At 53.9% G+C, this 69,807-nt stretch overlaps 2 protein-coding genes across 4 annotated transcripts in view; both read left to right on the top strand.

Annotated features, from left to right (window-relative positions):
* The first annotated feature begins 20,874 nt into the window (after positions 1 to 20,874).
* Positions 20,875 to 55,420, top strand: LOC119846499 (arginyl aminopeptidase). Its single transcript, XM_038380277.2, has 11 exons — positions 20,875 to 21,273; positions 32,556 to 32,696; positions 36,062 to 36,213; positions 43,791 to 43,907; positions 44,067 to 44,302; positions 46,045 to 46,158; positions 47,561 to 47,673; positions 50,872 to 50,980; positions 52,537 to 52,761; positions 53,949 to 54,091; positions 55,056 to 55,420. The coding sequence occupies exons 1-11, from the start codon at positions 20,899 to 20,901 to the stop codon at positions 55,218 to 55,220; spliced, it is 1,890 nt and encodes a 629-aa protein (XP_038236205.1). The 5' UTR covers positions 20,875 to 20,898; the 3' UTR covers positions 55,221 to 55,420.
* Positions 55,421 to 66,224: 10,804 nt separating this feature from the next.
* Positions 66,225 to 69,807, top strand: part of ELF3 (E74 like ETS transcription factor 3) — a 7,169-nt gene continuing 3,586 nt past the window's right edge. The window contains exons 1-6 of one of the 3 annotated variants that reach the window (XM_038380017.2): positions 66,225 to 66,344; positions 67,417 to 67,566; positions 68,429 to 68,650; positions 69,002 to 69,094; positions 69,204 to 69,329; positions 69,666 to 69,758. In XM_038380017.2, the coding sequence (XP_038235945.1) occupies positions 67,425 to 67,566; positions 68,429 to 68,650; positions 69,002 to 69,094; positions 69,204 to 69,329; positions 69,666 to 69,758 (676 nt within the window). In that variant the 5' untranslated portion in view covers positions 66,225 to 66,344; positions 67,417 to 67,424. The other 2 variants (XM_043500311.1, XM_043500310.1) reach the window with 2 other exon arrangements.

The raw sequence follows: 69,807 nt of genomic DNA, 5'->3' as shown, positions 1-69,807 counted from the left end.
TTGGGGCTGCCCCACCAGTCTGGGGTTGGCAATCACAGGCCACTATTCCGCTCTCCCACATCTGCTCTATGTCCTAAGGAACTGCGAGGGAGACGTCATCCCAGCACCTCAGAGAGCTGGGATCAGCTCCCAGCCAGGCCACAGTCTCCCGGGCTCCAATAAAGGAACCTGGCTGGATAGACATAGGTGCGGAAAGTGGGCTCCAGGTTCAATTGCTCAGCTGCTGTGGCTTCCCCTTCTGGCTAGCCTGACCCAGGATAGCGAACCAGCTTTTCCGAGCAAACCCATAACTAAACACCCTGCGCCACCCCTGCTCTCGGGACCGAGTCGCACCCCAGCAGGAGGAGCTGGCAGCGGGCAGTCTGGCTTCCAAGCCCTTCAGCGCACTGTTTAATTCCTCCAAGGCAGAGGGAATTGACCTGCAACTGGCTCCATCACTCCCCAGCCCAAGGGCTCTGTGGGCGTGGGGCTGTAACCGAAGGGAAAGGGCCAGTCTGGAGTTTCAGTGAGATACCAGCTCCTTCTACCGAGTGAGCTAGAAACTGCACCCAAAATACAAAGGCCTGGCTGGTTCTGATTCCCTACTTAATATCCTACCTAATGAATGCAAATAAACAGCGGGAGTGGCCATTTCAGAGGCCACCTTGCTGGCATCATTCCCTCCAATGCCTCTTCAGTGCAGCTAGCCAGGTTCCCCACCTGTGTCCCTGCTGCTCCGGTGTGAGATGCGTGGCTGGATAGACACAATACACCAAGCCCCGTGCACCGCTGAGAGAGATGGAGTCCAACCCTAGGAGGTTTTATTCATCAATTCCTGATCAGTGCCCGGCTGGACTTCCCAGTCCCTTGGGTCTGGGTGTGGGAACTCCAGAGCCTGCTCCTAATTTTTTATACCAATTTATACCCCGACTCCTGGGTCCAGGCACCGTAAATCCCATACTTGGCCTCTCCCCGAAACAGAGCTCAGAGGTTGTGGCTCCATCACAACACCGCCAAGCACAAGGAAACTCCCCTGCCCTGGGGAATGGCCAGGCTGGGAACTTACAGGCCCTTTCCACCACTAACCCCTCTGGAAAATACCAGAGCATTGACTAGTCCTGGTTCAGAGCACAGAGCCATTGGCACTTGTCTCTTACTGTGCAACGCTCTAGGATATTTAATCAGGGCAATTCCTGTTGCAGCCCCCTGGAAGGGGATTCCCTTCTGGTGCACTGAGGCCCCTCTCCTGCCCACAGCATTCTGGGATACCGGCTGGCTTTTATGTTATGTTCTTATGTTACAGTGAGCAAATCAGCAGGGAGGTTGCGTTTCCTTCTGCTAATGCAGGATCCATTAGCTATTTATGTGCTGGCTGCAGTGCTCTCTGGGAAATCTCCCACTGCTACCGGCACTGGTTTGACCCTACCGGTGGTCTCAGTGGTAGTGTAGACAGGGCTCAGGAAGTGGCTGGACTTGTTACTGGACCACCCTCCACTCTTGCTGTGCAATTGAAGCCTTTTGCTCCAGGGGCTGTTAGCACTGCAAACCACCTCCCATCCATGAGGCTTGCTCCCTGGGCACTGCAGAGGCAGGGTGCTTAGCCCCTGGTAGGGAAGAAACAAGCCTATCGCTGTGATGTCCATCTCTGCAGCTCCGATGTCCCCGTCTGGGTCTTCTGTACTGTACCCAGGGCTTAATTTGTAATGAAAGAGGTGCTGGGGCTCAAGCCATTTTTTTACATTCATAACCAATGCAGCAAGCCCAGAGGTGCCAGGCTATGAACTGCCAGGCCTAGATGTGCCGGGGATCAGCTCTGGCACAAAGTAAGGACTGCCTGTACCACAAAGATCCCATGGAGCAGCTCAAGTTTAGGACAGTGTGCATCCAGCTGCAGAGCTAGCGGGGAGTCGGCACCCCTCAGTGGCCATAGTGCTGTGGCTATGTGGGGAATGCATGCAGCCCCGCGACAGGCTGGTGGACAATCCACAGGAGCGCTGACGGGAGCTGCAGCGAAACTACACAGCTCCTTTGATCTGTGAACCAAAGCACCGGCATCTCCCATCCCAAGGCCCGTGATGCAGCACCCGCAGAGAGAGGTTTCGTGTGACTGATACGCCGCTCGGGAACAAATCACAGCCCGGACCCAGCACCCCCTGTCCTGAGGCCCCGGGGTAGGACTGGGAGAATGGCACAGGCTGAGCAAGGGGTGGGTAAGATCTGTCTGGTTCCAGCCTTTAACGACTCCACCTTCCTTAGGGGATGGTCCAACAAGCTGTTCCTCCGGCTTTTAAAGAGCCCTCCCCAGAGCAGGTGAGGATTGTATGTTACCTACTCCCCACTTTCTCTCTTGATGGGTGACATCTGGCCTGGCGCTCGCAGCCTCAAACCGTGGCCGGAAACACCTTTTTCCTGTCCACTGGGCTGCAGCGCAGGGCTGAAGCAGGAAAATCCTTGCTTCTCAGCAGGTTATTTATAACCCATCTCTCAGCGATGGGGGCCTGTTCCTCTGACACTGATGGGCCAGAATTAGACACGCTGACCCAGCTAAATGCTGCTTTTGTCCCAGGCCATTGGAGTTCCCCAGCCAGGCCCCGTTAGCCAGGCACAGCGGCTCCCTGACACAGAGCACCGAGACCCGCAGGGTCCAGAAATCACCTGCGTGTGCAGCAACAGGTAACAGAAGGCATCTAATGTGCAATCATATGCCCATGGGCCCCATTCACCCCTGGGAATGCCGGGGATTTCAGCAGGGTCACACCAGGAACAGATCGATCGCTGTGCTGGGGCTCCTTCTCCTCCATTTCCAGGAATTCCTTCTGCTCTGGTCCCCCTGCTCCCTTCCTTGATTTCCCCATCCCTTCTCTGCTCCGATCCCCTGCCCCCCGGGTCCTGTCTTGATCCCCTGGCCCCTCTCTGCTCTGATCCCCAGTCCCTCTGCATCCTGATCCCCTTCCACCCTGCCTCAATCCTGCCCCTCCCTCCTGCTCTGGTGCCCTCTGCCCTGGCCTGGCAGGTGCAGCCACCGGTAGCGCCTGGGGGGCTAGGCCCACACAGAGACGCTGTTTGTCCGCAGGGGCCTGCCTGGCTCATGGGAACCCCGTTTCCCCTCTAGGACAGGCTGAATGCCACCTCCCCCTTCCTGTTCCCAGGCCAGTGAAACCCTCGCTAGCACTGTGGCTCCCATGCCCTACTTTGGCTGGACTGTTTCTGGAGGCTTATGAGGCTGCTGTTGAGCCCCTCGGCCTATCCCTAGGCTCAAGCTCTTGAGGCTTATGCTTTGCGCTCCAGTGGTCCCAGGTTCAATCCCTGACACGACTCAGCCAGGCACCCTTGTAGCTTTGCTACAGCCCTGGGATGGGCCAGCCACTAAAACGGAGCAGACCCTGCACTACCTGCAGCCTTGAACCCCAAAGGAGGATCTCCTCCAGCATCCCTCCCCTCACCCCCATTACAGCCCCCCCACCTTTGCAAGGTCCCACGTCACCAGACCAACCCCATCCCCAGCAGCCCATGCGAGATCCCACCACATCCTGCTTTTTGTTTCTGTCCATGTTGCCTCCAGCATGTCCTTTTCCAGTCCCCCTCTGTACCCCAATCCCTACCTGATACCCTCCCACCCATCACACTCTGTCTTCCAGGGGCCTGAGCAATTCTGGCCATTTCTCAGGAACAGAGCCGGCTCCCAAATGACCACGTGATCAGTGTGCCTCTGTCCTCGTCCTGCCCCATCGCCTCCCCCACCTCCTGTCGTTCTAGTGACCTGTAAGCTCTCTGGGTCAGGGACTCCATGGGGCTGTGCACCTCTGCAGCACTACATAGGGAGCAATAGCAGTGCTGTGCCCTATGGGGGCATCTGCTGCCCAATTTATGCAAGGAAATATTTATTTTACATGGTGCATAACTGGCCTGTGGAACTCACTGCCACTGGATACAACTGAGGCCAAGGGCCCTGGAGGAGTCAAAGAGGGATTTATAATGAGAACAGCCCCAGCTACATTATGGGTTAAAAAATAAGGCTATAATTCTCCTGCTTCAGGGCCTGAGCCATCCTCTAACTGATGGGATCAGGAAGAAACTCTTCTCTGAGCAGGTTGTTCCGTAATTGTCTAGGGAGGGTGGAGGCGTTGGGGGTGTTCTTGCACCTTCCTCTGAATCAGCTGGTGCTGGGCACTGTCAGAGCCAGGATACTGGCTTAGATGGCCCCTGGTCTGATCTGGGCTGGCCAGGCCTGTGTCTGGGTCTGCTCTGCTAGTAAAGTTTCCATAGAACAGGCCTGAAAATAAGGGCCTAGACCAACCAAGGAAAGTCTCCAGCTCAGACAGGATGTATGGCACCAGAACATGGCCCACTGCATTCCAGGGCACCAGCCAGGAACAGAACCCACCCTTGCCCTGCCACACGCCCAGCTCTCCTGCCCCCCAACATGCTGTGCTACTCCCACTCGTGGGTAGCCCTGCAGCGGGGAGACGCTGCTGGAATGCACCGCAGGCCCCAGCCAGACGGGGCGGGAGGAGCCAAGCAGCTGGCTCAGCCCTGAGCTCTTCTGGCCAAGTCCCGAGCGGAGGCTGGAGGCCTCCCAGGGCTTAGAGTCAGCTCTGCAGGAAGCAGGACAGACCCCTGCCCTCTGGGCCCCTTGGCACCTGCGTGGCAGTGCCGATCCCGGCATCTGGGAGGCCTGCTCCTTCACCCAGCAATCAGAGTAAGGGTCTGTCCCCCTGGCCCTGCTCAGCTGGGCCTCTGGGGGCGGGGGGGGGGGGGATCTGAGGCACCTTGTAGCTTACAATCACCTTGAGTGTTCCCTTCCTTTGCAGAGACTTGGTGCCCGGCCTCCTGCCCTGTGCCCTGCCCCCCTCTACTCCTGCTGCCCAGTGTGTCAGCAGCACAGCTGGAAGGGGAGCCCAGGTCTCTGCCTCCCTGGCTCGAGCCACTGGCCCAGGGCGCTGCACAAGTGGAAGCTGGTCTCTGCAGATCTTGGGAACACACAGCCACCCCATGGTGCTCCTGCGGATCCAGGGCCTGGGCCTGACTCCGGGGGGCTGAGGGATGTCAGGGCAGGAGGAGGGGACCAACAAGCTCTCCACTCCTTGAGAGGCTCTGTGGTCGTCTGGCTCCGGTGTCATCCCCTACAGGGTATCCAGTTACTCAGCATTCTGGTAAATGACAGCCCAGCAGAGCGCTGTAACCTGAGAGAGCCAGTCCCACCGTCCCCCAGAAACAGCAGCTCCCCACCAGCCAGCACCCCTGAGATCACCCAGAGTGACACACCGAGAGCAGCCGGGATTCCATGGGGGGCGGGAATGATTTCTGGCCTCAGTTTCCCCAGACGTAAGATGGGGTGATAATATGTGCCACACCCCAGCACGGGGGGAGGGGGGCATATGGGTGAACATGAGTGGCAGGGAGGTGGCATAAAGAGTGTCCTTCTGGCGTCCTGTTAACCTAGGCATCAGCCAGCAGCAGAGGGAGGATCGGCTTACGGGCGAGGCATTAGGGAGATCTGGGTTAATATCCAGCTCTGACTGAGCCCATGCTATGGGGATGGAGCCATGCAAGGACCTGGGCGGAGAGTATCAGTGCAGAGGCATTACAGGGCAGGAAATGACATTGCTGGGGTTGGATGGATGATGTGGTTCGGACGTTTGTAGGGGTGGTGGTCTCAGGGTATTGTCTAGCTCTGACCTGGACAGTGCAAGGGAGGTGCAATTCCCACTGACATCCTCGCCCTGACACATCTGGGGTCTGTGGTGTGCCAGGAGCTCCCTTGGTTTAACACCAGATGGCATTAAAGAAAGCTAAAGTCCATGTGCCCCTTTCCTGCTTAGCCACATGCAATCACCGTGGCTGCCCCGGAGTGAATGGAAGAGGGAGGCAGACAGCATCCAGACAATCTCTGTGTTCAAATGAGGTCCGCACTATGAGAGGGTTTGAGCACCCCGGCGCCCCACGTCTGTCCTGTCAGGCATGCCAGGGTGTTAATAATCCCACGTCTGGAACTTACAGGGCATTTGGCCCGCAGGCCCTGCCTGGAGACTCAGGGGTGGAACATGGTGTGGACTAGACCTCCAGATCCAAACGCCGCAGGGGTACTGGAAATACGTTTCCAGAGCAAACATCCGAATGAAACGCCTTGCCTTGGTAAGCACAGGGGGGACAAACAGTATCAAGCCGATGGGAATGTCCCCAGCCGTTATGAGCAAACCACTGCAGCAGTCATACGGATCGTGTGCCGGATGGGCAGCAAAGGGTGCCCCCCGCAGGCTGAGCAGAGCGGGTGCCCACCCACGGGCTGGCGCTCAGTGTGCAGGAACAGCTTGTGCCCTGGCAGAACTTTTCAGCCGAGACCTCCACGCGCTTTGCAAACATGCAGGTGCTGAACCTCCTGACCCCTTCTGGCAGGAGGGCACGCCCCATAGCAGTGCCTGCATTTTACAGGTGGAGAATTGGGCACGGAAAGGCTTGGGCCAACATCTTTAGAAGTGGCCAGTGATTTCGGGTGCCTCTATTTCTGCATAGCCAACCCAAACACCTGCGGAGTGGCTAAGGTACTGGACTGGGAGTTGGAAGAGCTGGAATCTTTACTGTTGTGACCACTGTCTCCTCTGTGCCTCAGTTTCCCCTGGTCTATCTTATCTATTTGGATTGTGAGCTCTTTGGGGCAGAGGCCCTCTCTCCCTCAGGGCAGCGCCCAGCACAATGAGGCCCTGATACCTGCCTTAAGATGCGAGTCTAAGACAAATAATGAATAACAATTGAAAATTTTTGCCTAAAAGACTTGACCAAGGTCACAGAGCAGGTGAGTAGCAGAACCCAGGTGTCCTGCCTCTCCCAGTCTCCTGCTGTAGCACCCTGCCTCCCTGGTGATCATGACGAGCCCTGCTCTCCTATCTGCCTCAGCTTCCGCCAGACTAAGAACGCCACTTACTGAGTCCAGTTCTCACTAGCTCCAGTGAAAATCCTCTTCCCTGCCTCCTAGGCTTACTCCCCAGCACATCACTGCCCGTAGCGAGTTATCTCCCGTGGCGTACCAGGGACACGGCCAGCCCAGTCAGGAACAGACACTGCAGAGTCCCATAGTGACACCGGGAACCTCCACAGTGAGCCAGGCTGTGGGACTGCCTCCCCCCACCACACCCTGCCAGCCAGAGCCCAGGAAACGCCCTGCCTGGAGAGATGCCTCCCCAGCACTGGGCTGGGAGCCGCAGGGCTTGGGAAGTTTCTCACTGCTCACTTTCTGTCGCGCGTTCACCCTGCGGATCCCCATGTCCCAGACACAGCATGTGCCTCAGGACAGGTTGCCCCCCCACGCCCTGCCAGGGAAGGCACACAGGAGGGGCAAGGTCATATTAGGGAGCAGAGAGCTGCGTGGGCATGAGGGCCTGCTCCGCCCTGTGGCAGGGGGCTTCCCACCTGGTGACAGAACCACGCGGCTGGCTCTGCGTCAGGGCACACGGGGGTTCTCGGTAGGGCTGGGCAGTCACTCAGGAAGACTCTACCCCCACTGAGATCTGGGCACACCCAATGGCGCTCTGCCGGATTCATACCGCAGCCCCTGAGAACGAGTTGGCCCCTGGCCTTTTGCCACCAGGGTCCAGTGCTCCCCTCTGAGCCAACCCGCCTGCCAGAGGGGCAAGGCGTGGGCAGGGGGTGGCCCAGAGGGCAGTGTCATCAGGAATGTGCTGTACGGCACAGAGCTCCTCCCGTCACCTCCGGGCAGATGTAAACCCAGGCAGTAGGGGCTTCCCCCGACCCTCCGAACCTCGCATCGGGACCTCCCTGCCCCCGCTTGTCCCCTGGGCACCAGCGCCGCCAGACCAGCAGCGGAAAATCAAACCCAGGCAACCTCCTGGCTTCAAAGGGCAGCCAGCGCCCCGGCACTCACCGTGCGATGCCCCGGTCACCACCTCATCCTCACATCGACTGGAGACGGCCGTTCATCGTCAGTTCCCCCCAAAAGCTCCTGCCGGGGCTTCCCATCTCGCTGCCAGACCCGCAGCATGCAGGCCGTGGGGAGGGAGCCCCACACGCCGCTCACGGCCTCTCAGCTCCAGCTGGTGACTAAGGAAACTGCCGGCTTTGGCTTCCACTTCACAATGGGAACAACAGCAGCATCCTGAACAAAGTGTCTGTCCCCCCGGGACCGTTGGCGGGGAGGGGGAGTCACGTGGGCCTGTGCCCCTGAGGCACGCGCCAGCTCTTTATGCTGCTGGCTGAGGGGAGGGTGCCAGGTGGCTGTTGTGACGCCACACACATACACACATTCACAGTCTACACACACACAGAGTCTATACATACACACACACTCAGGATTTCTGTTGCTCCTTGCTCGGTGCCAGCTTACCCCACACGTGGGTGTGGGCGGACGCGTCCGGTTCATTGCCAGACTCTCTCATTGCGGAGCTCTCCGCCAGCGTTCGCTAACCCTTTCCTTCCCAGGCCTGCCTCCTGAAAGCCGTCGCAGATGCTGATCCTGCCAAGCCTTGCTCCCAGCTCTGTCCAGAGCAGGCAGGAAACCTCCCCAGTTGTTCGCTTCCTTCAGTTAAGGGCGACCCCGCCAATTGTCTTTCAGCACAGGGTGTGTGGCCCCGAGCGGCCAGGATGTCCTGGGTTCTGGGGCACTCTCTGGGAGGGAAGCATGACCTCCTGATTAGCGCGGGGCTCTGGGAGGGGAGTGTTTAGAAGAGGGGGGTGGGAAGCAGGACTCCTGGGTTCTGTTCCTGGCTCTGCCATTGACTCACCAGTGGCCTTCATCAAGTCACTTCTCCTGGTATTGCCAGCTGCAAACAGTAAAAAATAAAAAATCAAGGGTTAAACTGCCCAGATAATCATGAGATTTGTTTGGAAAGATCACATCGTCTTTAGCAACTGCCTGCTGATTTTGCACCGCCCCATCCCCGTGCCTCGCCGATGTGCGGACGATAGTCACGTGTCCCTGACTTACCTCCCCACTGTGGGGGTGACAATCACAGTGTCACTGGCTCTCACAAATCTATCAGGGAGGGGATTTTGTGCCCCCCCCTCCACTGCAGGAGCACTCCCTAGTCAGCCCAATTGAGATCAGGACCCTACTGTGTTTGGTGCTGTACGAACACAGAGCAGGAGAAAGGGCCTACCCGGAGAGCCAACAGCTTACTGAAAACCTGGCAGTGGGCTTGGGCCAAGGAAGTTGGGACTAAGATTCACCAAACTCATCCCATCTAGGAGCCTTCAAAGATCCACGAGTCAGAAACAGTTTTCGTCCCTGCAGCACTGGACGAGATTCACCCAAGTGTCCTACAAGCCAAGGGCTCTGCAGCTCGCTAGTGATGCCCTGGGGTGACCAGACCCCATCAGTGCCAAGACGACACCGATGCCTGTTTTATTAAAGCCAGCCCTGCCCTTCTTGTAGCTGGCAGAGGTTCTTAAAGGGCCAGCTCCCAGTAACTGAACAGCCAAAGTAGAAATGCAGCTATAATGGAAATAGTGGCACCAGACCCCAATTCACTAGAAAATAGTTTGCACCATGGAACCATGGCAACGACGGCCCCCGGGCCCATACGCCAACCGGGCCTCAGGCTCAATTCAAGGGCACATCTCGGTTTGTCTGTAACACGATCGATTTGGAACGCTGCATTCGATTGGCTCCAGATTTCCAGGGCATGTTCTGGGCTCCGATGGGCAGAACCCTATCGATTTTGGCGCCCATCGGAAAACGCGAAACGCCTGATCCTCACCAACCTGGCCCAGGAAGGCGGAGCGATTGCTCCGGTGCCCCCTGCTGCTGCACTGGCATCTTACCAGCTGTTTAACAAGCTGCCCTTTCTCTCATCGCATGTATGGCTCCGCTTGCCTATGCAACCCCGTGGGCACCATTGCCCGCCCTTGAATTTCTCCACCAGCGACAGGGTTTTGGCCACAGTTAGGCCTGTCCAGCAATGAGGCCAGAAGCTCTAGCAAATGTCAGCCCTGCCTGGGGGGAAAAGGCCCCTCTGGCTGCTTTCCCCACTGCTTTCCCCACCCACCAAAGCAGAACAGCCAATCAGAGCATTCCCCCCCCCACTCCTCCAGGAGCCAACACAGTTCTCACAACAGCTCAACAGCCAAAGGTGGCTCCCCTCCCAGCGGTGCAGTAGGCTGGTTCCTCTACTCTTCCCCCTCCTTCCCTGCAACACCCAGTCTGGGGAGGGGCAGAGGAGACCCCCAACTGCAGCCCTTCCGGGCTGGGAGAGGGGGGTGAAGAGCCCCAGGAGGAACAGAGGTGAGGCTGGCAGAGGTGGGGGAAGAACAGATGGAGAGGCCCAACTGATGGGGGGCTGAATTAACTGCTGGGCAGGGAGCCAGGGAGGTGTGGGGGTGAGAGCTCCCACAACAGAACCCAGAGGTCACCTTGCTGAATTTGGGAGTGATGGCAACACCAATTGTCATCCCTGCACATTCAGGAAGGGGCGGGGGGGGGGCTCAAAAACCACAAGACAGACCCAAACCCCCAACATTATATTTAAAAAAACCTCTCCTGATTTTTGGGCCACTCTCCTGATTTGGGGGGGGGTCTGACGCCCGTGTTTTGAACCCCTGGGATTGGCAGTGCTGAGCGCATATCGCACACAGACAACTGCAGGCAGAAAACACGGAGGTTGCAAAGTCAAGCCCTGGGAAGCTAGGACATGTCCGAATGAAATCTGTGCCGGTGCATTATGATACAGTCTTCAATGACATTATCACGGACACGTTTTCCCCCAGACCTGACCTCATTCAGTGCAGAGAATGGACGCGGTGCTCGGGGAAAGAATCAAGCGGGCAAAGGAACTGGTTGTCTGTAGGGACCCCTTCTCTCCAACTTGATCCCCTTGCCCCATGATCCCACCCTCAGAGAGAGCAGTGACCATCTCCTCCCCTCCCGGCGAAGAGGACCCCCTCCGGGATCAACAGCGCCACTCCGGGAAGGGTTCGTCCCACAGCACGCCCAGTCCCTAGCAGCCGGGGACCAAGCCCAGCTCTGAATGCCAATCTGTTCCGGGGCAGCAGGCAGATCTCTGCCTGTGTTAGTTGCCACACGGTCGATTTCCCAGAGCTCCTGCCATCGGAGTAGCTGGCAGGAGGGTTTGCCTGGACCAGGATCCCAGGCATACTGTTAGCCGCCCGGGACCATCCAGCTAGCAGCCCTGGACCTGCAGCATCGATAAGCCATGCTGGCCTCCAGCGTGTGCTGCCTGCTCCAGGTGGCCCCGGGGTCCCTGATCAGCCTTACTCCCAAGACACATCCCAGATGGTTCAGCAGCTGTCGCAGGAGCTGGGGTACTCAGGCGATGGGAGAGGAACACTCCCCCAGCACGCAGACCAGGAGACGCCTTTAATGATCGCTAGCCTAGCTTATAGGGCTCCCCATGATGGGAAACTGGCCACCTCCAGGAGCAGGTCTCTGCCCAGCCCACAATCATTGCCATGACACTGGCTGGACAAATCTTGCCTACCTGCCCAGACACGTCCTTGCTTTCTGTGCAAGACATAGTCAGATCTCGCCCCCCTCCGCCCCCCAGTCCTGCTGCTAACAGGGTAGGTGAGCAGGAGTTTCAAGGGGCAGCGGGACAGTGCTGTGGCAGGGCAAAGAGGGCTCCGGCCTTCTTTGGCCAGAGAAGTAGCAATGATGGCGGCAGTGATGGAGAAGCAGGAGGAAAATGGGGGGGAACCCAGGAAGCCCTGGAGAGAGTCCCCCATAAAGCACAGGCTTTGCCAGCAGGCTTCTGGGTTGGGAGTGGGGTGTGCGTATGGGGACGTGTTCGCATGTCGGAATAGGTGTCTTTGTGTGTGTGCATATATATCTCTGTACGGGTGTGTTTAAATGTGTGTGCATGTGTGTCTGTGTGCTCGCCCGAGCTGTGTGCTTGCATACATGAGTCTACATATTTGTGTGTGTGCATTAATCCATAAATGTGTGTGTGTGCATATATGGACCTACGTCTCTGTGTGTGTCCCATGGCTCTGAGCATCCCCATTGCAATCAGCCAGGCCAGAGCATGGGGCTGCGGGTGCTGAGTCATGAAGCGATGGTGACTCATGGAAAGAGTGAGGCCAGTGCTGGGCCAGACAGACCTTGGCAGGAGACCGGGAAGGGCCTGCCAGTGACCGTTCCTCCCTATCTGGCTATTAACCCCCGCTCCTCCACTTCCAAGCCAGGGGAGCAAAGCCCCGTGCTCCTGCCCAGTTGGCTGCAGGATTTGGGGGGATCTCAGTGGAGTTTCCCACCTCCCCCCAAAACCTCCCGCTCTGGGGAGGGATTTATAGGGCTGGCCTGAACCTGGGGGATCTGAGGGCTATCATCAGAGCCCTCATTCTGGGGTCACTCCAGCCAGGCAGCAGCAACCCTGACAAACAGATGCACAAAACTACCTGTGATGAAGTGGGAATGTTCTTAATGTTTTCTCTGAATACTGTGTGGGTTCCTCAGTTTCCCCCATGCAGTACTTAAGTATCCAGGTTGTGGGATAAGGGGGTGTGATTGTGGCAGAGCCCTAGGGGGCCAGTGTGATGGTGTCTGCACAAAGAATGGCTGACTCCCTGTCTCCTGGCAACTGATGGCCTGGGCCCCTCCTCTGCAAAGGTGCCAACTGAAGGTGTTGGAGAACAAAGAGATCAGGTGGCCTCCTGGCCCAGAAAAGAGACAGAGGAGAGGAGGGGCTGGAGAGTTTCAGTTTGGAGCTGGCTGGGGAAAAGGGGGGAAGCTCAGATGGGGCTCTGGCCTCCCTGCCGCCCAAGATGGACCTGACTGAGGGGTCCTGTTCTCTGTACCTACAAGCTCTGTGTTAGACCATGTTCCTGTCATCTAATAAACGTTCTGTTTTACTGGCTGGCTTACAGTCATGTCTGACTGTGAATTGGGGTGCAGGACCCACTGGCTTCCCCAGGAGCCCCACCTGGGCGGACTCGCTGTGGGAAGCACACTGTGGACCGGGATGCTGAATGCTCCGAGGTCAGCCCCAGGAAGGTCGAAGTTGTGTAAACTTCTTGCCCTGGGGAAAGGAGGCTTCCCCAGAGTCCTGACTGGCTTCGTATGGAGTAGTTCCAGAGCATCGCCTGGGGTTCTCCGTGACAACACCCTGCCAGGGGACCGGCTGAGCGCCTGCACCCCAGAGACACAGCCGGCGTTCTGGGCATCACTGGGCTTTGACATCCATTTCCCTCCTCTGGGAAACTTGTGATGGTGAAAATAAAACAGATGGGGGCCCTATGACAGGGGCCCTATGCAAACTTCCAAAGACCCCGCCCCCCTCAGCCCCACCATCGCCTCTCCATCCTACACCCCCGCTATTCTAGTCCTGAGCTTCCCTCCCACACAACTCTGCTCCTGCACCTCCATCCCCACTCACAGCATCCTGCTAATCCAGCCTTGTCCTTCCCCCACCAGCTCCCCTGATGCCCTTCAATCCTGACCTATAACCTCCCTGCTATTCTTGCCCTGAGCTCCCCACCCACCTCAGCTCTGCTGACACCCCTCAGTCCTGGCTGCAGCTCCCCCCACCGCTACTTTCATCCTGGTCCCCTTTGCTGGTACCAGTGTGCCAATGGGAGCTGTGTGGCATGACCAGCTGGCCATGGGGAGCTAGGGGCAGTGCCCGCAAACTCATATCTAGTGGGTGACGCCACCCAGATTCTCTTTCCCCCAAGATTTCCAGGGGTCCAGGGCTGCAATCTGACCCTACCCAGCCATTGCTAGTCTGAATACCCTGGGCTCAGCCATTCTTCTGCCTTCCAGCTAGAGGGAAGGGCCTGAGTGACACCTCCCCATGCTCAATCTCTGAGCTCACGTGTCACGGATCACCTGACAGCGTTTAAAGGAAGAGCTCTCCCCATCATGCCTGCCCGCAGAGACTCAGCGAAGGGGAAGTGGATGCCGGATATGGAAGCCCCATCTTAAGAAGTAAGGCTGCACAGTGTCAGCCGAGGGGCTGGCAACATCTCAGTGGGACTATGTGCAGCCTCCCTTTTGCCCTCGGAAATGTCCTCAGATCTCCCGGGACTTGCAAAAAGTAAGCCCTTAAAAGGCAAATCAAAAGCCCAGCACCCCTTGAAGGACCGTTTCCTCTTGGGAAGCTGAGACCCGTGGCAGTGCTCTGGAAGGCTATTCACGTCCCGAGCGGGGCCCAGAGCTGACCCTTCACCCCTTGCACTGGAAGTACAATGGCCCCTTTGTGTGAAAGTGCCAGGCGCCCATATGGGCCCCTTTGTGCAACTCAAATGCTCAGAAGGCTACCCACATGGCGACCTGTGGCTCATCTGGCTTGCCCACCATCAAGCATGGCTGCTACGGGGCCAGCACTCAGAGAGTTAAATCCCCTCAGAGCAGAACCCTGCAGATAGATTTAAAGGCACCCGGTTTCCTGGGAACCCCAGGGGTGCAGCCAGAATCCATCCTAAACATTCCAGTCCAGGACTTACCTGCCACAGAGCCCTGGAGATGGCGTCACCATACCTGCAACTGCTGTTGAAATGGGATGCAGACTGCCTAGGTGAGGTGGTGCCCATGTGAGGCAGGCGGGGAGTGCTCTGTGCCCAGAGGAGCTGGCACGGAGGGGTGCACCAGGCCCATGAGGAGTGGCAGTTTGGGGTCACCCCTCCCAGAGCTGTGCCAGGCCATGGGGCGAGCGGCTGAAAAGCCAGGTGAACCATTTAACAAACCGTTGGCATTTCCCACTTTGCATGGTGGGAACTGGGTCCATTTGTTCACCGTTTTGTAATTGAATTGTTCACCAAAACCTTGTAATTTTCAAGCTCCCCAGACCCCATTTTTCAGTAGGAAAATGAAATGTTGGGCTGACAGTTTCGGTGAAGAGGGCAGGGCAGTACCATACACCGTGGGCAATTCCGACAAACGTCAGCCACTTTGGGGGCCAAGTTTTTGAAAGAACAGCCCTTTTTTCCCTTTTTGTGTGAACATCTCTGAGCAGCTGCAAATGGGGCCTTCGGCAAGCAGATGGCTGCCCCATGGAGTCTCTGTCGAGACCCCTGGCCCAGCCACATGGCCCCTGGGCCCTCCCGGTGGACATTCGCACTGGCACATAGCTGGAGAGAGCCTGAAGATCTCAGCTGCCAGGTCAGGTCTGTTCAGATGGGATCAGGCTCACAGGTGGGAATTTGATGTTTCACCCTCAGCACAACTCTCCTTTTGCTTCGGGGGAGGGGAAAGGGGCAGTGTCCTTAATCCAGCCAGAACTGATGGGCACAGAGTGTGTGGGTTGAGGGGGGAAGGGAAGGTACTTGTCACCTTGCTCAGGAATAGGTAGGGGACCCAAGACAAAGACCGTTCAAGAAACTTAAAGCATACCAGGACATGGTTCTTCAGCATCGACTATGCCCTCTGCATAAGATACATTACCTCCGTACATCCGATGAAGTGAGCTGTAGCTCATGAAAGCTTATGCTCAAATAAATGTGTTAGTCTCTAAGGTGCCACAAGTCCTCCTTTTCTTTTTGCGAATACAGACTAACACAGCTGCTACTCTGAATCCATGGAGACTGAAACATGTCACAAGCATAGGTGAGTTTAGCCACATAAGCTCTGTGAAGTAAGAAGGGACCATCACTCTGATTCTACAGATGGAGAAACTGAGGCATGGGGCAACGTGACTTGCCCAAGGTCCCACAGCAAGTCAGTGCCAGAGCTGGGAAGAGACCCCAGGAGTCCTTATTCTCATTCCCTTGCTCTGGCCACTAGACCCACACCCCTCCCAGAGCCGGGGTTTTACAGTCTGAGCAGCGTCAGGGTGGCTAGTCAGTATGAGATGGGGGAAGTCATGGCTTTATAGCACTGACGGCCTGCTCCCTCCTCCATTAGCCAGGGGTGAGCCCAGGCTCCTCCCAAGAAGCAGCTGCTCCCCCAGAGAAAGCGGGCGGCTGCCAAGAGGTGGGGTTGCAGTGCCACCTGCTGGATGTCTCCGCCGCCGCCACAGCTGCATTACATTGGCATAGTGCGGAAACAGGGACAGGAAAGAGCTGGGGAAACATGAGCTCGGTCTATGCTCAGTGCAGGAGCATCTCTGCAGGGACAGGCTAGGAGGCTGCTTTCTGAAACTGAGAGAGGCCAAGGGGGCTAGGATCAGCAGGCCCAGGGGGGTACGGATGAGGTCATCCTTGTAGCCGACCTGCCTGGCCCCCCCATGGCTCTGTGCCTGAATTGGCCAGGAATGCGCTCGCCCCACACCAGCAACTGGGCCTCGAGTTGCAGAAGGGGCTCAGCACCCATCTGTGGAGAACTCCACCATCTTCCCCCACTGAGAACAATAGGGGCTCCTGGGTGCAGAGCTCCCTCGATGGTGGCACGTGGGCTGGCCAGACGCTCCTAAAGCACTTTCCAGATTTCCTGGCCCATGTAGAATCCCAGAAAGCCAGAGTCTGGCTGTCCAACGGGCTCAGATTTCTGTGTTCATTGCTGCTGAAACTTGTCTCCCCCCCCCGCAAAAGGCAGATTGGGTAAGATAATGGGGGGAAACCCCAACCCCCAGGCACACTTAGGAATGGGTGGGCAGAGGGCACTTTCCGTTCAGTACCGCTTCTTCAGTGCAAGCATGGGCAGATATTTACCAGACAGCAAGGGATCCGCAGGAATCCTTGAGCCCAACCCTGGGGATCCCCGACCAGTCCTCGCTCAGGCAGCACTTTCGGGGGAGGGAGTAGAGGTAGCTGTGCAGGGGCGGGGAGGAGATGTCCCCTTTGCACATGCCCCCATCACCACTCTCCAGCTTCCCCTTCCTATGCCATGGCAGCGGATTTGCAGGGATGGCTCCCACCCCCATGGAAGGGCAGGGGTCTGCTCTGAGAGCTTGCGAGACGATTAACAGCCGTGTCCATACAGCGGGATGGTGCTACAGGCAATGAGCAGTTCTTCTCCTAGCCCTCACTTGTCTTCACCTCAAACACCTCTACAGAGCTTAGCACCAGTTGGCCTGACTGGACTGCTCAGGACCAGGATGATATGGGGCTGCAGGTCACCGAGTGCCCAGCTTGGAATGCCAGAGATAGGTCCAGACTGAGGGGCATCGACAGGGCTGGCTGGGTGCTGCAGGCCATGCTGAGACCTGGTGGGATAATCCAAACACAGGAGAAACATCTCTCTGGGTCACCAGGCTCAGGGTCATCATTGCAGAAAAGTTGGGGTGGCAGGAGGCTCACAGTTGTGTCTGCATCATCCCCACCCTGCTGAGTCTGGGGCTGCTCGTGAGGTCAGTCCCATCCTGGAAGGGTGCAGGGAGGTAGCAGGTGGGTCCTATCCCTGGAGTGGGAAGGGTGGTAGGCTAGGAGGCTGTGGCTGGCCCAGAACAGTGATCAGGGCCCAGCTCGCTCTGTACTCAGCTCTGGGCCAGGCTGCTGTCTTCTGTCTGGCCGGCAGGCAGAGGGGGGCAGAGCCAGAGGCTGCTCGAGACAATCTACTGCCCCCTTCCTCATAGGTTTAAGGCATACTGGAGCCAGGGGAGCTGAGCCAAATCTGAGTGAGTGGCATTGCAACCTGGCTCACATCACCACTCAAATTTGGCCCAGCTGCCCTTCCAGCACGACGGCAGGACAGCCAGGCCAAACCTACCACCTCAGGCAGCTGGCCAGAAATCTGCTGTCCTAGGCACCAGCCTCAAAGTTTGTGTGTGTGTGTGTATGTGTGTGTGACCAAGGTCTGGGGGGATGGCAATTGCCCCTCCTGCCCCATAACAAATGACACCCCTGCTAGGGGCAAGACCAGGCTGTGGTTATGGTGACACTACTCCTGCTTTCAGAAGAGCTCCTGTCTACCTGTTAGCATCCCTGGCACAAATGTTGGGAGACTTTGCTCTGACAGCTCGGCAGGTGAGAGGCTAGGGCTGATTTCAGAGCAGCCAGGAGCAGAGGGGACCCTTTAACACAGATGGTTCCCCACTGCCCATCCCATAACTCCATCTCCCCAGCTAGGGTCACTCCGGAAAATTAATCTGGAGTGGGGGAACTTGTTAAATTAAAATCCTGATAAGGTGCAAACAGTGATTCTCATACAGGAAGGGACAAGGAAGAGGAGTGCTAGGAAGGGATTAATCCCAGTGGGTTGCCAGAGCAGGTGGAGTTAGGAGGCCCTGCCAGCAGCTGGGCGTGTATCCAGTATCCGGTGCAGGCAGCAGACAGTTGTGTGCTGCAGGGGTAGCAGCTCTGAGTTGACCAAGGTAACAAAGCCCAGCTCAGCCTGCAATATGAAAAGAGAGTCAGAAAAAGTTGGAGACCAACAGACTGGGGCTCACAGGCTCACGCCCTGCGCCAAGGGGTCTGTATGGCTCCTGGCACAGTCCCTAGCTGGCAGGGCAATGAGCCAAAAGGTTCTAGAAGTGGGAGGGAATTGTCGTTGGCTTGGAGAGCGTGAGTGGGATGAGGCCGCCCCCCCCCTTCTTGGACCTTATTGATCTGGGGTTATATGGGAATGGGGGGGGACGTGGGGAGTGACAGGAATGAACTTCACCATCATGGTTGCCACCCCCCACTGGCTCCTGGGACCCCAGGTTTCACCATAACACATCTGGGCCTGCATTGTCCTGATCCCGCAAGGCCTCCTGAGTCCCGGAACTGATCACACCGTGCCTGCTACCAGCTTTGGCTAAAATGTGAACAATGCCTGGCAGGAGAGACCGGGATCTGCGCTGTCCTTTTCCTCCCCTGCCTTCTCCTCTCGCCTCTGTTCAGTACACGTCTGGCTGAGCTGCCAAGACAGCATCCCATTTGCACCAGCGCTGTGTGCCCATGCCCAGAGAGGCAGCTACAAGCAACGCCTTACCCAGCCCCAGGTGGGTACAAGTTCCCCAGGTGGCAGCAGCTGAGCAGACCATGGGCTGGGCCTGTCTTTTCCAGCAGAGAGGCTGCAACGGAGACTTGGCACCAGAGACAGAAACTGCATCTTCTCTGCTGCTTTTCTCTCCCTAGCGCGGGTCTGGCTTGAGGACGGCAGGATCAGACTTCAACATGTGCAGCTCCAGCCCACCTCCGTGAACTGCTTCTTTTCCCCCAAAGGGGGCTGGAACCCCCTTTAATACGATCAGATTATCACAGTGTGGTTTCCCCTATGCAGGCCAAGGGACAGTGCAGAAGGGATATTGTTTTAAATGGGAGACTTAGTTAGTACTTTACGTGTCAAATACTTGAACTGTTTTTCCTTCTTTTTCTGCCTCTTTGCAGTTGTAAAGATCTTTCATGGCGGCTGTTGCAATGGGTGTTGCTAGCGATAGTTTGACATGAAACCCTGGCGCACACTGATCTGTCCTGTGTAACAGTGACCAAGGGCTCCACTAACCCCTTCTCCCTCCTTGGGCCTGAGACCCCTTAGTAACACACCCGTTGACTCGCTTCCTTTTCACAGCTGGCTACCGGGAGCTGTTCACCCCTGTCCGGGGCCTGTGCGCCAGGCTCCACGCCTAGCAGGGACGAAGGACTCATTAGTCGAGCCCTGCACGGATACAAAATGTGTATCTGCATCTGAATGGTGATCTGCAAACATGGCCTGTGGATAGAAAGGGGGTATCTGCGGGGTTCTACTCATGAGCTCTGCTACCCATGCGCTCCACCCCCAAACTCAAAGTGCTTTCCAAAGGCAGGAGAGTGTCAGTGACCCCACTTTTCAGAGGGTGACTCAGACACCTGGAGGCAGCTGGGATCACACACCATCGGCAGCAGGAGCAGAACATACATGAGGAGAGGGCGTCTGCCACCTGGATCTGCTCTCCTCAGCCACCTATTGCTGGGCTTTGCAGGAATCCTCCACCCCCACCCCACCCACTGCTCCCCAGTGCCCTATCCCCACCCCGCCCCCTAGCCTTACTCACTGCTCCCCGGTGCCCTATCCCCGCCCCACGCCCCTCCCCCTAGCCTCACCCGCCGCTCCCCGGTGCCCTATCCCCGCCCCACACCCCGCCCCGCCCCCTAGCCTCACCCACCACTCCCCAGTGCCCTATCCCCGCCCCACGCCCTGCCCCCTAGCCTCACCCACCGCTCCCCGGTGCCCTATTCCCGCCCCACGCCCCGCCCCCTAGCCTCACCCACCGCTCCCCGGTGCCCTATTCCCGCCCCATCCCCCAGCCTCAGCCACTGCTCCCCAGTGCCCTATCCCCATCCCCCAGCCTCAGCCACTGCTCCCCAGTACCCTATCCCCACCCCATCCCCCAGCCTCAGCCACTGCTCCCCAGTGCCCTATCCCCTCCCCATCCCCCAGCCTCAGCCACTGCTCCCCAGTGCCCTATCCCCTCCCCATCCCCCAGCCTCAGCCGCTGCTCCCCAGTGCCCTATCCCCACCCCATCCCCCAGCCTCAGCCGCTGCTCCCCAGTGCCCTATCCCCACCCCATCCCCCAGCCTCAGCCGCTGCTCCCCAGTACCCTATCCCCACCCCATCCCCCAGCCTCAGCCACTGCTCCCCAGTACCCTATCCCCACCCCATCCCCCAGCCTCAGCCACTGCTCCCCAGTGCCCTATCCCCTCCCCATCCCCCAGCCTCAGCCACTGCTCCCCAGTGCCCTATCCCCACCCCATCCCCCAGCCTCAGCCACTGCTCCCCAGTGCCCTATCCCAGCCCCAGCCCCCAGCCTCAGCCACTGCTCCCCAGTGCCCTATCCCCACCCCATCCCCCATCCCCCAGCCTCAGCCGCTGCTCCCCAGTGCCCTATCCCCGCCCCATCCCCCAGCCTCAGCCGCTGCTCCCCAGTGCCCCATCCCCGCCCCATGCCCCATCCCCTAGGCTCAGCCGCTGCTCCACGCACACTGCCCTCCCTTTTTCTCCCGCACCGCGCCCCCGGTGCCCTAACGCACCCCACATTCCCAGTCCCCACCCGCTGTTCCCCAACTTCCGCCCGCTGCTCCGACCCTCCCCCCTCTTTGTAGCGATTTTTACGCTCCGCCCCCACGTGCGAGGCCCCCGCCCCTCCCCCGGCCGCCTCCCGGGCAGCCCAGCAGCGATGGCGGCGGCGGGGCGGCGGGCGCGGGACGTGGCCTCCGCCTGCAGCGCCGAGAGCTTCGAGCTGCGGCACCTGCACCTGGCGCTGCGCGTGGCCTTCGGGCCGCCGGGCCCCGGGCGGCTGGAGGGCTCGGCCCGGCTGGAGCTGCGCTGCCTGCGGGACGGCGCGGCCGAGCTCAGCCTGGACTCGCACCCCAGCCTGGCCGTGCGCCGCGTGGGGCTGGCGGCGCCGGCCGGGGACCCGCGGCCGCTGCTCTTCGAGAGCCGCCCCTTCGCCAGCTACGGCTCGGCGCTGCGCGTCCTCCTGCCCGAGCCGCTGCGCGCCGGGGAGTGCCTGGCGCTGGACATCGCCTACCGCACGGGCGAGGGGCCGGGGGTGAGCGGGCTGCTGCCCCCCAATCCCGCGGCTGCCCCTGACCCCTCGCTGGGCCCGGGGGTCGCTGCTGCCCCCGGGCTGCCCCCCAATCGCGCGGCTGCCCCCTGACCCCTCGCTGGGCCCGGGGGTCGCTGCTGCCCCCGGGCTGCCCCCCAATCGCGCGGCTGCCCCCTGACCCCTCGCTAGGCCCTGGGGTCGTTGCCGCCCCCCACCCCGAGTCCCCGGGCTGCCGCCCCCTCACTGCTGCCCCCGAGTCCCCGGGCTGCCCCCCAATCCTGCTGCTGCCCCCTGACCCCTCGCTGGGCCCTGGGGTCGCTGCTGCCTCCGAGTCCCCGGGCTGCCCCCCAATCCTGCTGCTGCCCCCTGACCCCTCGCTGGGCCCTGGGGTCGTTGCTGCCCCCGAGTCCCCGGGCTGCCCCCCAATCCCGCAGCTGCCCCCTGACCCCTCGCTGGGCCCGGGGGTCGCTGCTGCCCCCGGGCTCCCCCCAATCCCGCGGCTGCCCCCTGACCCCTCGCTGGGCCCTGGGGTCGTTGCTGCCCCCGAGTCCCCAGGCTGCCCCCCAATCCTGCGGCTGCCCCCTGACCCCTTGCTGGGCCCTGGGGTCGCTGCTGCCCCCGGGCTGCCCCCCAATCCCGCTGCTGCCCCCTGACCCCTCGCTGGGCCCTGGGGTCGTTGCTGCCCCCGAGTCCCCGGGCTGCCCCCCAATCCCGCTGCTGCCCCCTGACCCCTCGCTGGCCCCTGGGGTCGTTGCTGCCCCCTTGCTGCTGCCCCCGAGTCCCCGGGCTGCCCCCCAATCCCACTGCTGCCCCCTGACCCCTCGCTGGGCCCTGGGGTCGTTGCCGCCCCCTCGCTGCTGCCCCCAAGTCCCCGGGGTGCCCCCTGACCCCTCGCTGGGCCCTGGGGTCGCTGCTGCCCCCGGGCTGCCCCCCAATCCTGCTGCTGCCCCCTGACCCCTCGCTAGGCCCTGGGGTCGTTGCCGCCCCCCACCCCGAGTCCCCGGGCTGCCGCCCCCTCACTGCTGCCCCCGAGTCCCCGGGCTGCCCCCCAATCCCGCTGCTGCCCCCTGACCCCTCGCTGGGCCCTGGGGTCGTTGCCGCCCCCTCGCTGCTGCCCCCAAGTCCCCAGGCTGCCCCCTGACCCCTCGCTGGGCCCTGGGGTCGCTGCTGCCCCCGGGCTGCCCCCCAATCCTGCTGCTGCCCCCTGACCCCTCGCTGGGCCCTGGGGTCGCTGCTGCCCCCGAGTCCCTGGGCTGCCCCCCAATCCCGCTGCTGCCCCCTGACCCCTCGCTGGGCCCTGGGGTCGTTGCTGCCCCCGAGTCCCCGGGCTGCCCCCCAATCCCGCTGCTGCCCCCTGACCCTTCGCTGGGCCCTGGGGTCGTTGCCGCCCCCTTGCTGCTGGCTCCGAGTCCCCAGGCTGCCCCCTGACCCCTCGCTGGGCCCTGGGGTCGTTGCTGCCCCCGAGTCCCCGGGCTGTCCCCCAATCCCGCTGCTGCCCCTTGACCCCTCGCTAGGCCCTGGGGTCGTTGCCGCCCCCCACCCCGAGTCCCCGGGCTGCCGCCCCCTCACTGCTGCCCCCGAGTCCCCGGGCTGCCCCCCAATCCCGCTGCTGCCCCCTGACCCCTCGCTGGGCCCTGGGGTCGTTGCCGCCCCCTCGCTGCTGCCCCCAAGTCCCCGGGCTGCCCCCTGACCCCTCGCTGGGCCCTGGGGTCGCTGCTGCCCCCGGGCTGCCCCCCAATCCCGCTGCTGCCCCCTGACCCCTCGCTGGGCCCTGGGGTCGTTGCTGCCCCCGAGTCCCCGGGCTGCCCCCCAATCCCGCTGCTGCCCCCTGACCCTTCGCTGGGCCCTGGGGTCGTTGCCGCCCCCTTGCTGCTGGCTCCGAGTCCCCAGGCTGCCCCCTGACCCCTCGCTGGGCCCTGGGGTCGTTGCTGCCCCCGAGTCCCCGGGCTGCCCCCCAATCCCGCTGCTGCCCCCTGACCCCTCGCTAGGCCCTGGGGTCGTTGCCGCCCCCCACCCCGAGTCCCCGGGCTGCCGCCCCCTCACTGCTGCCCCCGAGTCCCCGGGCTGCCCCCCAATCCCGCTGCTGCCCCCTGACCCCTCGCTGGGCCCTGGGGTCGTTGCTGCCCCCTTGCTGCTGCCCCCTTGCTGCTGCCCCCGAGTCCCCGGGCTGCCCCCCAATCCCGCTGCTGCCCCCTGACCCCTCGCTGGGCCCTGGGGTCGTTGCTGCCCCCTCGCTGCTGCCCGCGAGTCCCTGGGCTGCCCCCCAATCCCGCTGCTGCCCCCTGACCCCTCGCTGGCCCTGGGGTCGTTGCCGCCCCCCACCCCGAGTCCCCGGGCTGCCGCCCCCTCGCTGCTGTCCCCGGGCTGCCCCCCAATCCCGCTGCTGCCCCCTGACCCCTCGCTGGGCCCTGGGGTCGTTGCTGCCCCCTCACTGCTGCCCCCAAGTCCCCAGGCTGCCCCCCAATCCCGCTGCTGCCCCCTGGCCCCTCGCTGGGCCCTGGGGTCGTTGCTGCCCCCCACCCCCCGAGTCCCCGGGCTGCCCCCGACCCCTCGCTGGGCCCTAGGGTCCCTTGCTGACTTCCACCTTGACCCTTTGCTGTTCGCCTGGGCTCCTGATCCCCCAGTCCCCAAGCTGCCCCCTGACCCCGGATCCTTTGCTGCCTCTCTGGGTCTTCCTGCTCCCCTAGTTCCCTTGCTTCCTGTGCTCCCTGTCCTCCAATCCACTTGCTGCCCTGCACCCTGACTCTGGGCCCCTCCATCCTAATTTCTCTGTGTCACCTGCTACCTCCCCATCTCCCTCTCTGCCCTGCCTTTCCTTCCTGGGGCAAGATTTCCAATCAATGAGTCTCCCCGGTCCCTAATGTGCTGACCACACTTTTTGTCTGAAACATTCTCGCTGAGTTTGAGGCTACTGGTTACCCACCCCCATCAGCTCTTGGTTTGCGGCTTGCAAGTGGCAGGCGCTTCACAGGGGATAGCTCCTGCACTGCCAGCAACCAGCCCGTGGCAGAGCAGAGAGGATGTATTCAAGGGCTGAATTCAAAGCCCCCTGCACCGAGCGTCACTGTTTATAGCAGTGCAAAGTGGGTGCAAAACACGTCCCAGGCAGGGTGGCAGTGTTCAGCATGCAGTTTGCACTGGAGTGTGAGGCAGTGACCAGTCTGGGTTGAAAGAGGAGTGGGGGGGGGGGATCTGGAGCAAGTCCTCAGTGTGATTTAGCCTGGCTCCTAAATCAGCCGGGGGAGTATGGGGTCATTGGAGGATAGAGATCTGGAAAGCAGGGAGCAACAGTGAGAAAAGGGAGTGATGGTGGCCTGAAGGTAACCATATTTATAGGTGTGACTTGCAAACACACACCTGAAAGGTCAGGGTGACTGTGAGATGATGTAAAGTGGCGGGTAGGTAGGAGGTCTCTGTCCAGGAAAGAAGCAATTGTGTGGAAGGGGGGAGGTGCGCCCTTTCTTCGGTGTAGCCTCCTTGGACGTATTTAGCTGCAGTGTGGTGAGTTTGCTTGGTCAGGATGGGCAGGAGCATGGCTAGGCAGGAGGATGGAAGTTCTGTATTATCCGAAGCTGAAGCTAGAGATCAGAGAAAACAAAACGGGGAGGAGGAAATTAACCTTTCCCATCTCCTTGTGCTCTTCTCAGGTCCCCAGCTCGGGCTCCAGTGATGCTAGCCCTGATTACAGCTAATCACCGCCTTTTGGTAAATCTAGGCAGCAGCAGGCTCTCAAAGAATGGAGTGTGGATGAGTTTCAGCCCATGAACTCGATCCCCTGCTAGGAAGCACTAACTGATAGTAACCCTCAGCAAAAACTTAAGTTTTGGTTTCTCTTGAGCTTCTGATTTCTCCTGGAACCAGGACAAACTGGTCCCAGCTGAAGGGTCCTGTTTCTTTCTGTGCATTGGCAGTCTGGGATTACTGACGCGCTTTCTGGTTCTAGCCTTGCCTAGCGAGTTTCATTTCTCTGTGGCAATCTCATAACTGCTTTTCCAAACCCCACCCCATCCTGGGGCAGGAAGGGAGTGGGGTGTTATCTGCTTCCAAAAGGCTGAGTCTGCTCAGAGAAATGTGGTGCTATGATTTGCCTGTTAGAAAATAGCAAAATTGCCAGAGAGTTGCATTTGCCATGAGTTAAAGTGAAAGTGTCTCTGTCCCTGCAAAGAACAGTACTCCGGTTATTTTGTTGGCTTATTTATCCCAGACCCGCTCAGCATCCTGGCTCCTTTCAGTAGTTAAATGAAAGCCTTCAAGTTCTTCATGAGAGAAGAGCTAATACAAATGGATGAGCTGTAGTAATTCTGAATTTTAAATGCTGAGAATAAAAACTTCACGGCTAGGAATGGGCAGCCGAGCTGGAACGAGAGAGGAGCGGATCCAGACCTGTGCTTATGCTTGGAGGGCCTGCAATCACTGTTGATTTATTTGCTTTTTTGTGTCTTTTTGAATTCCTGGTTTTGGGCAGGAAGTGGCAATGCTACGGCAGTGCGTGTGAGCCCAAGGCTAACTGCCTGTTTCCAACTTGGTCAAAAGCAAGAGAGTTTGCAAACGTTGAGCTACTGCCTTAGTGGTCAGAGTTCAGAGAAGCAACTGGTTTCTTAGGACTCTTAGCCAAATTTTTTAGATTTTTCCCTTCGATCGTCTAATTTCTGCCCATCTGGATTCCAAGGGGGATTTCAGAGTCATTGAAGCAGGCTCTTGATCACACCAGCCTAAATTTGGAGGAACTGACTTCAGTAATTATTCTAGGTTTACACAAGAGTAAATGAAATCAGGAATCAGCCCAGAATAACACCCCTTACTAAGCTTAGTTCTTGTTTTCTTTTTTAAAGCTTTTCATGCACCTGAGTGGTACTTAGGTCTTGTCTGCACTAGACACGGTTTGCTGGTATAGCAAGCTGGTTATCTGCCCTAGGGAAGATGTACCTTATGCCTATTCCTCAAACAAAATAAGTATACTGGAAAAAGGATTCTTTTGCTAATAGAAAAGGAGTACTTGTGGCACCTTAGAGACTAACAAATTTATTAGAGCATAAGCTTTCGTGAGCTACAGCTCACTTCATCGGATGCATTTGGTGGAAAAAACAGAGGAGAGATTTATATACACACACAGAGAACATGAAACAATGGGTTTATCATACACACTGTAAGGAGAGTGATCACTTAAGATAAGCCATCACCAACAGCAGGGGGGGGAAGGAGGAAAACCTTTCATGGTGACAAGCAAGGTAGGCTAATTCCAGCAGTTAACAAGAATATCAGAGGAACAGTGGGGGGTGGGGTGGGAGGGAGAAATACCATGGGGAAATAGTTTTACTTTGTGTAATGACTCATCCATTCCCAGTCTCTATTCAAGCCTAAGTTAATTGTATCTAGTTTGCAAATTAATTCCAATTCAGCAGTCTCTCCTTGGAGTCTGTTTTTGAAGCTTTTTTGTTGAAGTATAGCCACTCTTAGGTCTGTGATCGAGTGACCAGAGAGATTGAAGTGTTCTCCAACTGGTTTTTGAATGTTATAATTCTTGACGTCTGATTTGTGTCCATTCATTCTTTTACGTAGAGACTGTCCAGTTTGGCCAATGTACATGGCAGAGGGGCATTGCTGGCACATGATGGCATATATCACATTGGTAGATGCGCAGGTGAACGAGCCTCTGATATTCTTTTTGCGAATACAGACTAACACGGCTGCTACTCTGAAATCTTTTGCTAATGTAACTTGTGCCTACCTTAGGGCTTTTGCTGGTAGAGCTGTCATTTGGGAGGGCGTGATTTTTTTTGCACACTCCTGCCAGTAAAACTTTCTAGTGTAGATCAGGCCTAGCTCCTTCCTGGGGAAATCGCTGATATGCCTAAGTCCTTTTGCTGGTTTCATTTGGGGAACTGAAAGAAGCTAAACCAACAAAAGAACTCTTGCTAGTATGAGGTATCTCCCAACCAGGGGAGTTGGCCAGTGTGGCTATACATGTATATTTGTGCTGATAAACTCTTTCTAGTGGAGATAAGGCCTGGGTGTGGGCTGTACATCTGGGGGAGAGCTTGGTCAATTTACAGCTGCCTTTAAACTACTTCGTGAGGTTTGGCTACACAGGGAAATAGAGTATGATTATATGGCTGTAGTAATAGCCGGAGCCTCGCGAACCAGCTGAGCGGCAGCGAACCAGCGGAGCAGCGGGGACAGCAGAGCAGCTCACAGCAGGAGTTTGCCTGGGACTGGTAAGTATCCGAGTGTGTGTGTTTGCTTGCTGAGGAAGTATCCGAGCGTGTGTTTGCTGGGAGGGAGCCTGAGTGAGTGTCTGATTGGCTGCTAGCCTGCAGGGGGCGGGCATTAGGGTGTCTGTGTGTTTGCGTCAGGGAAGCCTGGCTGTTTAAAAATAGCCGGAGCCTCGCGAACCAGCTGAGCGGCAGCGAACCAGCGGAGCAGCGGGGACAGCAGAGCAGCTCACAGCAGGAGTTTGCCTGGGAGTTCGCCTGGAGCGAGCCCAGTGAGGCTTACATCTTGCCAACATCTCTGAGGAAGCTCTGTAGTAGGTAGGTGATATGGAAGGGGGGAATTCAGCTGTTGTGACCTGCACTGGATGTGCCATGTTTGTCTTTCTTCCACAGGACAGAAGCGACTTTGTCTGTACAAAGTGCAAGCTGGTCTCCATATTGGAAGAGAAGATTGAAGGTCTGGAGCAACAGGTAACGACCCTGCGTTGTATACGAGAGACTGAGGATTTTCTGGACCAAACTCAGGATAGCCTTCTAGGGGCACAAAGCTCTAAAGATGTAGAGCAGGTTGCACAGAGGAGCCAAGAGGCCAGTGAAGAAGCTTGGCAACATGTGACCTCCAGAAGAGGTAAGCGGAATGTCCGGGTTCCAGTAACACAGACACAGGTAACTAACCGCTTTCATGTTCTCTCCACAGGTACCAATGCGGAGAGTGGACCAGATGATATGTCTGGGGGGAGAAAGCAGAAGGAGACTCCGCTGGTTGGGAGGCATGAGATGCGATGTCCTGAGGTTGGGGGTTCCACGCCCACCACTCCCAAGAGGAGAAGGCGGGTGGTGGTGGTCGGGGACTCTCTCCTCCGGGGGACTGAGTCATCTATCTGCCGCCCTGACCGGGAAAACCGAGAAGTCTGCTGCTTGCCAGGGGCTAAGATTCGTGATGTGACGGAGAGACTGCCGAGACTCATCAAGCCCTCGGATCGCTACCCCTTCCTGCTTCTCCACGTGGGCACCAATGATACTGCCAAGAATGACCTTGAGCGGATCACTGCGGACTATGTGGCTCTGGGAAGAAGGATAAAGGAGTTGGAGGCGCAAGTGGTGTTCTCGTCCATCCTCCCCGTGGAAGGAAAAGGCCTGGGTAGGGACCGTCGAATCGTGGAGGTCAACGAATGGCTACGCAGGTGGTGTCGGAGAGAAGGCTTTGGATTCTTTGACCATGGGATGGTGTTCCATGAAGGAGGAGTGCTGGGCAGAGACGGGCTCCATCTTACGAAGAGAGGGAAGAACATCTTTGCCAGCAGGCTGGCTAACCTAGTGAGGAGGGCTTTAAACTAGGTTCACCGGGGGAAGGAGACCAAAGCCCTGAGGTAAGTGGGAAAGCGGGATACCGGGAGGAAGCACAGGCAGGAAGGTCTGTGAGGGGAGGGCTCCTGCCTCATACTGGGAATGAGGGGCGATCAACAGGTTATCTCAAGTGCTTATATACAAATGCACAAAGCCTTGGAAACAAGCAGGGAGAACTGGAGGTCCTGGTGATGTCAAGGAATTATGACGTGATTGGAATAACAGAGACTTGGTGGGATAACTCACATGACTGGAGTACAGTCATGGATGGTTATAAACTGTTCAGGAAGGACAGGCAGGGCAGAAAAGGTGGGGGAGTAGCACTGTATGTAAGGGAGCAGTATGACTGCTCAGAGCTCCGGTACGAAACTGTGGAAAAACCTGAGTGTCTCTGGATTAAGTTTAGAAGTGTGTGCAACAAGAGTGATGTCATGGTGGGAGTCTGCTATAGACCACCAGACCAGGGGGATGAGGTGGATGAGGCTTTCTTCCGGCAACTCACGGAAGCTACTAGATCGCATGCCCTGATTCTCATGGGTGACTTTAATTTTCCTGATATCTGCTGGGAGAGCAATACAGCGGTGCATAGACAATCCAGGAAGTTTTTGGAAAGCGTAGGGGACAATTTCCTGGTGCAAGTGCTAGGGGAGCCAACTAGGGGGAGCGCTTTTCTTGACCTGCTGCTCACAAACCGGGTAGAATTAGTGGGGGAAGCAAAAGTGGATGGGAATCTGGGAGGCAGTGACCATGAGTTGGTTGAGTTCAGGATCCTGACGCAGGGAAGAAAGGTAAGCAGCAGGATACGGACCCTGGACTTCAGGAAAGCAGACTTTGACTCCCTCAGGGAACAGATGGCCAGGATCCCCTGGGGGACTAACATGAAAGGGAAGGGAGTCCAGGAGAGCTGGCTGTATTTCAAGGAATCCCTGTTGAGGTTACAGGGACAAACCATCCCGATGAGTCGAAAGAATAGTAAATATGGCAGGCGACCAGCTTGGCTTAATGGTGAAATCCTAGCGGATCTTAAACATAAAAAAGAAGCTTACAAGAAGTGGAAGCTTGGACATATGACCAGGGAAGAGTATAAAAATATTGCTCGGGCATGTAGGAAAGATATCAGGAGGGCCAAATCGCACCTGGAGCTGCAGCTAGCAAGAGATGTCAAGAGTAACAAGAAGGGTTTCTTCAGGTATGTTGGCAACAAGAAGAAAGCCAAGGAAAGTGTGGGCCCCTTACTGAATGAGGGAGGCAAGCTAGTGACAGAGGATGTGGAAAAAGCTAATGTACTCAATGCTTTTTTTGCCTCTGTTTTCACTAACAAGGTCAGCTCCCAGACTGCTGTGCTGGGCAACACAAAACGGGGAAGAGATGGCCAGCCCTCTGTAGAGATAGAGGTGGTTAGGGACTATTTAGAAAAGCTGGACGTGCACAAGTCCATGGGGCCGGACGAATTGCATCCGAGAGTGCTGAAGGAATTGGCGGCTGTGATTGCAGAGCCCTTGGCCATTATCTTTGAAAACTCGTGGCGAACGGGGGAAGTCCCGGATGACTGGAAAAAAGGCTAATGTAGTGCCCATCTTTAAAAAAGGGAAGAAGGAGGATCCTGGGAACTACAGGCCGGTCAGCCTCACCTCAGTCCCTGGAAAAATCATGGAGCAGGTCCTCAAAGAATCAATCCTGAAGCACTTAGAGGAGAGGAAAGTGATCAGGAACAGTCAGCATGGATTCACCAAGGGAAGGTCATGCCTGACTAATCTAATCGCCTTTATGATGAGATTACTGGTTCTGTGGATGAAGGGAAAGCAGTGGATGTATTGTTTCTTGACTTTAGCAAAGCTTTTGACACGGTCTCCCACAGCATTCTTGTCAGCAAGTTAAGGAAGTATGGGCTGGATGAATGCACTATAAGGTGGGTAGAAAGCTGGCTAGATTGTCGGGCTCAACGGGTAGTGATCAATGGCTCCATGTCTAGTTGGCAGCCGGTGTCAAGTGGAGTGCCCCAGGGGTCGGTCCTGGGGCCCGTTTTGTTCAATATCTTCATAAATGATCTGGAGGATGGTGTGGATTGCACTCTCAGCAAATTTGCGGATGATACTAAACTGGGAGGAGTGGTAGATACGCTGGAGGGGAGGGATAGGATACAGAAGGACCTAGACAAATTGGAGGATTGGGCCAAAAGAAATCTAATGAGGTTCAATAAGGATAAATGCAGGGTCCTGCACTTAGGATGGAAGAATCCAATGCACCGCTACAGACTAGGGACCGAATGGCTCGGCAGCAGTTCTGCGGAAAAGGACCTAGGGGTGACAGTGGACGAGAAGCTGGATATGAGTCAGCAGTGTGCCCTTGTTGCCAAGAAGGCCAATGGCATTTGGGTTGTATAAGTAGGGGCATAGCGAGCAGATCGAGGGACGTGATCGTTCCCCTCTATTCGACACTGGTGAGGCCTCATCTGGAGTACTGTGTCCAGTTTTGGGCCCCACACTACAGGAAGGATGTGGATAAATTGGAAAGAGTACAACGAAGGGCAACGAAAATGATTAGGGGTCTAGAGCACATGACTTATGAGGAGAGGCTGAGGGAGCTGGGATTGTTTAGTCTGCAGAAGAGAAGAATGAGGGGGGATTTGATAGCTGCTTTCAACTACCTGAAAGGGGGTTTCAAAGAGGATGGCTCTAGACTGTTCTCAATGGTAGCAGATGACAGAACGAGGAGTAATGGTCTCAAGTTGCAATGGGGGAGGTTTAGATTGGATATTAGGAAAAACTTTTTCACTAAGAGGGTGGTGAAACACTGGAATGCGTTACCTAGGGAGGTGGTAGAATCTCCTTCCTTAGAGGTTTTTAAGGTCAGGCTTGACAAAGCCCTAGCTGGGATGATTTAACTGGGACTTGGTCCTGCTTTGAGCAGGGGGTTGGACTAGATGACCTTCTGGGGTCCCTTCCAAACCTGATATTCTATGATTCTATGATTCTATGATACCGGTAGAATTCCTTGCACAAACACTCTGTTCCAGTATAATGACAGGTTTCAGAGTAGCAGCCGTGTTAGTCTGTATTCGCAAAAAGAAAAGGAGTACTTGTGGCACCTTAGAGACTAACAAATTTATTAGAGCATAAGCTTTTGTGAGCTACAGCTCACTTCATCGGATGCATCTGATGAAGTGAGCTGTAGCTCACGAAAGCTTATGCTCTAATAAATTTTAGTCTCTAAGGTGCCACAAGTACTCCTTTTCTTTTTGTTCCAGTATAGTTACTTCACTTTGTGGTTATCAAACCAGCCGATCTACAAACTGTTCCTGGAATAGGCCAAGGGGACGGATCTGGGTTTGTCACGTCCAGTTGTGTGTGTGTTGCTCCACCTGAATGCAGCACGTTGCTTTTGTGTCAGTGATGCTGATTAAGATTTGTTAAGATCCCAGGGCAGCTCACAGACTTAGTCAAGCCTTGAAGTTTTGCGTGAGTTTAACTTGAATCTGACTGTCTTGTTTGATATTTTTACTGACTTTCCCTCTCCTTGTTCTGCCTGCTGCTCCAGCTGTCCTGGCTGGACTCTTTCCAAACAGCCCAGAAGGGGAAGCCGTTCCTTTATGTCTCTGGCTTTCCTGTGCTCAACAGGTCCTTTTTCCCTGGCTTTCACACTCCAGCAATAAAAAGCACCTGTTCTGGAAAAATCCAGGAAAAGTCTCCCATCCCTCACATGAAGCTGTCTCTTGTCTCTCATCAGGTTTGTTGGCTCACTCCAGAGCAGACGGCAGGGAAGCAGAAGCCTTATATGTACACACAAGGCCAGGCTGTCCTCAATAGAAGTTTTTTCCCTGGCTTTGACACCCCTTCAGTTAAAAGTACATATTCAGCCACTATAAAGGTAAGCAGGAAAGGAATAAGAGTGCAAATTGGATCATTTGTGCAAACTTTTATTTAGGATAGAAAATTCATTTATCAAGAGGGCATCCATTTCTAGGCATTGGAAGGAGAAATCTTCGTAAGCTGTCACTTCAGACCGCTAACCTTATTAAAACAGAACATTGGGAAGTGCTGTGAACATTTGTCACCTATGTCTGAGATTCAGGACAGCCAGAAGGTCCTGATCTTCTTGCAGAGTTCATTGGTCAGAGTCCTCCATATGGACTCTATTATGTCATGCTGCTCCCAGCACCTGCTGCTCTTGCTCCTTGTTTGCCAAGCATAACAGTTACCTTCAGATCCCTCCTTAAAAGTGACCTGCAAAGGGCAGTTGAATAAAACGATTGTGCTCTGAGTCTCTCTCGCTTTTTAAATGATGAATAAGGAAGGCCTGAAAGGGCTATTTTCTGGGGGCGGAGGCAGTGTTTTGACTCTTAAGTTTAGAAATAACCAGCATGTCAAGTCTGGTCTGTCTTGGTTTTGCTAGAGCACCTCTGGCAGGGAGTGGGTTTGGAATCAGCATATTGCAAGCTCTTACATCTTCAAGAGGTGAGGGTGCTGAATCTTTTAGACAGAGGTACTCGATCCACAATATTTATTGGCAAGTGCAATTAAGGTAGTGTTAAGAAATCTCTTGCTGGCCCTTCGAGATAGGACAAGCACCTTCCAAATACTTAAAAAATAGAAACAGCACATAGAGAAGTAGCTTGATTGGTTTATTGGGGACTTTGAGCTTTGCTTATGTGTTGTTGAGGGAAAGTGAATTCAAAGTGCTGATTTTTTTTTTTTTTTTGAGTGCTGAAGTCTATGCATTGTTCGTGGGGCATAGCTGTTATGGGTGGTCATGATTGTAGTGAGAAAGATGGTTCTCTCTGGTACCCAGGGCCGATCTTGCAGAAGTACTGGAATATAAGGGCAGTGTCCTGTATCCAGGGAGGAGCCAGACTGGTGTGTGTTAGAGGGGCAGAGATGGTATGATATTTACCAGAGGTGGTTTTTACCCAGTAAAATGTTTTTTTACTACCCTGGGAAGAACTAGTTATTTTAAAAGCTGTTTCATTAATGCACACCATCATACTTAGTTTTAATTTATATATTCAAATTGTGGTTCCATTGGGCAGTAGGTTCGGAGATTAATTCAGGGTTGTACGAATAAAATAAAACTGCAGTGGGCGTAATACTAATATATGTAATTATACACTGTAATTATAATACTGAATGTTGGTATGGCTCTATTTTGGTTTGGTATTTTTTCAGTGAAGTTATGCATGTCATGACTCCTATTTCAGTTTTCACTGTTATGCAAACAAAAGTCAAAAACGTTCAATTACATAAGAACAACAATAATGCAGAGTTGGCTTGAAACATTTAAGCAATCAGAAGCATGCAGAATTGCTGATTACCAGTCCTGGTCCATTTGGCCACGCAGCAGTCTGTCGCAGAAGACCAACTTTAATGCAGTGGGTCAATCGAGCCTATTCCTTCGTTCTGAATGGATGTATCCAAAGCTGGAAAAAATTTGTTCTGTGCTTGTATAACTTGCTGGACACTGATGCAATTGCCCCACCAGTTCTATGAATTCAAATGGTATATCAGCATTTTTAGTCCCCCTCCCACCCCCCCACTGTGTTAGAGGAAACTTGATAGCGTCTGAAAACATTGATTTTTGGATAAGGAGTTTTTACTTTAAATATAAATAAATATGGCAGAAATTTGGGATTTTTGCTGAGCAACCACTGCCTTGCAATTTTTTTTGTTCAGCTGACAATTTCTTTGGATGAAGGAGGTTGGCCAACGTGTACATGAGTAAGTGCCTCCTGAAATCTTTGTGCACCACACAAAGCAGAAAAACAAATATTCATTTATCAGTAGATCTACCATATTTCATATGCAGCATCAATTGTTAATGTGTCCCTTTTGGAGTGTGACAAGTGCCACAGCAGCTGGATTCAACTGACCGATCAAGTTGTTTGCTTCTCAGTAAATCTCTTGATTATTAGTTATATTGACAATTCAGTCTTCAAGTTCTGCATCAAGATCACTTGCAATCTTGAGATGTGACTGATTTTTAACATGTTTCTGTCTTTGTTGGTTGACTGTTCCATTGTACGTCGGCAGGGATTTGGGGTTTTACAGATCCTTGGCATTCTTTTAACCGGGCTAATGGTGATTATGAAAGTACTTTGGCTAAATCCACTTCAACAAGACCTTAAACCACATGCTTTGACACATGTTGCATATTTACAAATGTCCTAAGCATGCATACATAACCAAGGTGTCATCTTTTTCCAGATCACTTCTTGTACTTTACATCTTTTTCTCATTGTCAGGCAGCTCTTAACACAACCACCGTACAGTTCACTTGTAAATGTCTTGGCTTCTCTGGCCAGTGTAGCACAGTGCTTTCCAGTTTTCTCATTGTTTCCAGTGTGAACTGCTGATACATAATGAGTTTTCCCTATCTGCATCCAGTTAGCTATCACTGGATCACTGTGCACATTACTCCATCCAGCGTGTATTAATTCATTATGTGCTTCCACCTTCAAGTCAGCATCAGTAACTGTGTCTAATAGTTCACCTGCTACCTGCTTTTTGACTGGGTGCTTTGTAAGCTGGCCTTTGCTAGTTTGCTGGAAAAGTTGGATGCTTAGTAACAGAAAAGGGAATACAACAGCCATAAAAACTTGTGCAATCTTCAAGGCTATTTTTTGTTTCAGTTTAGGAGTTGTTTTTGTAACACACACACACACACACACACACACCACCCCCCTCTCTTCGCGGTTGAAAAACTGATTCTTCCTCCTCATCTTTGCCCGACCTGGAGCCAGCTTTCTTTTGTTGTATTTGGCAATGGTAATGCCGTATTGTCAGTACCTTTATCCTCAATGTGATTCTAATACTCTCACACGTTTAACCAAATTCTGTGATTCTTGGGTTTTTGTTAGAGAAAGATGGTAGCTGAGAGGTTAACTAGGGATGCAAAGTGATAGTTTCCAATAACTCAGCCAGCATTGCTAATATATCAAGATAGAGGTTAACTCCCCAGCCTGAAATACTGCATTCAGCACACACCAGGATACTGGGCTGGATGGACCTTTGGTCTGACCCAGTATGGCCATTCTTATGTTCTTACAATGCTTTCTCCTGCCTCGAAAGGTGTTGTGGGGTTTGAGATCCAGGTGGTAGAAGCATTGTTAACTGGAGCTTGACTTTGGGAATGTTCATCATGGTCACAGAGCAGTCAGGATAGCTCAAATCCACCCCTAACATTTGCAGTGTGACTCCCCTCTCCTGATGGAGGCTGTTTACAGGTGTCTCCATTGCTAGGTCCCTGAAGGCTTCACAGCTGTGATGAGTGCCACAACCTGGGAGAAGCAGGAGAAGGACAACACGTTCACCTTCAAGATGTCCCAGCCGATCCCATCCTACCTGATTGCCTTGGCTGTTGGCGACATAGTTTCTGCTGAAGTCGGACCTCGGTAAGTGGCTCCCCTCTTATTCACAGGAGGAAGATCGTGCATTCAGTTATAACAAAGCCTGTGGCCTTGGTTGTAGCTTAGGTCTGAAGGGTTTGCCTCCCTAACGAGTATATCTACTATCCATCCCCTTGTTTGAGGGGAGCTCTTCCCCCAGCTCAACTCTTCATGTGAACATTGGGTAAAACTTGCCACTCTAGCTCCCATGCGCTGTGGTGTTCCCCTGATAGCTGCCTTTTCCACACTATTTGTCTTGCAGCATGTCCAAGCTCTGTCCTACCAGCCAGTCGTAAGCCGAGGGTGTCTTGCATGGGACTAGAATTAACCGTGGGTTATTTGTTACTATAAATCTGTGTCAAAACCAACCCAGTCATCTAAAACTTGGTTGCAGCTCTGCCAGTTGTTAATGGGTTATCAAGTCTCATGCTCAGCAGGAGACTTCATAACCCCTAAAATCAAATGACAGTAGCAAATTATATCCCTCCTGTCTGAGTAGTGCATCGGTGGCTTTCAGTACACTCCAGATTATCTGGTTATGGATCACATCTCATTCCTTGTCCTGGGCAAGTTTGTGGTGTGTGGTTTCCCCCCTCTTTCTGGGCAGAGGGGAATGCAGCTTCAAAGTGGTGCTGTGGAATTGCACTCCTGAGCCCTGTTGTCCAGCTCTGTACCTTGCTTTGAATGTGTTCCCCAAGTCACATATGCAGAGGGCTCTTAAAACATATCTACTGTTGGGTCCTGGGCACATGAGTCTGGCCACTCTTGCTTATGAGGAATAAATCCCCCCCCCCCTTTTTTTTCCAGCTCCTTTAATTCATAGATTCATGGATCTTTTAGGGCCAGAAAAGATCATTGAGTGTGATATCAAACCTTGCTTGATCCTTATTATTAAGGTCTAAAGATTAAATTAACAACACATGCAGTAAATGTCTCATAAGCCTTGTTTATGGCCAGACCTTTATTCTCTGGTTTAAAGTCCATTAACTGTTCCCAGTTCAACACACTCTTCACTTTTGTTGTAGCAAATGGTCACCCTCCATCCTCCAGATTCCCCTCCTGCATGCGGAGATAGTAGCCACTAGCCCACACAGGCGTGCAGAAGAGAGGGATGTTCAGGACTGCATACTGGAGAAGATGATGACTCTGTGAATAGATTCATAGATAGATACTAAGGTCAGAAGGGACCATTCTGATCATCTAGTCCGACCTCCTGCACAGCGCAAGCCACAGAATCTCACCCACCCACTCCTATGAAAAATCTCACCTATGTCTGAGCTATTGAAGTCCTTAAATCATGGTTTAAAGACTTCACGGAGCAGAGAAGCCTCCCTCAAGTCAACCATGCCCCATGCTACAGAGGAAGGTGAAAAACATCCAGGGCCTCTCCAATCTGCTCTGGAGGAAAATTCCTTCCCGGCCCCAAATATGGCAATCAGCTAAACCCTGAGCATATGGGCAAGATTCACCAGTCAGATACTACAAAAAATTCTTTCCTGGGTAACTCAGATCCCATCCATCTAATATCCCATCTCGGGGGATTTGGTCTATTTACCCTGAATATTTAAAGATCAATTACTTACCAAAATCCCATTATCCCATCATACCATCTCCTCCATAAACTTATCAAGTAGAATCTTAAAACCAGATAGATCTTTTGCCCCCACTGCTTCCCTTGGAAGGCTATTCCAAAACTTCACTCCTCTGATGGTTAGAAACCTTCGTCTGATTTCAAGTCTAAACTTCCTGGTGGCCAGTTTATATCTATTTGTTCTTGTGTCCACATTGGTGCTGAGCTTAAATAATTCCTCTCCCTCTCCTGTATTTATCCCTCTGATATATTTATAGAGAGCAATCATATCTCCCCTCAACCTTCTTTTAGTTAGGCTAAACAAGCCAAGCTCCTTAAGTCTCCTTTCATAAGACAAGTTTTCCATTCCTCGGATCATCCTAGTAGCCCTTCTCTGTACCTGCTCCAGTTTGAATTCATCCTCTTTAAACATGGGAGACCAGAACTGCACACAGTATTCTAGGTGAGGTCTCACCAGTGCCTTGTATAATGGTACTAAAACCTCCTTATCCCTACTGGAAATGCCTCTCCTGATGCATCCCAAAACTGCATTAGCTTTTTTCACAGCCATATCACGTTGGCAGCTCATAGTCATCCTATGATCAACCAATACTCCAAGGTCCTTCTCCTCTTCCGTTACTTCTAATTGATGCGTCCCCAACTTATAACTAAAATTCTTGTTATTAATCCCTAAATGCATAACCTTACACTTCTCACTATTAAATTTCATCCTATTACTATTACTCCAGTTTACAAGGTCATCCAGATCCTCCTGTATAATATCCCGATCCTTCTCCAAATTGGCAATACCTCCCAGCTTTGTATCATCTGCAAACTTTATTAGCACACTCCCACTTTTTGTGCCAAGGTCAGTAATAAAAAGATTAAATAAGATTGGTCCCAAAACCGATCCCTGAGGAACTCCACTGGTAACCTCCCTCCAACCTGACAGTTCGCCTTTCAGTAGGACCCGTTGCAGTCTCCCCTTTAACCAATTCCTTATCCACCTTTTGATGTTCATATTGATCCCCATCTTCTCCAATTTAACTAATAATTCCCCATGTGGCATGGTATCAAATGCCTTACTGAAATCTAGGTAAATTAGATCCACTGCATTTCCTTTATCTAAAAAATCTGTTACTTTTTTCAAAGAAGGAGATCAGGTTGGTTTGGCACGATCTACCTTTTGTAAAACCATGTTGTATTTTGTCCCATTGACTTCAATGTCCTTAACTAATTTCTCCTTCAAAATTTTTTCCAGGACCTTGCATACTACAGATGTCAAACTAACTGGCCTGTAGTTACCCGGATCATTTTTTTTTCCTTTCTTAAAAATAGGAACTACATTAGCAATTCTCCAATCATTCGGTACAACTCCTGAGTTCACAGATTCATTAAAAATTCTTGCTAATGGGCTTGCAATTTCAGGTGCCAATTCCTTTCATATTCTTGGATGAAGATTATCTGGGCCCTCCGATTTAGTCCCATTAAGCTGTTTGAGTTTCGCTTCTACCTCAGATATGGTAATATCTACCTCCATATCCTCCTTCCCATTTGTCATGCTACCATTATCCCTTAGATCCTCTTTAGCCTTATTAAAGACTGAGGCAAAGTATTTGTTTAGATATTGGGCCATGCCTAGATTATCTTTAACCTCCACTCCATCCTCAGTGTTAAGCGGCCCCACTTCTTCTTTCTTAGTTTTCTTCTTATTTATATGGCTAAAGAACCTTTTACTATTGATTTTAATTCCCTTTGCAAGGTCCAACTCTACTCGACTTTTAGCCTCTCACTTTATCCCTACATGTTCTGACCTCAATTAGGTAGCTTTCCTTGCTGATCCCTCCCATCTTCCACTCCCTGTATGCTTTCTGCTTCTTCTTAATCACCTCTCTAAGATGCTTGGTCTACAACTCCTTCCTATGAATTTTTTCCCCTTTCTTGGGATACAGGCTTCCGATAGCTTCTGCAGCTTTGATTTAAAGTAATCCCAGGCCTCCTCTACCTTTAGATCCATAAGTTCTTCAGTCCAATCCACTTTCCTAACTAATTTCCTTAATTTTTGAAAGTCAGCCCTTTTGAAATCAAAAACCCTAGTTGCAGATTTATTTTTGTTAATCCTTCCATTTCGTTTGAACTGAATTAGCTCATGATCACTTGAGCCAGGATTGTCCCCTACAACCATTTCTTCTATGAGGTCCTCGCTACTCACCAAAATTAAATCTAAAATGACGTCCCCTCTAGTCGGTTCAGCAACTACTTGATGAAGGAATCCATCAGCTATCGCATCTAGGAAAATCTGAGCCCTATTATTATTACTAGCACTGGTCCTCCAGTCTATATCTGGGAAGTTAGTCTCCCATGATCACGCAGTTTCCATTAGTATTTACTTTATTAAAAACATAAGGGCTCTATCCATATCCAAATTAGATCCCGGAGGTCTATAGCACACCCCAAGCACTATCGTAGGAGAGGCTTTACTAGTTATCTTCCCCAATGTAATTTTTGCCCAGACGGACTCTGTCTTATCCATTGCATCGCTTCTTATTTCTTTACATTCTACCTCATCATTGATATACAATGCTACTCCACCCCCTTTACCTTTGTTTCTGTCTTTCCTAAACAGCACATACCCTTCAATACCTGTAGTCCAGTCATGACTACTATTCCACCATGTTTCTGTTATCCCTATAATATCTGGTTTCACTTCCTGCACCAGTAGCTCTAGTTCCTCCATTTTGTTACCTAGGCTCCTCACATTGGTGTATAAACATCTTAATTTTTGCTGTTTGGCCTCCCTCACACTTTGTACCCTATTAGGCACAGTCATTCTACAGCCATTATAGTCTACTATTAGACTAGTATCCACACCGCCCTCGCTCCTTATACATTCTCCTACCCACGGCTGTATCCTTTCTTACTTCGTCGTCTTCCCTCTCAATGCTAAAATCTGGTGTGGAGATTTCCTGGACATCTCCCAACCATCTCACCCTAATTCCTAGTTTAAAGCTCTCTCTATCAGTTGTGCCAGCCTTGAACCTAGAAGTCTATTTCCTTCCCTACTTAGATGAAGTCCATCCCGAGAGAACTGTCCTCTGTCCGTGAATGCCTCCCAGTGGCCATACATCCCAAAGCCCTCCTTATAGCACCACTGCCTAAGCCATCTGTTGACGGTCATAATCTTGTCACACCTTTGTTGCCCTTCTCTAGGAACAGGAAGGATCCCGCTAAAGATCACCTGAGCCTCAATTTCCTTAAGCGTCTTCTCCAGCCTAGCATAGTCTCCCTTAATACTTTCCAGCGAGAATCTAGCCGTATCATTTGTTCCCACATGAAGGATAATTAGGGGATTCTTTCCCGCTCCCTCTAGGATTCTTTTCAACCTCAGGTCTACATCCTGTATCTTAGCACCCGGAAGACAGCACACCCTTCTATTCTCTGGAACAGCTCTAGTTACAGGCCTGTCTATTCTTCTCAATAGAGTCCCCGATCACATAGACCTGCCTTTTCCTGGTGACGGTGCTATTCTCCAGTCTCTCCCCTGTTCCCTCCGGCTGCAAGTTCTTTCCATTCCTATTTTCCCTTATAATCCTCTTCAACCCATCCTGTATCCTCCTGGGGCTCATATTTGGTGTAATCTCCCTTTGCTCTTCCGCTTTTCCTATGAGACTAGCCTCTCTTCTCTTCTTCCTTACCCTTCCACCTTCAACAAGTACCTGCTGAGCCCCTTCTTCACTTTCCAACTCTGCAAACCTATTCCTAAGCTCTATTTCTCCTTCACTAGCCCGTCTTTTCCTCTGCCTGGTTCTTTTAGTCACATGCTTCCACTGACCACTCTCCTCACCCAGTCTCCCCTCAAAATTTCCCAGCCCTGCTTCCATCTGTGAGTCTGAGCTTTTCCCTTCAGATACCTCATATCTTTGCTCCATCATCTGCTCAAACCCCTTCCTAAACTCAACGAGACTTTCCACCTGCATCTCCAAACCTCGGATCTTTTCCTCCATCAGCTCTATCAGCCGGCATTTCATGCAGAAAAAACTCTTACCAGGTCCCCCCTCCAGGATCATGTACATACCACAGCTTCCACATCCAGTCATCCTCATTGTGTCTTCCACTACAGGAGTCACTCCCACAGCTGTCTCTGTATCTGTCATCGCCTTCCCACCTAAATCCTGTTAATCTGGGAAACACAAACCACACCAAAAAGACCCCCCCCCCCGGCAAAAGCAAACCCCAAACAAGCACCACAATACAAACTCCCCTTGCAAACTCCCACTCAAACTCCCCTGTTTAGAGCTCTGTTTGCTAGCTCCTGTGCCGCTGCAGCTGTCTGTGCCGCTGCCGGACTGATAGGACCTCTAGTCAGAAGCCCCACCCCCTAAGCAAGGCTCAGCTGCCCTCCCAGCACACAGCCCCTACACACACACAAATACTAAAAATACAAAACCAAGTACAACTACCTTCTCCAACAGAACTCAACTCCACTCAAACTCCCCTGTTTAGAGCTCTGATTGCTAGCTCCTGTGCATCATTGTGTAGGAAGTGATGGGGCCATGCCTAGTCAGGCATTTTTCAAATGAAATTTGGAAAGGTATCCTTTACATGTGAGGAAGTTGGAAAGCAAGCTGCTGAAAATCACCAGAGTCCGAGCGTGTCATCTAAGGCTTGTGAAGGAAAGAAAGTACCGAGCTAGCTTAAGCTTTGACAAAGCTCTGCTACGAATCCCCGGATTGGCTACTCACTGAGAAAAGAGAGGTGCTAATGTTGGGGGGGGGTGGGGGAGGTCCTCCTTTTTAAAAAAAAAAAAAAAACAAAAACAAAACCCAAAGCTGCTGGCGATGCTGGTGGCTAGGCTGGTGAGTCTAAACTGGGTTCCCAGGCAAAGGAGCATAAACCGATTTGAACAATGCACTGGGATAAGTCAAACCAGCAGCCATGCCACTGTCCCCCATCGGAGCCCTATGAGTCAGTGACAGCATAGATCAAAATAACTTGCTTGCATTTTCCAAAAGGTCCTTTGTTAGGTTGGGAAAATAAATGACCCGAGGGTGTAGCGGCTGAGATTTTGTGAAGGTATAACTCTGTTAGGGCATGATTTTACTGATGCAGCTTATTTCCCTTCCCATAAGAATAAGCTACCCCAGGATAAACACTTAACATTGGTATTACTACCCATATGAGGGGAGATTGTACCGATGTAACTAGATCAGTGTAGAGAAAGCTGGACAACTTGTGGGCAAGGACAAGGTCTTGGAATGGGGTGAGTTCTCCAGGTGGGGATTGTTGCATCTATTAATGACCCGGAGGAGGTAGTGGGCAGGGAGATGAGGACAGCTGTTCTGGTTACTGGGGGATTGAGTCCCCTGGGGCTTTGAGGAGCTTGACAGCAAGTGAAATGTCTTTAAAACATAGCTTTGACTTTTTTTTTCTTTTCTTTTCTTCCCCATCCCCTCCGTATCATGCATCACGTCCATTCTAAGTAGCTAAAGAGCTGTGGCCAACGTGGAGCCTGCAGGAAGCCATATGAATTCTAATAACCATCTCCCATAACAGCATGAAGCCTGTAAGCTTCAGACCCAGGAGCCTGGTCAACTTGAATGTCCTGCTTCCATCCAGAAGCCATGTGCTTTGGGTTGGGGGATTGCGGGCAGTTTGGAGGGAACATGTTTCCTCGTGTTAGGTTTTTCCTTTCCCCTTTGTATTCGGCAGCATGTTGTATGGAGCTGGTTGCCGAGCTGGAGATCTCCCTGCAGAAAAGGGTCCCTGGTGGTGGCAGCAGCAGGGGTGGAACTGAGCAGGCAGAAGTGTGCAGACATTGGGGGCTGGGGGAGGGAGGAGGAGAAGGAGTGGGCCTGAGCTGGTTCCAAGGCTGGGTTTGGGGTGCTGGCCTTCCACACAGGTTAGAACCATACCGGCTCTCCTAAGTAAGGCACCACGCATCACACTTCATAAGAACAAGGCTCAGTCTGCCTTGTGTTTGTTGCAGTCAGGACTGTTTCTTCGCTCTCCCTAGGAGTCATGTGTGGGCTGAGCCCTGTCTGATTGAGGCAGCCAAGAAGGAGTACGATGGCGTGATCGAAGAGTTCCTGGCAGTTGGGGAGAAGCTCTTTGGACCATATGTTTGGGACAGGTACGGCTCACCTGGATAGAAGTCTCTGGGGTGCTCTGGACAGCTTTGGTTCCTTCAGGTGCCTCGCTCGGTCTTCACATGTTAGGGCTGGGGAGGGAGGGTCCCCTGGTGGGTGGGGAGAGGTGGTTCCATACTGACCACTCTGCCTGCCTTTCCCAGATATGACATTCTCTTCATGCCGCCCTCTTTCCCCTTTGGCGGGATGGAGAACCCCTGCATCACCTTCGTGACCCCCTGCCTGTTGGCTGGAGACCGCTCTCTGGTGGACGTCATCATCCACGAGATCTCCCACAGCTGGTTTGGCAATCTGATCACCAACGCCAACTGGGGCGAGTTCTGGCTGAACGAGGGCTTCACCATGTACGCGCAGAGGAGGATCTCCACCGTCGTCTATGGTGAGGGCCTGGCATCTGCAGCAAGGGCCCAGTCCTGCCATCCAACCTCTGTAGGCAGAGCTGTGCCCTGGCTGGAAGCCCACTGATATTGCTAGTTCTCAGTGCTGATATCCAGGTCCAGCCGCACAGATCAGAGGGTTGGGAACTACGTTCTGTAGCTTGACACGTTTTTCTGGCAGCGTCTGGGGATCTGCACTAGCTCCTAAAATATCTGAGACGCGATTGGGTCATGTTGGGTGACTGGGGGAGGAAAGGGGTTGGACTGTCTGTTTTGCGTTTTTTTTTTTTTTAATTTTAAGAGGCTTTTTCTGCCTTTTTATAGATTAGAAATTCCAGTCTTGTCTGCTATGGGCTGCTGAAGCATGGTGTGAGATAGCCAGACATGAAGGAAGTAAAACCTGGCTGAGATGGGGTGTGACTTTTATTCAGATTCTTGAGTCTTTAGTTAACACCTGTTTAATTCAAATGCTATGGAAATCGGCAGAAGAAAGATGTCATGTTCAAAGTCTGAGTGATTGCCACATTGGGGATCAAGAAGGAATTTTCCCCTGGGTCAGATTGGCAGAGACACTGGGCGGTTTTCACCTTCCTCTGCAGCATGGGGCACTTGCAGGTTTAAACTAGTGTCATTGGTGGGTTCTCTCTAACTTGAAGTTTTTAAACTAGAATTTGAGGAGTTGGGTAACTTAGCCAGAGATTAGGGGTCTGTTAGAGGAGTGGCTGTGTGAGGTTCCATGGTCTGCAATGTGCAGGAGGTTGGATGGTCCCTTCTGGCCTTAAAGTCTGATTCTGTCTAATAAAGATTTAACTCCTTTCGGCTGTGCACTCTGAGCCAAGACCCCCAACAAGTCCTCCACCAAAATTAGGTCAGATCGGAGACTTCATGTTCCCAGTATTTCTAAGGTAGAAAAATGAGTAAAAAGAGCTTGAAAAATGAGGCCCTCCTTTGTTTTTGTTTTTTTTTTTTGTTTGTTTGTTTTCCTACCCTGAGATTGACTGATGAAAACGCTACTTAAGAGCTAGGTGATATTTTATTTATGCATCAAAAAGACCTAAACCACTTTTGCACAAACACACTTTTTCCTGGTCACGTTGTAAGAGATTAGACCTTATAACTTGAGATGTTTCCATAATTCCGTCAGGTGGCAGCTGTAAGCTTAACGCGTGATGGGGGCACGCTTGCTTTTCCAAACGTTTGTTTCAGAATGCTTCATTCACAGCATAAGAAAATTCTTTCTGCTCGGTTTACTCTGTCTGTGCCATCAGTAAAACACATGTCTGAAGATTCTACAAGTCAGCATTTTGGTGTAGTTCAGTGACTTTTTTAAAAGTAGTTTTCAAACAGGTGGAGGCTGGCCTCATGGCTGAGTCTTGGGAAGGCCAGGGCTCAAGAGATTCTCTGAGAAGAACTCGCTCCTGAATCTTCACTCAAAAGCATAAGGCTGGCTGGCAGAACTCTAGTTTGTAAGGTTGCTTTTAACGCAGGCAGCCCATAAGTTTTGTCCCGAAAAGCTATGGTATGCCCCCTTCCTGCATTGATTTTTCGCGCGCGCGCTCTCTCTCTCTCTCTCTCTGAATTTAGCTATGCTTCTGCTCCAGGAGCAGTGACTGCTTTGCTCTCTTACTGGCCTATGAAGTAGGGGCGGCCCCAAAGGGACCTTAGAGGGCAGTTTGCCTTCCTCCCCGGCTCTGATGGGAAAGTGCAGTGTCTCAATGCCAAGTCCCTGTCTTCTTCTCATCAGGTGCTGCTTACACCTGCCTTGAGGCAGCCACGGGAAGGGCTCTGCTGCGCCAGCATATGGACAACACGGGAGAAGATCACCCTCTAAACAAGCTCAGAGTGAAAATCGAGCCAGGTCTGTGCTATTTCCAATAACCTGCCACAGAGTACCTGCGGGGGATATAGGTCTCTGGGGCCGTCAGCGATATTCTTATTGCCAGTGCGTTTAACCCAGTAATGGCTTGGAATAAAACTGCATCTACAGTAATAATGCTTGAAGATTGCAATAATTAGGGTATCTTGAGAATAGACCAGAAAGCTGCATATGGATTGCGTACAGTGCAGCTATCAGACATGCATCAGTGTAGTCCAATCTTGCTACCGTTTAACATGAATTCTACTTATTAGTAAAGAGTATTATTTTTAAAGTACCATAGGTGTGATTAAAGTCCCAAGCCTAAGTAGTTACCTTATATACTAAGGCAAGTTTAAAGAAACAGGCTAGAGAGGGACCAGAACTTACACCGTGGATGCCTCAGGTTAGGCACCGCAAGAAGTGCTCTGGGTTTTCTGAAGGCCCTAAAAATCCTCAGCTCCCATTGACGTCCGTCAAAGCTGTGGGCACTCGGCGATTCTGAAAATCAGGCCACTCTTACACAGGTGCCTTAAACATGGGTTAAGCACCCAGGTTGTATGCTGTGCCTTTACTCTTGTTTTAGAGAAAAGCTTTGAGTAGCCCTGACATTTGTAGTACTTAATGATGGAGTGTTTCATGACTGGCAGCTGTTGATAGAAGAACATGCAGTTAGCGAAACAACTTCAGTATTTTTACCTTCGCTTTGCAAGCTGATGTGCTAGTTCTCATGACGTTAAAGCATCATGAAAATTTAATTGAATGTCCATAAAACCTGAGGTTTTGGAGCTCAGCCACTTCAGAGTTCCAGATAAACAAACAAGACGCTCTTGTTAAAATTTGAAACCAGGGTGAATTTTTATTCCATGCTCAGAACCAGTGTGATCAATTTTCTTCAAATTTTGTCTCCCCCCCCCCCCCCCCCCCCCAAAATCTCAGCTGGCTTGAGACTGACCTGCCAGTCTCCAGGCCAAGAAGAGGTTTCTGGCCTGGGCCTGAAGAGCACATTTATAATAGCAGTTTGGCTGCATCCTCAGCTTTCTCCATAATCACATGTGACTGAGTAAATTGCTGTGTCCCTTGGATTGCATCCCTAGAGCAAAGAAGGTGGATGGTCTGTAGGAGGAATGTAGCTGGATGAGAGGCAGTGGATGAGCTGCGGGGAAAAGTCCACTGTGCATAGCATTCCCTGTATGTCTCCATGAATTACACAGGGTGGTTTGGATCTGAGCCAGGGTGGTGCTGGGTGGGGGGGCCATAGGCCATTGCCCTTTTGGCCTTCATGTTGAGGTGGGGGCAGCTTCTGGTGTTGAAGAATGGGAATCTAAGGAAGTTGGAATCGTTTATTTTAAATGGTGGCTTCTTTCGTAAAGCTCAGGCCCTTGTCATGTGTTTGACCCACTAGGCGTTGACCCTGATGACACATACAATGAGACCCCCTATGAGAAGGGTTACTGTTTTGTATCCTACCTGGCACACCTTGTGGGAGACCAGAGCAAGTTTGATGCTTTCTTGCAGGTAAGGGGTGTGGGTTCGCTGGCTTCTGACTGGGGAGCTCTGTGTGCAGGGATGCGCAGGGCCTGGAGGCAGGGAAATTCACTCCTTCTAGCATGTTTGCTGACAAGGTTTCTTCCCTGCCTGTTGGTACATATGTGACAGCATCGCAGGTTCTTGGCACTTTCTGAGCTTGCAAATAATGCCACCATCCCCAAGACCAAAGCTGTCCCTTCTGCCTCTGGCTGGGGTTCTCCTGGGGTACCTGAAGCCCTGAACAGATCACAATTGCAGGCTGCAAACCTAACAATGTTCAGTTTGAGAACCCAAGCGCTTAAGTGAGGAAACTTAGTTAAGACTGAAGGTCAGTTTAGGTTTTAATGCCTTGACTTATGGAGTCTCTTCATACCTTCCACATTGTACTAGCTTATACAGTAAGCAGCACTTGTTAAGTGTGGGTTGATTAGAACTTGAGGAGATGTGAAGAAGAAGAAGCGGGGGGGGGGGGAAGGCAAGCCAAGCTTGAAGAAAATTCCTTTAGTACCGTTCGAAGTTGTGGGTGCTTACAGCTGAGCAGTCTGGAGCAGGAGGGTCTCAAGTCCAGGACTTTTCCCTGTGTTAAATGCTCTCATCCCTCCAGAAACGCACCCTAGCCTGGAATCTATCTGGAAAACTGAACGAGAGCTTCAGCTGGCGGCTCTTAATATTCAGAGAATGAAAACCCAGGCCTTGTGCAGCACAAGTTGGCCAGTAATGGGACTAGTGCCAATGGGCAACTGAGTCAGCACCTCTCCTGAGCAGTCAGTGCAGCCTCTGGCTTCAGTAGTAAAGGGCTCTATAGCATCTGTCACCTTATGATTTTGACAGGTTTCCAAGCTCTCTTCTTTGTGTCTTGTCATTTTTGGACATGTACACTTCTGCTATGGCAGCCATTTCAGTTTTTAAAAAACATTTTAGGGGGAGTATTAGGATTGTGTGTGTGTTCACACTTAGAGCCATTTAAAAAGTTTTAAGGCTGGAGGGGAAAAAGAAGCCTCTTCGGAACAAAATAGGCTTTACACACGTTAAGGCCCTTTTGCATAAAGTTTAGTAAATAGGAATAAAGTGTTAAGACAAATATGTTAACAGGCCTTTTAGGAGAAAAACATTTTATATGCATTTAGGTTATTTTGAAATAGTCTGAATTCCAGATTTTTTTAGAGGAAAAATAATTGTAAGACCTGTTAAATAAAGGCGTTAAATATTAGTCATAGAAGGTAGTTTTAGAGAAAATGGGGGGTGGGGAGGGGGTAAACAAGACACAAAGTGAGAGAGGCTATAGAACAGCCAAGAAAAACAAAAAACCTTTCAGCTGGTTACGGAAAGAGAGAGAGCCTGTGTCACTGACCCAGTGGCAGAGAGAAGCCTGCAATGCCAGAAATTCCAGGACAGTCAGCCTTGAACAAGCCACACCTCTTGACTGTGCCAATCAGAAGCTATTCTTTAGACATGTCGTAGAATGGTTCAGGAAAATGCAAATCATAATGTGCCAAGAGGCATGGCTATTGACCATTCGTCTGTTTCAAAAATGTATCTCTTTAAGCAAATAAAAGAGAAGACACGTACTGTACAATAACTCGAGTTTTTGTAGCAATACACCAAACTTTTTAAAAAAATTTTTTAAGTTTTGCCTAATGGAAAACTGCTCTAAAAACTTATTACTTATAAACTGTAAAGAGCTTTAGATTTACACGCTTTATATAGAACACAGACTGACAAATGAAAAACTAGCTTATGGAAAGCAGGCAATAATACTTTTAGCAGAGCTAAAAACATTTTCTCTGCTACATCCTTTTTTTAACTTATTTAAAAATCTAAATGCTGTAAAACCAAGTAAAATTTTAGTACATAAACTTTTTAAACACCAATCAAAAGGAGTATGCATGTATAATTCTTTATTTACAAAATGTATGTAAATTTAGCAGATGTCCTTCTTTGTTTAGTTTTGTACCAGGATTAAGTTATCTCTTTTTACATAAAGCATTTAACATTTGTCTTGAAAAATGGTAGAAAGACCTTCATGAAAGTTGTGTGCAAAGTTGGTTCAGGAAAATGCCATTCTGAAACTCACACTTAAGCAGTCCTAATGCTCCCCATAAAAATAACCTAAAAAAAATTTCAAAATGGTACCATGGTAAATGTGAACATGCCCAACAATGAGACCGGAAGTTGGGACATAAAGCATAAAGGGGTGTGTGGAAACCTGTCAAAATTATATGGTGATGAATGCTATGGGGAAGCATGTTCTTCTGGGCTAAGTATGGGGCAGTGCAGGGCAGAGAGTATAGGGTGGCTGTATTCTAATTCCAGCTCCTGTGTCATGTCTTGTTTCCCCCCTTACAATGTGGATAAAAGGCCATCTCCACACATGGGGCTTAGGGGCCTTGTGAGATGATGTCTGGGAAGCACTCTAGGGATGGTGAGTAGGATTTAGAGAGGAGGGGAAGAACTCTGCAAGAGAATGGGATACAGGAGGGAGCAAAGGGGACAGAACAGAAGATTGGGAGTCAGTGGCCAAGCACAGGGGGGAGGGGAGGGAGGAAGGGGCAGATACTTGAGAAGACTGGATGTGGGAGGGGGGGGGAGATGAGAAGGCTGGAAGGAAGAGGAGGGGGAGCAAGATGACCTTGTTAATGGATGTGCCTTACTGCATTGTGCCAGGCAGCATCTGTCTGCAGCTTGGGAGCAAGAGCTGGCTGAGTTGCTGACCACTCTGGCTTCTGTAGCTCTGGAGACGGAGAATCTAGAACTAGCTTTGCCACCCACAACCCTCCAGTGCTGGGAGCTGAGGGGCACCGCATCCCCAGCTGGGTGTCTTTCAGCTGTAGTTAACAACACGTGTGCATGCGGTCGTGGGGAGCAGGCTTCCATGCCAAACAGCTGGCCCCATTGCTTCCAGCACAGGGGGCTGCTGGAGAGCTTCACCCCACAAAACAAAAGAATTGACCAAGGTTGGGATATGGGAATTGGAGAACGTTGTTACAGAGCTTCCCTCATGCCTGCTTGTGACAGGGCTGTCAGAATGGGCAGGAATTGGCTAAACATGAGCAGGAGAGAGGCTGGGGATCCAGTTAACAACTGGAAGTGAAAGCAGAATTGTTTAAAGTAGTTTGACATAAGCCCTGTGGGTCTGTGCTGGTCCTGTCTGTGTGGAGCATAAGTATGAGCACCCTGCCCCCGCAGGCCTATGTGAATCAGTTCAAGTTCCAGAGCATCATGGCCGATGAGGCCCTGGAGTTCTTTCTGGAGTACTTCCCGGAGCTGAAGAAGAAAGGCGTGGACACAATTCCAGGTCAGTATTGCTGTCGAGTCTCGGATCTCCTTTCAAGCACTCAGGAGCCTCAGCCTCCTTGTCCCAAGTGCCAGGGATTCCCCAAAACCAGAGAAACCTTCATACAGGACTCGGTAGTAACCAGCAACTGCAGCTTGTTCAGATTGCCCCTTCTCCAGGGCTAGAATTGGGCCGGGACAATGACCCAGCACTGCTTGAGGCTGCCCCCACCTTCTCCAGAGTCTCTGCTTCTTTTTCTTTTTTTTTTTTTTTTACGTTATTTTCTTATCTAGTGCCTGTAGCTGTATCTCTAGCTGTGGATTTCAGCCCCTTATCTGTATTCCCTCACCCTACTAACTTTGGGGTGCCCTTCACCCATAGGTTGCTGGGACTTTTGCCTCAAGCTTGTTAGCATGTACAACAGTTAGTTACCATGGCATCCTTGTGATTGGACATCTGCAGATATTCTTAACTTAGATATTTTAAGGCTGATATAAACTGGCATCTTGTGGTTACCTGTCAGCAGCATTTATAACACTACTCTATCTTGTGATATAGGGTCGTTTTGGGTTACTTATGTCCCATCTTTAGGCCATGGGCCCTAGTTTGTTTGGCTAAGCTATTGTCTTTACAGCCTTGAAACATGTAGGCTTTTGCATTAGTGCCTTAAATCCACACCTATACTTTATTTAGCGTATGCCTGTATATCTTTAGCAGCATAGCTGGCTACAAACCCATGGTGCCAAAGAAAACCTTAAAAATGGAAATGGTGTGTGGCCAAAGCAGAAATGCTTGACTGAGTTTGCAGAGAGCCTGAAACAATCAAACAGACATGCAAACTGTCCCTTCATCTCAATGGGATATTAACTCGGATGCCCATTGATGGGTTGTGGGCGGAGCTAAGGACAGGACCGTTATTACTTTTCCCTCTCCTTAAAGTTGAGCCTTGCTGCTCTGGCCCAGCTGGTCAGTCTGTTACTCTGTTTGCATGCTAACTGCTGTGTACTCTTCCATTTATTTGCCCTATGCTAATGCATTGCCTCAGCTTTTCCCACAGAGGGCTGATTCTAGGGCTAAGTCCACATGCTCCCTGCCCTCCTCTCCCTCACCCTTCCAATTAAAACTGGGGTAATAAAACGTCATTCACAGAACTAATAACTAGGTTCAGTAATGCCTGTGGCAGATCCCCCTAAAAGCAATGGGAATGTGCAGGTGACAGGATAGAACCTGTTACATGGGATGATGCATGAGATGAAAAGAACCCAGCTTGACTCTCAGATCCCAGGCTGTTAACACAATCACTTGTAGGCTCAGCACAGTTGAGTCAATGAGAGACGATAACTCTGGAGCCCCCATGCTGCAGTTTTGCTAAGGGATGGATCTTAGAAACCAGTCTCTCCATTCTCAGCTTCTCCTGTTTGCTATTGCTCTGTGCGACCTCTTGGGTGCACTGGCATGCAGCCAAATCCGGCTCCACTGCTGGCCCTGCCTGCTCAGAGCATGCTTATTCTGGGAGCTGACTCCAGTGATGTCCAGAGAATGCAACCCCGCTTCTTCTCTCCTCTTCTCCGCTGCAGGCTTTGAGTTTGATCGATGGCTGAACACACCTGGTTGGCCCCCTTACCTGCCTGACCTTTCCCCGGGAGAGACACTCATGAAGCCAGCAGAGGAGCTAGCAGAGCTCTGGGCAGCCAGCAGTTTGAACATGGAGGCAATCAAAGCTGTGGACATCTCCGCCTGGAAAACCTACCAACTTGTCTTCTTCCTTGATAAGATATTGCAGAAATCCCCTTTGCCAGACAGTAAGGACCAGTAACCTCTTCTGGGCAGGGCGTAAGTTGGGTACAAACCGGTGGGCTTTGTAAAGCAGTGAAGCCTTAATGCAAACCCTATCATGATGTAGAGGCACGCTGGTTACTAGCCCAAGCTGGATGCTCACCAGCAACTTCCGGTACAACCAGATAGGTGGGGAGAAGTGTGCCAGGCAACGTATCTCCAACTTCACTGTATCCAGGGGTGCATGCACGAAGGGTCCTTTCAGCTGATTGGGAGTTCAGTGGCTGAGCTTTCGTTTTGCTTTTGGGGAGAACCCTCCCTACTTGGTTATTGGAGAGATGGAGGCAAGAGCAGGGATGTGTATTGAGGCCTTGTCGCCTGCCTAGGATCAAAGAGAGAAATGAGTGATTGCGAGTCAGAATAGCAGAACTTCACACCCAAGCAAGCACCCTGCATTCACTGCGTGCACTGGTCCCTTTCCCAGCCCAGCTGGGAGGGCTGATGTCAAGGGTGGCAAATTCCATAGTGGTTCCTCTAGTAGCCGCCCAAGTCTTTAACCCTTTTTCCTAGAGCAGCCTCGTGTGATGTGCTCTGCAGCCGTTCTCCCCAGTATTCTAGCGGCAGGAAGTTGTAACATGCCGCAGAGCACAACGGTGATCTCAGCGGTACGGCCACCTGCTCTGTAACCAAAAGCTTCCCATGTGCTGGAGCCCTTTGCTGAGTAACGTCTCCATCTCTCTCTAGAGGTCTGGTCCCTCTGGCTGCCAGAGCCTGGCGTAAAGTGCGTGCAGTCATTGTCTCCTGGTTGGCTTTGCTTGTGAATCTCCCCCCTCCCCGCCCCTCCTCCCCACCCCGGGTCCCGAGTCTAGACACCTGATGTAACCTGCTGAGTGCCTTTGCTTTGGCTGAGCGATGATTCCACCAGGCCCACTGGCTGCAAGGTGCTCGAGAATGACGTCTCTGGTGTGGAGGAAATCTGTCTGTCGACTCATTAGTGGCATGTCCTGACTGTACCATGGGCCTGTGGTCTGTTAAACTGCTGCCGTCTCTTTGAAGGCACATGGCGCCTGGGCCACGTATATGCAGCTTTGCCAAGTTGCAACCAGCAGCAATTTCAGCTTGTTCTTGCTGACCGTACCCAAGTAAGTGCTAATGATGCTTGTTTCCTTGCCTGAGTCCGGCTGGGCTGGCTCACCTGCTGTTCACTTCCCAGGGAACGTGGCGAAGCTGAGTGAGATGTACCCAAAGATCTCCAAAGCGCAGAACGCCGAGCTGCAGCTCCGCTGGTGCCAGATCGTCCTCAAGAACAGCCACGAGCCCGAGTTTGGCAAAGTCAAGGAGTTCCTCCACAGCCAGGTTTGTGGGTAACGCCATTGCCAGCTCCATGGGGCTGGGAGTGCAGCAACCAAAGACCGAGCCCAGCTGTAGCACTGTGTGCAGCGTTGCAGGGAACGTCGTGTTCCGGCCAGAGCCCTGTTGCACGTTCTCTTTTTGATTTTAGGCATACATTTTAAGGCCACAAGCACTTCCCTAAATCCCTTTGCCATCAGTGGGATTTAAGCATGTGCTTAAAGCTTGGCACATGCCTGTTGCTGGCCTCAATTCAGCAAAAAAAAAATTAAGCATCTATTAGAGAGCACATTGAAGAAGAGGGGGCAGCAACAGACAATGGGGTGTACGTGCAGCATGGACAAGTACCGTTGGAACTGGAACTGCATTTTCCTGACTCCAGTGCTTATGTGCAACCAGGTTTTTTTTTAAGTGTGGGAAGGGTTGAGGGGGGTCAGAGAATTTCATGCAGTTTAGGAACTGTCTGAGAGGGGGAGCTATAGGTTCTTGTTCAAACAGGTGCTGCTCTCTCTATCTGCTCTTGCTCTTCTAACCTGTTTGCAAGCCATGCAAAGGCGCTGGTCCTGAACAAGGACTGTCCAGCTCACTTGCTCTTGTAATCCTGCCATTTTCTCTGTTACCCATTTTTAGAAGTGGGTGAGTTAGTTTCTGTGAAATGGGGAAAGTTGATTTTGCACGAGCACACCCATGTGTGTTTGCACACCCACATGCACGCTTTCTTGACGTTCAGTACCTGCATTTGGCTAACGTTCTGTGCGTGCAGGATTTTTGGCTGAGGCCAAGCCCAAGTGATCCCCACTGGAAGAGGGACTGTCTCAGGGAGCTGTGGGTGTGTTAACACAGAGTTTCTATGGGAAACTCTTCTCCAGCCTTAGTGACTGGCCCCTGTGCAGAGCCCTGTAATTCGTGGGTTCAATCATGTCTTCTAGATCCTAACCTCCTCGTGGCCTTTGTGATTTGTGCCTTGCAGGGGAAGCAGAAATACACCCTCCCCCTCTACCGTGCCATGTGGAGTGGCTCTGAGTCCGCCCGAGCGCTGGCTGTGGAGACTTTCTCGGCCACGGCCCCGAAGCTGCACGTCAATGTCCAGAACTATGTCAAGAAGATCCTGGCTTCGGAGCCAGTGGGGACCTAGCGGCTCATCCCAGAGAGAGGCAGGCACCAGGGCCTCAGCTCTGCTGCATCTGCCCCAGTGACCCAAGGGGCCTCTCCCTATTGGAGCCATTCTTCCGGGCCTGCCTGAGGCTCCATCCCCTGGCTGGTGTGAACCCCCAGGGCCCCCTCGGTCACTGGCACACACGGGGTTTTATTAAATGCCTCGTCATTTGTATTCTCCCTGGTGGTGCTCAGTGGAGGCTTCTCGAGGGACTCGGGGTCCATGTTAAAAGCAACCCCCTCCCCCCCCCCGGCTGAACTCTGAGCTAGACCCTGCTCCCCATGCTACCGGTGGCTTTTACTTGTGAGCTGTCACTTGCAGATGCTTCCCTGCCTGGGGTGAGATCCCAGGGCCACAGGCTGCAGAGTCAGACAGGGGTCCTGACCAGGCAGGGACCTTGGGGGTCCTTGCTGTGTTGTGCTAGCCCCTCGTGGCCCCCTCTCTCAGGGCTGTAGAGACTGGGTCCTGTGCATGCCTGCCCCAGGTGCTGGGGAGCATAGCATGAGCTGGGTCAGCCCAGGGGCCCCTGCTCCTCAAATCCTGCTAAGAGCCCAGGTGCTGGCTGATGGCAGGGGACGGGATTCACCCCTTGAAACCTGGCTGTTTTCTTTCAGTTCTGGGCGGAATAAATGGTGGTGCATCCTGCACAAGGGAGGCCCTTCTGACTCCTCACCTACCAGATCGGGTCCCATCTCCCTTATTGCCCCCAGCCCTGCTGCACCCTTCCAGCACAAGGCTCCTGACTGGGCTCTGGCCCAGGGTCCCCTCCTCTCCAACTCACTGATGGGACTGATCCACTCCATATCCTGCCACTGCCCAGCCTTTGCCCAGGAAAGCCAGGCCTGCGGTCTGGTTGGGGACAAGCTCCCACAGGGGGGGGGTCTGAACAGCCCCAGGCCTTAGGCCCCCTGTTTGAGAAGTGTCAGCAGATCTGCCGAAGCTGGGCACTTTGCTCCTACCCTGTCCTCACAAGAAAGAGGCAGAGTAATTTCTCTGGGGGGCTCTGCTGTCTCCTTGCAGACAGTGGCTGTTCCCTCCCTGCCCTGGGTGGCTGCATTGGCCAGAGGCCAGCAAAGCCCATCAGTGTTGCTCCTTTTATTGTAGCTGGTGATCAGGCTCTGAGGTTCGAGGCAGTTGCGTCAGGGGAAGAAGGCCAAGGCTGATGGGCCCAAGGGCAGCTGGTGCGCTCTGGTTTGAATGCAGCTGAGGAGAAGGGTCAAGGCAACTTCAGGCCTGTGCTCAACACTGGGGGGGAAATGCTGGGGATGCGCTGAGCTTCCAGCATGACACAGGACTCAGCGGTAGGGGATACGGATTCAGACCATCTGCTCGTTTACTGTTAGTGCAACTAGCAGGAAGGATCACTGATTTCTGCCAATGCTACAGCTCCAATAGGGAGACCCTCCCCACCAACACTCAGCGGGGGGGTGCAGGATTTTCTTACTGTGGTCCCCGACCCAGCATGCTAGCTGGCGCGCCTAGAAAAGCAAGGCTTCCTCTTTGCCTTGCGGTTTCATGGCTGATAGTGGGGGCTGTGCAGCAGAGATGGCCCTGTGTGCAGCTACCAGAGCTCAGCCTAGCAAACGAGCGAGCCCACTTCCCCCCCATACAGTAGGAATGCTCCCACAGCATCATGGCTAATTAATGAGCCTGGTGCAAAGCTGAGGGGAGATCAGGCAGGGACGGACGGGACCTCAGCAGCCCTGGCTCAGTAAACTGACCTGGCTACCAAGCTGTTTTCTCTCCACTGAGCCATTCCAAGGCCACCTGAGGAAGTCATCCACCTCTTCCCTAAGGCTCTCCGGCTGTGCGTGCAGGAGCAGCTCCAGCCTCCCTGCCTGGCTCTAGGAAGGCTGACCAGGTTCCTGAGGCAAAAGGGCCAAAGCTGTGGCCAGTAACCGAGCCCAGCCTGCACAGTGGTGATGCCCAAGATGGGAGGAGAGCGCCCCACAGCTGAGGCACCTGCTCTGGGACTGTGGCCCCAGCAGGGTGTGCCAGCCTGCCCAGCACTGGCCTGGCTCTGAGCAGGGTGAGCCGGGGTGCACGGCATCTTTGCTCTGCTTTGAGCAGGGGGTTGAACTAGATACCTCCTGAGGTCCCTTCCAACCCTGCTATTCTATGATTCTCCCTAGGGCATTTGGGCCTATCAGTACCAGAGCTGGGAGGTCTGTTCCCCTTGCCCAGTGCCAGGCAGGTGAAAGCACAGTGCCCTATGCTTCATGCCCTGCTAGCATGCCTGAGCGAGCCTGGTGCCAGTAGAGCCTGGCATAGCCAGCTTGCCATGCCTGTGCCCAGGTGTGCACAGCAGCATAGGTTATTGTTGTGCTCGCTTGTGGCCAGCAGGTGATGCCCATGGACTAGCATGATGTGTCCAGGGCTGCTTGGCCATGGGCCCGGCCCAGCCCATCTGCAAGTGCTCACTCTGGGTGCTGAGCAGATGTGGGCAGTGGCTCTCCCTGGGGTGGGGCTAAGCCTCCAGCTGGATCTTTTATTAGTGACTTCTCTCATAGGCATGAGGCCTGCGTGGAAGGAGAGGACAGTGGCAGAGAGCCGTGGCCTGGCCCGGCCACATGCTTCACTAACTGTTCCCAGGGGCAATAGGGTTTCTACCTCTGAGACACAGAGAAACCAGCCACTGGCTGTGACCCCCTGCCACAGCCTGACCCTTCTCTCTCCCCCCACCATTAGCCTGACCCCTTGCTGTGTGTGCCTGTACCCACCCCCTCCCAGGAGCCTCAGCCCTTGAGGGAGCCCCCTACCATCCCTCCCAGGAGCCCCTGCCTTCCCCACCTCACTCCTTACCATGTCCTCCCTGCTGGGGAGCTTTGCGCTCAGGTGATGGGTCTGTCCTGCTTTCTGGCTGGTCCCTGGTGCTGAGAGGCACCACATGGCTTCTGCAGCTGGCACACTGTCCATATGCAGAGTGGGACCCAGGTGCCAGCCAGGCTGCGAGGGGCTCCCAGCCGCAATGGCACAGCCGGTAGTTAAGATCACTGCACGTGCAGTTGAGTGCACAATGTGAAAAGCCCTGCACATTACATCTTGTGACCAGCAAGGCAGTAGAAAAACTGGCTGGGGGAACCCCTAAGAAGCTGCTATATATCCCCCTCTGTCCCCTTCTGACTCGGGGGTCTTCAGTGCCATGGGCTGGGGGGAGCTGGAGTGGTTGGGCTGGGGGGTTAGTTCTGATGGCTGGTTTATTAAGGGAAATGGAGGTGTCTGGGGGCCCTGGCATTGATTTCCTAGTCCCCAGCCCTCAGCAGCAGCAGCATGGGCCACTGGAGTGAGAGTTAGGACGCCTGGGTTCTTCTTATTGGCTCTGCAATGGCCGTGCTGAGCAAGTCACTGCCTCTCTTAGCCTCAGTTTGCCCACCTGTAACATAGTCCAGTGCTATTAATCCTGACAGACCTGCCACAAACAACATCTAACCTGTCCCCTTTGTGCTGGGGAGCCCTGGTGAGTTCTGCCCAAGGCGGTGCTCTCGCTTGCTGGCCAGCCAGCTGGAAGGACGCAGCTGAGCTAAACAGCCCTGGATGGAGGTAGTTGCAGATTCATTAACCTCTCTATGTGCTGTATTCACTAGGGAGTGCCAGAGAGCCATGCTGTGTTAGTGTGGGTTGCACAAGCACATAATTTGGCATGCTCCTTCTGAAAGGCGGCATGGCTGAGGTTTGGCTGCCTTAGATCAGGTCTCTAGGTTCTGTGCCACACTCTGAGTCATCTATAAAGGGGATGAGTGATAGTTGCGTCCCCTAGGGTAGCAGTATGTGGCCTTGGTTAATGTGAAGGGCTCAGAGCAGTTTGCAGAAGAGCTGGGACGAGCTGATGCTCCCTTGGAAATCGGTAGTTCAGGGCATCGTGCAGAGGAGGTGCCCTCTTTCCACCCCAAATTGTTTGAAGCATGTTGCTCATGGTGCTCTGAGAGGCACTCCTGCAGCAGGGGCTGGTGAGAGCTGGCAGGATTGCATCAGCACCCTGGGCCGAGGTCCAGCCAGCTGCCTAGGTGGGTTTCAATGGATCCCTGTCCATATTAACCACCCCACTGAACTCGAGCGCCTGCCCTTGCCCATCTATCAGAGACTCCATGCCACAGCCTCGTGCCAGGAACGTGGCCCCAGCTTCGAGCGAAGCTGGAGAGCGCCCAGACCCCAGGCCAGGAGCTATTCCAGTCACCTCTGCCATAGCAGGGGTAGGGCAAAGGCAAGGGCCAGCAGAGGTGGCCTTGGGACATCTTTAAAAGGGCAGGGCAGGCAGCACTGGTATCCCTACTGAACGCTGCCCTGCTCCGCTGGTACTGTGTTGAAAGGGCTGTGAGCAGCACCAGCCTGCGTCTTGGGGGCTAGCGAAGGGCAGCCAAGTGACCCCTGCTTTGAGCCTCCACCGGCTCATACCCCCAGGCCTGTCCCTGGCACCCTGGCAGAGGCCTGGGGTGAGGGGCAGGGGCCACGTGGCAGGTGGTGGCTGACACAGCCCCCGCTGTGAGCAAAGGTTTCTTTGGATCCAGGCGTGAGCTGATTCATTCGTCCCGCTGGGTGCCCCCACCCTGAGCTGTACTATGGGCGAGAAGCATCTGTACACGGTGTGCCCATCCCTGGGCACCGTCCAGCCTGGCCCCTCAGCTTTGCTGTCCTGTGAGCAGCAGCAGGATCTGCCTCCTTGCAGGGCCATGTCCAGGTCCCGTCCCCAAGCAGCTGCCCCTGGTTCACCCAATGCTGGGCCTCCAGGCTGGGAATGTCTGCGGGGAGCTGTGTGAGCGAGGGGTGTGCAGCCTGGCTCTGCATCCACCTGGTCAGTTTCAATGCCATGGTTATTTCAGACCCTAGCCTTTGCTCTGGGCCTGGGGCTCCCTGGCCCCAGGGCTGGGGATGGGCTTAGATTGTCTGGAGAGCTCCTGCGGGGCTGGGCTGGCCCCTTTCCAGTGCCGACAGCCTGAATCCCAGCTGAGCTGCTCTGAGGCCAAAATCTCTCCTGGGAAAGGCCTTCTGGTGTGCAGCACCCATAGGGCCCGCTGTCATGGGAACGGGGGATGGGAACTGCAGATCAATCAAGGATCTCAAAGCATGTGCCATGCAGTGAGTTAAGCAGCTTTCCAAACCACAGCAAGATAGGTGATACTGATGGGGATACTGAGGCATGGAGAAGGGAAGGGCCTCAACACCCCATCACCTGCTGTAAGCACTAGACATGCCATCCCAAGGGGGCTGCTGGAAGATGGGGCCCTAGTGATGGGAGGTGCATAGTGCTGAACACTGCCTGTGCCCAGGGGGTACAGCCTGCGAATGGAATAAGTAGCGCCACCCTCTGAGCTGCACCAGGTTAACCCAGAGAAGGGCATTTCCTCTGGTAGTGCCATCAGGAGGGGAGAAGGGCAGGAGCCGCCATGGGCAACTTGTGCTGCACTGAGTTCCCGAGCAGCAGGAGCAGCACCTGACCCTGGGCCACTGAAACCTCTGCTCAGCCAGTTACACCCCGGTCTGGGCTCGTCCCAGCGGATGGTAAGTCACACAGGGGTACTCAACCTATTTATCATTGTGGGCTGTGGCCTACAATGTGTTACCTGGGCTGCAGGTTGAGAACCACAGCGCCCCCCCCCCCCGACCCCTATGCCCAGCACCTCCTGCCCAGAGACACCTTCACAGAGTGGGGCCAAGAGCAGAGCCTTGGGTGGGGGGCTGGGCAGCAGGGACCTTGGACCCATCCGTGTGGGACTGGGTGGCAGACCCGACCTAGACCCCCGCTGCGTGGCCCAGCTGTGTGTGGATTGGGCTGCTGGCAGCTCGCGGACTGAGAACCGCTGCCCAGAGGCTACATGTGTTGGGTGTTGGATTCTGGGTGCATTTCCTTCTGGGAGTAGCCTGCCCTCTTCCCAGCAGGAGGTGGTTTGGGAGGGCAGGGGCAGTTCCCTGCACTGGCCTGCGACTTGGCTGGTTAGGGAGGAGCCGTGAGCAGGCTCACGGCGGGCGCATGCAGCGCCCTGGGGCGTGGGGCTGGTTCTCCTGCATTCCAGGGAGCCAGTGGCTCTGCAGAGGGGGTGTGGCTGGTCTCCCCAGCACAGAAATTCCCACTCAGCCCTGGGCGTAGCTGGGCCCGCGAGCAGCGCGGCAGGTGTCCCCTAGCTGGCAGGTCTGTGCTGAGTTCAGTGGCGCAGCAGGGGATGCTCCCTAGGCCCACCCTGCCTGGAGCAGGTTAGCAGCAGCCAACGAGCTAGAATCGGCATCTGTAACAAACCACCTCTGCACATACACAGGCCCTAACAGGACTCGAACCCTGGCCCTTCAGGACCTGACCCACAGGCCTCCCCTCGCAAGCTAGAGAGGAGCTTGCCGGGGTGCGCCTGAGTGAGCAGCTGGCTGTGCTAGTCGCTGGGCCCAGCCATTAGAGGGACGGACAACGAGCTGGGTGTGATGCCCACGCACCCACAGAAGCCTGAGCTGACTGGTCTTGCGACATTCTCCAGCCTATGCTCCCATCTCGCCTGCCCATGGCTGCGCCCACATCGATACCAGCACAGCTCCCATCTCGCCTGCCCATGGCTGCGCCCACATCGATACCAGCACAGCTCCCATCTCGCCTGCCCATGGCTGCGCCCACATCGATACCAGCACAGCCTCTGCTGTGCCCAGCCTGGAGTGGCTCTGCTCAGCCTGCCTGGTCTCTCAGCCACGCTGAAGGCTGGGGGCAGAGAGGGCGCTTTTCGCTGAGCCTGTCCCCACGCCCAGGAGCCCGGTGCCCACCCTGGGCAATGTCTGGCAGCGCTGTGACATCCAGCTCACGGACCGTCTGGCTTCTCTCTCCCAATCTCAGTTGGTAACCAGCCTGTGGAACTCACTGACACAAGCTGTTATGGGGGAGGAGAGCTCAGCGGGATTTGGGAAAGGCTTTAGCGAAGGGATTGAGTGAACTGAGGGATCACACAGGCCTCCTGAGTGCCAGCCCCGATAGCAGAGCCATCCCATGCCTTAGAAAGCCTGGCAGGTCCTGCTTTGAGCAGCTGCCAGGTCCGCGCACTGGCTCCATGATTACCCTGCGAGAGTGGCACACGGGATAGACAGTCCAGCCGGAGCGAGAGCCGACAGCTCCATTGGCTGGCAGGAGGTGGGAAGCCCAGGAGAGCTGCTAGCCCAGAGAGCTCCCAGGAGAGAGGGGCCGGGACGCTCTGTCACCATAATGGGGCACTGGGAGTGACAGGCGGCTTGCAGCATGGCCCAGCGACAGCCCATAGCTCAGGGACAAGGCTTTCCCGCAGCGCACGCAGTGCTGGGACTCCACTGCCCACACCTCAACAATTAGCACCAGCCTCGTACAGGCTACTGTGGGATGTTCTTGAGGACAAAGTGCTGGAGGCCATGACATTGCTCTCTCTCGCACACACACACGCCCCACTGGGTCGCACAAATCTGCTCTGTCAGGTCAAACACATATACAACCGCCTTCCTGCGTCACACACACACACAAACAGACACAACTGCGTTGCTGCGTCACATATACCCCTCCAGGTTACACACACACATACGCACCCTCACCAGATCTCTCTCTCTCTCTCTCTCTCGCTCACACACACACACACACACGCTGTCAGGTCTCATGCACAGCGCTGCTCTTAGCAGCCTCGCAGCTGGAGCCATCCTGTCGGCACCAAGCTCAGCCCAGCGAGGTGAGAACACGAAATGTTCCAAATGAACCTGCCAATCGATCAGCTCGTCCTGGGCACCCCGTCTCCGCACCCCCACATTTCACCCACTCCTCCCCTTCCCCCACCCTCTGCCAATAAACCCCAGCTATGTTAAAAGCCTGGAGTCGGCATACAGATCTTGCACCGTAGTGACCTCGATCTGACAGACTGAAGGCAGGGGTGCGCTGCAGAGTTGGGGAACATTGCCCAGGAGGGCTCAGTGATCGCCCCCCAAGTTTGGGAAGAGCGAGAGCAGTCCAGCCTTGCTTTTTGTCATGAGCCTTGTGCTATTTGGGGGGTGGGAGTCCTTCAAGGCCCAGCTCCCGGAGTCCTATGATTTCATGAGACTCTCAGCTTGCATTTTTAAAATAAAAGTCCCATTTCTAGCCCTCGTGGTTACCAGGAAAAGCTTGAAAGCGCGGGCCCAGTGCCTCCTAATGGTCTTCTGCAGCAAACTGCCATGAGCGGGGAAAAGGTGTAGCCCTGCTCCTACCAGGGATCCTAGGGACTGGGAACCTAACTCTGTACAGGGAGAGCTTAGTGCTGTGGCTAAACATTCAATTACACACAGGCCAATTGGAGCTAGAACTCCAGAGCAAGATCTTGAACCCAGGGCTACCTCAGCAGTGCCCTCACCACCTGGCTGTGGCTGTGTACCCCTCTCCCCGGTGCGATTCCTTGGAAAGCTTTTGTTGTTGTTCCAGTGCAGGCTGAAAACACATTTCGAAACCCACTGACAGGCATCGGTGTCCTCCGGCTCGAACACACAGTCAGCAGCCTCTGCAAGCTGGCCCCAGCCTGCACAAACAGCCCTTTGCAGCGGCCATGCCTCTGGGGGTGTTTGGCTCCTTCAGCCAGGGGCACGTTTTCCACACTGTACAAACCGCCCGCTTTAAGTCCAGGTGGCTGCTGGGTGTACCCCCAAAAGGGCGCTATGCCAGACGTGGCCACCAGAGGGCAGTGAGGCCCAGGGCTTGTGTGTCAGATGCACCTGTTGTCCTGCAGGTGCACAGGTGAGCCTGGGACAGAGATAACAGCATGGGCAGTATCCGCACGTCTGGCCACTGCTGCTCCCTGAGTCACCCCCAGGGGAACTTTGGAGCTCAGCCTGGCTCTGCGGGTGCTCAGTTCCTGGGCAGGCTCCAGGCTACGCTGGGGGCAAAAGCGGCTTCTCCAGCTCGGACCTGTGGGGCAAGTTGGATTTCGGGCAGGGGAGTGCAGGGATTATACAGTGGGGCATGTTTCCCACTGGGACGCATCCTGAGAGCAGGGCTGTGAGAAAGCCCTGCTATTTCAACTCCCTGCCCTGGGCTGCGTGGGGCTGCTGCACACCACGGAACAGCTGCCATGTTCCGCCCCAAGGGGGCTGCATTTCAACAGCAGGGGGGAGTGATCTTGGTGCGGGGGTGGGCGGTTTATAAGCTAGTTTTGGACTCTTGGGTGAAAGGGTTGGAAGGATGGTCTAGGAGCTAGTTACTTGGTTGGCTGAGCCTCACTTATAAGAGAGGGATACTGAGGGTTCGGCTTTGCGCGAGGGGTGGGACTAGATACCTCCTGAGGTCCCTTCCAACCCTGATTTTCTAGGATACAGGGGCTGGGGCGGTTAAAATGCCACTGAAGAGGGATAACATCTCACCCTGATTGTGCCACTAGCCTCCTCAGTCAAAACTGGCTCACTTTCAGATGCAGGCAACAGTGCGAAGCCTGCAGCTGAACCTCCAGGAGCGGCATGGGGGAGGGGGTGCAGTGGCTGCTGGTCCCCACGCACAGCAGGAGTCTCTGTGCATTAAGGCACAGTGCCCAGAAAGCAAAGGCTGGGCGGCATCCCCGTCACACACAACGCACTAATGACTGTCCTGAAGAACAATGAAATTAGCTTGGGTCATTAGCTAGCTTGTCCCGCTGTCACTTGGATGACATCACGGGCCCGGGTAACTCTGTGGCAGCTTTCCCAGAAGTGGGGTAACCAGGTGTGATGTCACTGGGCGGAGGCGGGAAACGCCCTGTGACGGAGTGGCTGGTTAAGTGGGCTGTTCACAGCTGCAGCGGGGGCTAAACTCAGGCCACCTGGAAACATTGACTTTGCAGGGTTACAAATGGTGCAGCGCTCGGCCTTGAAGGCGCTCTGCACGTCCATGCGAGACTGCTGTAGTGCGTGTGTGTGTGCGCACATTGTGCTGCATCTGGGTGTACACGTATGCGTTGTTGCGCACTCAGCCATCCCTTCCAGGCCAGGATTCAGCCTGAGTGTGGCGACACCAGGCAGTGCAGGCTGGGAGCTGGAGAGCTGGCGAGAACCACGGGATCCATCTGTGACCCGCAGCCGCAGTAACGAATCCCCCGCTTGTCCATTCCAGCCCAGTCGTGTGCACACACGCGTGCGGCATGCGTGTGTGTGAGTGTGAGCGAGATGCCACTGACTGGCAGGGCTGAGACAAACAGCCCTCTCCAGCACCTGGGAAGTGGAGGGGCAGGAATGGGCAGGAGGGACCCCACCCCAACAGGAGCTGGTCAGACATAAACCCATGCATACATTGGAAGCAGCAGAATAAGGAAAATCCTCTCTTCCCATCACCTGATTTACACCATTCTCTGGTCAAATCAGCTACCCCCCAGGGCCCAGCCCAGCTCCAGGCCTGGCTGGGGGAGGCTTAGGGCCTGTCTCGCCCAGTGGTGCTGTCCTGGCTCCGGAGGCTCTGTCCCTGCATCAGGCTGGCCAAGTGGCAAACAGGCCCCTCCTCTAATGGCCCAGCTTGGTTACACTCCAGAGGGTGCAGTGCCCATTTTAGAGGGGTCATTTATGAGGGCCGGGCTGAACCCGAACTCCAGACTTTTGGGGGATCCGGAGCTGCCGCTGAGGTACTTAGCTCAGCCAAAGGGAGCCACATCTTGTTGGTGTGGGCCGGAGCACAGGTTTGTCTGGTCACAGCTGCCACCTTCACCCCATGCTGGACTTCTGGCAGGGAGAGGCCTGGCTGGCATGCCAGCCCCTTACATGGCTGCTATTCGGGGCAGGGAGGAGGCAGATGATTAGCCTGCTTTTGTGAGCAAACAAACGTGAGATTAGAAAGAGAGAAAAACACGATGAGGGGTGAGACGCTGGCACAGGCTGGGCGAGGGCTTTGACAATCATTAAACTGGCCAGCCCTGATTTCCCGGCAAGAAAGCACTGGCGCGGGGCCAGTGGCACCTATTATGCAAATCCGATGAAGCTTGGAGCTTGAATGCTTGGCCTAGGAATTCCCCTAGAGCCCTGAGATCATGTTACCGAAGACACATGCTATATAAGGCCAGATACCCAGGAGGGGCCGCCTATAGGGGTAGGCGCTAAGGCACAGATGAGTAGTGGTTAGAAGCCAGTGGTGCACCTGGAGTATTACACGCTGTCTTTGCTGCCTGTGGATTAACTGCTGCTGCTGGGGGCACTGTGGTAGGTACCAAAACCTTTGTGCGCCGTGCTCAATAGGTTCAGTTACACTTCCCCGAGGGCGGAGGTGTTTGTGCACCCTCCGCTAGCTGGGGGACGCTGCTCCTTGTTCGCCAGCCACCTGTTGGTCAAACAAGCCCTTTGGGCATTAGGGGTAGAAAGCATCTGCACAGACGTCCACCGCCCTGGGCTGAGCCAGGTGAGTATTGGCAGTCCTGCTCTCCGGCTCTCATGCCTGGGCAGGCATGTTGATGGTGGGACGGTCACTTCTCCGGGTCATTTAAGGCTGGGTTCGAGGACTGGACTGAGGACACTGGCATCCAGGGAGCTGGTGGGAGGGAGCGAGTGTGGCTGGCCGGGCACCCTTGGCTGCACGGGGGCTGGGGTGCTTTGGGAGATGGGACCATGGGGTGAGTGGTGACAACCGATGGCCTCTTTCCCGGCGGAGCAGCCAGACCACAGCTGTCTGCAAATGGCAGCACGATGAGTCTGCTAAGCAGGAGACTCCGAGTGCCATCCACCCTGGCCCCACTGCGCATCCCCGTCCTCCTGGCCAGATGCTATCAGACTTACACCTGGATGGAAGGAGGCCTTGGAACGAAAGACAGCTGCTTGTTCTCATCCTTGTGCTCTGACAGCGGCTGGCTGAAAGCATCAAGCTGGTTGGGACGCAGCCTCCAGCCCAGGGGAAGCCTGTCTCTGTTCCCTTTTACAGCGAAGGTCAGCAAAGGGCCCAAGAAACACTGGGTGCTTTCTAATGGTCCAGTGAGGGCTTGAGCCTTTTTGATGTAGTGACGATTCACCTCAGCTTGAAATCTGCAGGCTGGGCTCTGATCCCGGCTGTCCTGGCTCGCGGAGGACCCTGGGCCTGAGGCACCAGAAGGGGCAAGGGAAGCATGGAGATGCACAGACTGCTGGTTGTGACCCCGTCCCCTCTGTGGGGCGGGGCGGGGCAGGGCAGGCTCCGTGCTCCCAGGCTGTACCCAGCCCAAGGTTCAAGTGCCAGTTCGGGAAGGTCTGTAACTCACAGGCAGCGCTGGCTGGAGTCATGCTGACAGGTGCAATCTCTTGACAGAGAGCTTTATGGCGGGATCCTGCGAAATCAGCAACATCTTCTCTAACTACATCAGCGCCATGTACCAGCCGGAGGAGGCTCAGCCCCCCATGGAACTGCTGGCCCACCTGGGGAAGGAGGACAATCTCGCGCTGCCTGCGGAGACCACAGGTGGGGCTGGAGCCTGCGTGCCACAGGGCAGAGCCAGGCAGGAGACCTGCAGTGATAATGAGTCAAGGCATAAGCTAATCACCAGATGGAATCCTGCCCCTGGAATAGAAGGGAGATAGGGTTGCCTAGTAGTTAGCACACAGGACTGGGATTTAGGACACCTGGGTTCTGTTCCCACCTCTGCTACTGGGCAACCTGGGGAAGTCCCTGGCCCTCTCTGTGCCTCAGTTTCCCTCGCCAAATGCTACTTTCAATAGCTCCCCAGAGGGTTGCCTGCCAGGTTTATCCTATTAACATGTGGGTCCCAGGGGAGGCTGGATGGAAGATGTTTTGAAGGTGCAAAGTGTTATTGTTTGTTTGCCCCATTGCCCAGGTGCATTATGGGGGCAGGTTGGGAGTTCAGCTTCCTTCCTCTGCAGCATCAGGGTTTAGTCTGCTGCCAGAGACAGGGGACTGGGTCGGATGGGCCACTGGCCAGCTGGGGCTAGTGGAAGGGGGAAGTTCACTCTCGGGCAGTTGGGATTGGGGTGAGGTCCCTCATACCCTCTGGTGGGTCAGCAGTGCCCTTTGGGGAAGGACTGGGCTGGGAGCTGAGAAGCTGTCCTTGGCCATTCCCTTGGGCCCTGCTGTCAGGCAGGATCCGAGGTAAAGGAGCAGGTGACTGATGCACATGACAATGCCACAACGGTGACTAAGCAAGATAACCTCCCCCCCACCCATCTGACTCTCTGTGCCCAGCAGAGCCAACCCCACCCCTTGTGATGTGGGCTCATTGAGAGCCCTGCTCAGCCAGCCAGAGCCGGGGTCGGGTGCCCCATGGGGTGAGCAGCGCCCCTGAGCCCTGCTCTTTTCTCCCCAACAGAGAAGCCGGCGTGGTTCGGCGAGCTCCCTTACTTCTGGAGCAAGGCGCAAGTGCTGGAGTGGATCAGCTACCAGGTGGAGAAGAACAAGTATGACGCCAGCGCCATCAACTTCTCCTGCTGCAACATGGACGGCTACACGCTCTGCCACTGCACGCCGGAGCAGCTGCGGCTCGTTTTCGGGCCACTCGGGGATGAGCTCTACGCCCGCCTCCATGAGATCGGTGAGTGCCAGTGACCCAGCACCGATTTTCCTCCTCCCCATGCCAGCAGGGCCCACAGAAAGCTAGCCTAGCCAGCCAGAGCTGGGGATGGGCACTTCCTTGGGGCTTCCAAACTGGCATGTCCCCAGTCCCTGCTGCCCTATAACCCGGGGCAAGGCCCATTCCTATCCCGAGACTCCGGTTAGAAGGGAGGTTTGGGTGGCACATTGGGGAGTGTAGAAGGGCTTGCACCAGAAGAACAGGGGAAACAGCAGGAACCCATGAAGGGGCCCACAGGAAGAGCATGGGGAGGTGCCTTTGCCCTTCGGACTGGTCAAATAAAATGAATTCCTATCTGCCCCCCTCCTGCAGTCTCAGTCTCCGATGAGCTGACCTGGATCATTGACTTGCTAGAGAAAGAGGACATGTCTTCCCAAGAGATCTTCCAGGACTCCAGTGCCTCAGGTAAGAGAAGCGCCCTGGCCACACCTTGTCCCTCAAGGCCCCTGCCTTGTGCATGTCCGTTACCTGGATGGGGCTCACCCTTTCCTGCTCTCTCCTCCACTGTTTCTAGAGCTGGGAAACTCGTACACGAAGGAATCCCTGGAGGAGATGAAATCCACAAACCCTTTCTACCAGGCAGACTTCAGCTACATTTCCAGTGCCTTGTCTCCAGGCAGCTCTGACATCTCTGTCTCAGGTAAAGTCTTCGTTGCTCACGTTCAGTGTTGGGGCAACCTTGGCAATGGCGCAGGCACGGGTTCTCCCATCAGTGGGCTCTCCCATCAGTCCTGGATGGCCCTGTGTCTGCTCCCGTCTCATGTGTGGTTCTCTGGGATGGGGTCACAGCCCTACATCTGGGTCTTAGTTGTAGACCCTGCCCTGTTTCATGCGAGAGTTCCCCAAAACCCATTCCAGGGCAGACCACCTGCTGGGGAGTGTTCGGTGTGCTGGGCTGGAGAGCTGCTTTCTACTGATTGGAAGTGTTTCTGGAGGGGAATAACTGGAAATCCAACTTATCCGCTTTGCCCCCCAGGGACCGGGATGTCGCACAGCCCCAACTCCCAAGACTCCGGTGGAAGTGACATAGATCCCGACCTGACAGAAGTGAAGTTGTTCTCCTCTGACGGTGAGTCGCTTCCTTCCCGATTGGTGGGGAGAGAGATGAGCTTGGGGCT

The sequence above is a fragment of the Dermochelys coriacea genome, chromosome 21, assembly GCF_009764565.3.
Source record: "Dermochelys coriacea isolate rDerCor1 chromosome 21, rDerCor1.pri.v4, whole genome shotgun sequence".
Taxonomy (NCBI): Eukaryota; Metazoa; Chordata; order Testudines; family Dermochelyidae; genus Dermochelys; species Dermochelys coriacea.
This window is presented reverse-complemented; position numbering and strand designations above follow the sequence as displayed.

Bases quoted from the DNA above. Each gene is read 5' to 3' on its own strand.
- LOC119846499 (XM_038380277.2), top strand. From the start codon at position 20,899: ATGGCGGCGGCGGGGCGGCGGGCGCGGGACGTGGCCTCCGCCTGCAGC. The intron at 46,159-47,560 runs GTCTGTGCTATT...TTGACCCACTAG, and splicing joins CAGAGTGAAAATCGAGCCAG to GCGTTGACCCTGATGACACA. The intron at 47,674-50,871 runs GTAAGGGGTGTG...CTGCCCCCGCAG, and splicing joins AGTTTGATGCTTTCTTGCAG to GCCTATGTGAATCAGTTCAA.